The following is a 70,407-nucleotide window of genomic DNA, read 5'->3' as shown; positions in this document are numbered from 1 at the left end:
TAATCTTTATGGCTCATACTTGAGCGCATCTGGAGTTTTGATAACTCGGTCTGGCTTTGGACGATAAGTTGCCAGTATGATGTGATTGTGCACTTGGAGTTTTGCGCTCTAAGGCTTTTGGGTTGTTACCCTTGCTGCATATGGCATGGTAAGTCGGTAGTATGAACAAATATAACAAGTATGTTATTTGTTTATTCTATGAATATGTGAGGTTTTGATAACCCGCCCTGGTTATGGACTATACAGTCACCAGCGGATTCTATATTGTACATCATGACCCGCCCTGGGGTAAGCTGCTAGGGCACATGTTATCTGCTTGTGTGCAGTGAGTATGATGAACATGACTCGTATGACTGATAATATTCTGAGCAGAAACGGCAGATCTTTTCATATCAAGATTGGTGGTTTAAAGTGTTATGAAGATAAACATGCACAATGGCATGGAAGATCATGGTTTTCAATTAGCCTATTACAAGGCGTCATGTAGCCGAAAAGAATAAGTGTTTTTGCTGCACAAAACTTCTATATGGCAGTTTGAGAGCCGGGTCATGGTTCAGTGGCCCTGGTCTTGGGGTGTTGAAGCTTCTGGGTCATCCTGCACTAGTTGTTCTTCTTGTTGTTGTTCACCCATTGGTTGGAAGTTAGATGTGGTCCAGTTGATCCCGGTCAAAGCTCTAAATACAGCTTCATCAGCTATAAGGCTTGATGGGTCAATATCAGGAGCGAAGGTGTGCTTACGTGTTTGCGGGATAAGGTCCACAGCCTCATGAACTGGCGCCTTCACCTTTGCGTTTTCAACATCATAAACCAGATGATACTTGGAGAGATCAGTCTCCTCAGCCAATTTTCTTGCCAAGGGACGCATCTCCCTTACTATTTTGGTGAAATCCTCGATGCTGAAGGGAGACTCGTCTTCTTTGAAACTCAGGCAACCGGTGGCTAGTTCTTTCGAGTCAAGTTCTGCTTGCCATGCTTTTGCATTGCTTAGGGCGGTGATGGCACCGTCTCGGGTGGCTGATCGTTTTAATTCTTCAAACCTTTGAGGCAGCACAGACAGTTTCTCCAACACTTCCTTGATAAGGAAAGGTGGTTGCTTCTTATGAGAGGCAGCAGAAATAGCCCGTTGAGTGATACGTGTCCAACGTATCTATAATTTTTTATTGTTCCATGCTATTATATTATCTGTTTTGGATGTTTAATAGGCATTTATATGCTATTTTATATTATTTTTGGGACTAACCTATTAACCGAGGGCCTAGTGCCAGTTTTTGTTTTTTTTTGCCTATTTTAGAGTTACGCAGAAAAGGAATACCAAATGGAGTCCAAATGGAAAAACCTTCGCGATGATCTTTCTTGGACCGGAAGCAAACTAGAAGACTTGGAGATGAAGTTGGGACGCAACAAGGAAGCCACGAGGTAGGAGGGCGCAACCAGGGGGGTAGGGTGTCGTGGTTCTAAGTCTGACAGTAGAATGGGGGTAGGTATGGAGAGGCAAGATCCTAGCTATGGAGTAGTTGTACACACGAGTGTTTTACGAGTTCAGGCCCTTCTTGGAGGAAGTAATAGCCCTACGTCTCGGAGCCCGGAGGCGGTCGACTGGTTTATGTGTATATGGGTTACAGGGGTGCGAACCCTTTACACTGAGGAGGGGGGTGGCTTATATAGAGTTTGCCAGACCCCTCCGGCCCTCAGTTATGCAGGGTTTAAAGTACATTAAGATAGGGGGTTACTGGTAACGCCCTCATAAAGTGCCATGAAGACTATTAAAGCTACTTAATGATAGACCGTTGTGTGCTGAGTGATTTTAGGTCTCCTGGCCGTCGAGTGGTTAGCTTCATGGTCGAGTGACTATCTTCATTGTCGAGTGTCCATGAGTTCGTCGAGTGAAGTCTCTCTTGGTCGACTGGAAGGTAGCTTCGTCTAAGGATGTCCTATGGTATGGTATCCTAGATAGGTTCATGACCCTACCCTAGGTACATAACATCATCATTAGCCCCCGAATGGATCGAGGTTCGAGTGAGGAAGAAGTTGATGATTTTCTCCGACCTATTTCCCGTGCTTTGATTATGTCGTATCCTGGATCAGCGATTTTTCTTTCGGCGTTGGCATCAACTTTTATTTCAGTCGCCTTGATCCATTCTTGTCTTCTATCGAGTGAACTTTTGAACTTCAGTGAACTTCCGAGCGACGGATCGCAGGAAAGATATCGTCTGACAGATTGATCTGTCGTTAGCGGATTCTGTGGGATCCGAATTTTGGGAAGCGCGCGAAGCGGGGCGGACCGCAGTACTCGGATGGGATAAGGCGTGGATGCCTCAATTTCCGCGCCTCCTTTTTCGCCACATATCACGCGTGCGCGACTGTTTCGGGATGTGACAGGAGCGCCCGGGCCTACTTGTCATCCACTCGGAAGTGTCCTTATATAAAGCACCGGGCGAGGGTTTTTTGAACAGTGCTTTCCCATTCTTCTATCCGCCCTCTTTGCCTCCGCCCGCTACGCCTGCTCTCACCTCCTCTTATCCACTCCTCGCGTGCTTCGCCGGCGACAATGGTGAAGGAGAAGACGGCGGCCTTGGAGCGCGCAAAGAAGGCGACGGCGACGGGGAAAGCGAAGGGGAGAGCGTCCACTCGGGGCGGATCTTCGTCAAGGTCCCGCCTGCCAAAAGGTTGGGTCCAAGGGGATTGGATCCGCTCGACCATCACCGAGACAGATCTCAATGACCTGGCCAATGAAGGTCTGATCCCTCATGGGTCAGCAAGGCTTCCGGGGACCGAGTGTCAACCGCAGCCGCAGGAGGGTGAGTGCATTCTCCTAGCCACTCATGTAGACCGTGGATTCTCTCTGCCGCCGAGTGTTTTCTTCCGAGGGTTTCTGAATTTCTTTGGGGCGCAACTCCACCATTTCACTCCCAACTCCATCGCCTATCTTGCTGCTTTCGTGTCCATTTGCGAGAACTTCCTGGGTTGTCGACCACACTGGGGTCTCTTTAAGCACATATTCACCTGTCGCTCACAGACGGTGAAAAAGGTGAGTCCGGATGATGAGAGGACTAAGGTTATCCAGATGTGCGGGGGTCTTGGGATTCAGATGAGGAGTAAGAGTACTTTCTCGGCCATGACCCTTCCTGAGTCGGTCAGAGGGTGGCAGTCGACCTGGTTCTACTGCCAAGACAAGTCGACGCCGGGGCAGTTGACTGGTCTCCCTCCGTTCTCCATGGACCGAGCGGACAAACCCTCTTCTCTGAAGGTGCTCCCTGAGGAGAAACCTCAGGTAAAAATGTTGATGGAGCATGTAGTTCAGCTCGTTCGGGATGGAGTGACGGGCATGGATCTTCTGGAGGTCTTCCTTAGACGGCGCATCCAACCACTTCAGTACCGAGGCCACCCGATGTGGTTGTACTGTGGCACCGAAGACACCAGTCGGGTCCACCCAGAAGCGGTCGACGACGCCACACTGGAGAGGTGGATGGCTGCAATCACAGGGAATAAGGACAACCCTCGAGGGGCTAGGAGGATCCCACCACTCGACTGCACCTACACGCCGGACACGGTATGACCATTCGCCTCTAATTGTAATCTTGTTTTATCCATTCTGCTCCACTGCAAATTGGTCGATTGACCTTTGTCTTGTTCTGTTGTCTGTCAGGCCACCACTGAACTGTACTCGATGCCCAATGGGGCGCAAGCGCCGACTGAGGAGGAGGAAGGAAGTGGGGGTGAAAGCCCGGAGGAGTGGGATTCGGATGCAATGATGATGACGAGGGTGATGACTCGGGTGAGGAGGAAGAAGAGGAGGAGGAGGAGGAAGTTGCACCTCCTCGCTCGAAAAGACATTCGAAGCTTGTCCATGATCCTGCGGCTGAGCGTGGTAAGGGGGCCGCGACCGTCGCGCAGTTGACCAAGCGCCCTCGGACGACTTCTCCGGCGCCGACTGAGAAAGCTCCAAAGCAATCTCGAGTGGCACCGTCGAAACCGGCGAAGGTCTTGCCGAAGATGAAGATGGTGATCCCCACTATCTCAAGGTAATGGTAGTCTTGAGTTTTCCTGTTTCATGAACTTGTTCTTGGTCGACTCATGAGCCAATCGACTGACTTCTGGAACTGCAGTGCTGCTACTTCTGATACCTCAGCCAGGGCTGAAGACCACGAGATGGAGGATGCTGTTACCTCAAAACCTGGTATGACTATTGTAATTCTATTTTCAGTCGATTGACTTATTGTCTCTAATTTTGATTCTTTTTGCAGCTTCATCTAACGTTGTTATTGACCTTCCTGACGACGACGACGAGGAACCACTGAGGCGGAGGAGGAACAAGAAAGCTTCTGCTGGCAAGGCGACTCGGGACGTGCCAGCACCCGAGACGTTGGTCGTGGAGGGAGACAATGTCACTCGGCCTACCGTATCTTTTGCGGTGCCGTTGACGAGTGCTCGCCCTTCTTCGTCGAGTGCTGCTCAACCCTCGCTTTTCTCCACCCACCACGTCCCGGAAGACCAAGTTAGTGCTAAAGAAGCAATACGCCAAGCGAGGGTCGTGACGGAGCAAGTGAAGGCAATCCGAGAAGCCAGCCAGGCAGCCTATGACGCCAGTTCAGCTCTTCAGAGTAATGTTCAGGTCAGTCGGTCACTGCCTGTTCTGTTAGGATATGATATCCGAAAACCCTTCTTTCTGAAATTCTTAGAGTTTGTCCTACACCCACTGGGTGTGTTGATTAAAGTTCCGGGTTAGTGGGGACACGCTGAGTGCACCCACTGGGTGTAGTCCCCAAGGCTATGGTGGACTGCTGGCAGTTGACCATAGTCTTTATGTCTTAAATTTTTTCTTCACTCGACTAAGTCGAATGGATTCATAGACCGGTGGGGGCACGCTGAGTGCACCCACTGGGTGTAGTCCCCGAGACTGTGGTCGACTGCTGGCAGTCGACTATAGTCTGAAGAACACCTCCCGTTTTTTTTGGTCGACTGGTCGACTCTAACTGATAAAACTAGTGGGGGCACGCTGAGTGCACCCACTGGGTGTAGTCTCCGAGACTATGGTCGAATGTTTGTATTCGGCCGTAGTCTTAGAAACGCTATGATTTTCGCTTAGTCACTCAGAAGTGAATTGTCTTTGACATCTGTCGATTGGTTCTTCGTAGAAATCCTGTGACCTTGCGGCTCGTTATACTGAGTTGGAGAACAAACACATTCAGCTCGAGCTTGATCTGAAACTGGCCCAAGAGAACTTAACAAAGGCGAAGGAGGAAGCTAAAGGTATGTTTGGTGAGGCCCTCGATGACTGCCTTTGCCTCTCACTTGTTTCCGAATCTAATCTCACTGTAACTTTGCAGACAAAGTGAGGGATGCCCTGAAGAAGCAAGACCTTGACTTAGCTGAGATGCAAAAAACTGCTTTAGAGAAGACCAAGCTTGCAGATGAGAAGCTGGCTTCAGTGACCAAGCTTGAAGAAGAAAACACCAATCTGAAAGCTGCTCTTGATGCTGCCAACCAGGAGGTCAGTCGACTGAAAAGTGACAAGACCACCCTGAATGACAAGGCCAGTGAGTTGGTGAGAAAGAAGAACGATCTGGAGGCTTATCTGGGTGGACTCGCCAAGAAGCTATTCCTCATGCTTGAAGGTAATCTTTTGTATCAAACAAATATTTTAACTGTGATCTCCGACTATTGTCTTGACTCGGTGGTTGTGCTTGCAGAATTTTGCCAGAACTTTGAAGAGGAGACCGGTCGACTGGAAGTAAACCTGGACCCCATCAACTCTCCCGTGAAAGATGAAGTCGCCATGAATGTGCTCCGGCTTGAATCTCGTGTTGCTGCTATCATCGACTATCTCGCAAGGCTGAAGGTCGCAACTTCTCGCATCGACACAACACTCTGGCCAAGAGAGACGCTCCAGAATGACCTCGAGTCTTTGATGACTCGACTGAACGAGGTCCCAAGTCGAGTGCAGGAGTGGAAGAAGTCTTCGGCCAGGTGCGGTGCGGATGTTGCTCTGTCTCTGGTCCGCGTTCACTGCAAGGATGCACGAGAGGACAAGCTGGTGGCTCTTAGGGTGGCTAATACCAAGAAGCACGATTTCCGATCTTTCATGGAGACCTTCATTGCTGCTGCCACTCGGATTGCAGATGGAATTGACCTGGACGAGTTTGTTGCACCTTCCAGCCCTCCACAGGAGGGGTAAAAAACTTCTGAGCTTGATACTTTAAATTTGCCTCGGTATGCCGAGTGAGTTTTGTAACCGACAAACCTTAACAGGCCTAGCGCCTGAGCACTTTCGGTTCCGTTAGGTGTTATCCGAACTTGGATTCAGTCGTTGAATATGTTTGCATTTGGTTTGAGGCGTCTTTCGCAGGTTAAAGCGAAGCGCTCATTGCAATCGACTTGTTCCTCAATACACTTAGGCGAGCACTGGGCTGCAGCTAAGCCCCCGAGTGGGAGGTCTGCTCTCCACTCGGTAGGATTTCAAAACTTAGGCGAGCACTGGACTGCAGCTAAGCCCCCAAGTGGGAGGTCTGCTCTCCACTCGGTAGGATTTCAGATACTTAGGCGAGCACTGGGCTGCAGCTAAGCCCCCGAATGGGAGGTCTGCTCTCCACTCGGTAGGATTTCAGATACTTAGGCGGGCATTGGGCTGCAGCTAAGCCCCCGAGTGGGAGGTCTGCTCTCCACTCGGTAGGATTTTAGATACTTAGGCGAGCACTGGGCTGCAGCTAAGCCTCCGAGTGGGAGGTTTGCTCTCCACTCGGTAGGATTTCAGATACTTAGGCGAGCACTGTGCTGCAGCTAAGCCCCCGAGTGGGAGGTCTGCTCTCCACTCGGTAGGATTTCAGATACTTAGGCGAGTACTGGGCTCCAGCTAAGCCTCCGAGTGGGAGGTTTGCTCTCCACTCGGTAGGATTTTGTATTGGTGGCGTAGCTCGGAAGGAGAGGGTAGCAGTCGACCTGCACCTCGTCCTCCTTGCAGAGCTCATGTTGTACTTATGGCGTAGCTCGGAAGGAGAGGGTAGCAGTCGACCTGCACCTCGTCCTCCTTGTAGAGCGCATGTTGTATTTGTGGCGTACCTCGGAAGGGGAGGGTAGCAGTCGACCTGCACCTCGTCCTCCTTGCAGAGCGCATGTTGTATTTGTACTTAGGCGAGCGCAATGCTGCAGCTAAGCCTCCGAGTGGAAGGCTGGCTTACCACTCGGTAGGATTTTGTTTAACTTAGGCGAGCACTGGGCTACAGCTAAGCCCCCGAGTGGAAGGCTGGCTTACCACTCGGTAGGATTTTATTTAACTTAGGCGAATACTTGGACTGCAGCTAAGCCTCCGAGTGGAAGGCTGGCTTACCACTCGGTAGGATTTTATTTAATTTAGGCGAGTACTTGGACTGCAGCTAAGCCTCCGAGTGGAAGGCTGGCTTCCACTCGGTAGGATTTTGTTTATCTTAGGCGAAACGGATTTCGCAGCTAAGCCTTCGTGTGGGAGACTGGCTCACCACTCGGTTAGGATTTTTTTTATAGACTTAGGCGAATCGGATTCGCAGCCAAGCCACCCACTGGGGGATTGTTTTATGTGGACAAAAGTAATAACAATTACTGGGAAAATTATAAAGCTCTTGTCTTTGATAAATAAACTACAGAAGTACTTTTATTACAACTCATCCGAGTGAATACTTAAGTGTAAAAGGGGCAGAGAAGCTCCCCGTTCCAAGCTCGGGGCTCGTCGATCTGATGCTCGACATTGTAAAGACGGTATGCTCCATTGTGGAGAACCTTGGTGACGATGAAGGGACCTTCCCAAGAAGGAGCAAGCTTGTGTGGTTTCTGCTGATCCACTCGGAGAACTAAATCTCCTTCCTGGAAGGCTCGACTCTTCACGTTTTTGGCGTGGAAGCGACGCAAGTCTTGTTGGTAAATGGTCGATCTGATCAGAGCCATCTCCCTTTCTTCCTCTAAAAGGTCGACTGCATCCTGCCGCGCTTGTTCTGCTTCAGCTTCGGTGTAGAGCTCGACCCGGGGAGCATTGTGGAGAAGGTCACTCGGCAAGACTGCTTCAGCTCCGTAGACCAAGAAGAATGGAGTTCTTCCAGTCGACCGGTTGGGCGTGGTCCTTAACCCCCAAAGCACCGAGGGAAGTTCGTCGACCCATGCACCAGCCGCATGCTTAAGATCACGCATCAAACGGGGTTTCAACCCTTTGAGAATCAAACCGTTGGCTCGCTCTGCCTGTCCATTCGACTGTGGATGGGCGACTGAAGCATAGTCGACTCGTGTGCCTTGAGACGTGCAGAAAGCTCTGAACTCTTCGGAATCGAAGTTTGACCCGTTGTCAGTGATGATGCTGTGCGGGACTCCATATCTGAATATCAATTCTCTGATGAAGCTGACAGCAGTACCGGCATCGAGGTTCTTGATGGGTTTAGCTTCAATCCACTTGGTGAACTTGTCGACTGCTACCAGCACATGGGTGAAACCACTTCTGCCTGTTCTTAAAGGACCGACCATATCCAAACCCCATACTGCAAAGGGCCAGACGAGTGGTATAGTCTTCAAAGCTGACGCGGGCTTGTGTGACATATTGGAGTAAAATTGACATCCCTCGCACTTGTCGACTATCTCCTTTGCCATTTCATTCGCTCTTGGCCAATAAAATCCGGCTCGGTATGCTTTGGACGCGATGGTCCGAGAGGACGCATGATGGCCACAGGTCCCCGAATGGATGTCATCAAGGATTATTCGACCTTCCTCCGGTGTTATGCATTTCTGACCAACTCCAGTCGCGCTTTCTCTGTACAGCTGTCCCCTTATCACGGTAAAGGCCTTAGATCAGCGGACGACCTGTCGAGCCTCTTCTTCGTCCTCCGGGAGTTCTTTCCTCAAGATATACGCGATACACGGTACTGTCCAATCGGGAGTGATCACTAAAACTTCCATGATCAGGTCGACCACTGCTGGGACTTCAACCTCAGTCGGATCTGTAACACTCTTAGGTTGTGGAGCTTCGTCGGTAAAAGGATCTTCTACGACTGATGGAGTACGGATATGCTCCAAGAACACATCACTGGGGATGGCTTCTCTCTTGGATCCTATCTTCGCCAAATCATCAGCTGCTTGATTTTTCAGTCGGGGTATGTGGTGGAGCTCTAACCCTTCGAACTTCTTTTCGAGCTTCCTCACTACATTGTAGTATCCAGTCATGGCTGGGCTTCTAACGTCCCACTCCTTCATCACCTGATTGACCACCAAATCTGAGTCGCCATAGACCATAAGGCGACGGACGCCGAGTGAAATGGCCATGCGCAACCCATACAAGAGTGCTTCATATTCTGCTTCATTGTTGGAGGAATCAAAGTGGATTTGGAGCACATATCTGAGTTTATCTCCTCGGGGGGAAACCAAAACAACCCCAGCACCAGAACCATTTAACATCTTAGAGCCATCAAAGAACATGGTCCAGTGCTCCGAGTGAACTTGAGTCGGCTGCTGTTGCTCAATCCACTCGGCAAGGAAATCTGCTATAGCCTGGGACTTAATGGCTTTCTTTGCCTCGAATTTGATATCAAGGGGAAGGAGTTCAATCGCCCATTTAGCCACTCGACCAGTTGCATCTCTGTTGTGCAGAATCTCTGACAATGGTGCGTCGCTGACGACTGTAATGTCATGATCAGAGAAATAATGAGCAACCTTCTTCATGGTCATGTAGATCCCATATACGAGCTTCTGATAATGAGGATATCTTTGCTTCGATGGGGTCAAAACTTCAGAGAGATAATACACTGGGCGCTGAACTTTGAAGGCTTTCCCTTCTTCTTCCCGCTCGACCGTAAGTACTGTACTGACGACTTGTCCTGTGGCTGCAATATAAAGCAACAGAGGCTCTTTGCTGATTGGAGCAGCAAGCACCGGCTGGGTGGAGAGCAGAGTTTTAGCTCGGCAAACGCTGCATCAGCTTCTGGAGTCCACTCGAACTTGTCTGCCTTCTTCATCAGTCGGTAAAGGGGCAACGCCTTTTCACCGAGGCGAGAGATGAATCGACTTAACGCGGCCAAGCATCCAGTAAGCTTCTGGACGTCGTGCACACGCACAGGGCGTTTCATTCGGAGTATGGTGCCAACTTTTTCTGGGTTAGCATCGATTCCTCGTTCTGAAACGAGAAAACCGAGTAACTTTCCGCCAGGTACTCCGAATGTGCACTTTGATGGATTGAGCTTGATATCATACCTCCTGAGATTGGCAAATGTTTCAGCTAGGTCAGTCAACAGGTCGGAACCCTTTCGTGACTTGACCACGATATCATCCATGTACGCTTCCACATTCCGACTGATTTGAGTGAGTAAACACTTTTGAATCATTCTCATGAACGTGGCTCCGGCATTCTTGAGGCCGAATGGCATGGTGATATAGCAGAAGCACCCGAATGGAGTGATGAAAGCTGTTTTGATTTCGTCAGGTCCATACAGACGGATCTGATGATACCCGGAATAAGCGTCTAAAAAAGACAATCTCTCGCACCCCGCGGTCGAGTCGACAATTTGGTCGATGCGAGGGAGAGGAAAATGATCTTTTGGGCAGGCCCGATTGATATGTTTGAAATCAATGCACATGCGAAGTGAGTTGTCCTTCTTGGGAACCATGACGACATTGGCGAGCCACTCGGAGTGGTATATCTCTCGGATAAACTCTGCTGCAAGGAGTCGAGCCACCTCCTCGCCAATGGCTTTTTTCTTCTGAACGGCGGACCGTCGAAGATGTTCTTTAACAGGTTTCGCTTTTGAGTCGACTCTAAGGCGATGCTCAGCCAGCCCCCTGGGAACACCCGGCATGTCAGCTGGCTTCCATGCAAAGATGTCCCAGTTCTCACGGAGGAACTGGATGAGCGCTTCTTCCTATTTAGAGTCGAGTGTTGTGGAAATATGGGTCGGAGCTGCGTTGGGGTCAGTCGGGTGGATATGAACTGGCTTCGTCTCCCCAGACGACTGGAACGCTGACTCTGTGGCGGGCTTCTTGGCCCGCAACAAATCACTCGGATCTGCATTTTTCTTGTATTCCTTCCAGCTCTACCACTGTTATCTGGTCATCCGCAATCTTGAGCCTTTCTGGAAACACTCTTCTGCCTTCTTCCGGCTGCCAGTGATAGTGATCACGCCTTTGGGGCCAGGCATCTTTAATTTGAGGTACACATAACATGGTTGAGCCATGAAGCGGGCATAGGCTGGTCTTCCCAAAATAGCGTGGTAGGCGCTTCGGAAATCCACGACTTCAAATGTCAGCTTCTCTTTGCGGAAATGCTTCGAGTCGCCGAACACTACATCCAGAGCTATTTGGCCGAGTGACTCAGCCTTCTTTCCAGGAATGACTCCGTGAAAACTCATGTTGCTGGAACTGAGCCTGGACATCGGAATGCCCATTCCCTTGAGTGTCTCTGCATACAGTATATTCAACCCACTGCCGCCATCCATCAATACCTTCGTCAGTCGAGTGCCTTCGACGACTGGGTCGACTACCAGCGCTTGCCTCCCAGGGGTGGCAATGTGAGTAGGGTGATCAGACTGGTCAAAAGTAATGGGAGTTTGCGACCATCTCAGATAGCTTGGTGTCGTCGGGGCGACCATATTGACGTCACGGTTGATCACTTTCAGTCGACTTTTGCTCTCTACATCAGCAAAAATCATCAGAGTGGAGTTGACATGAGGGTACTCTCCATCACTGTCCTCCTTGTCCTCGGCCTTGTCCGACTCCTTCTCTTTGTCCTTCGGTTGTTTTCCTTGAAACTACTGGATTAAGAGCCGGCATTGGCGAGTGGTATGCTTCGGGTAGATGAAGTTTCCCTCTTTGTCTTTCTTTGTGTGGATATGACACGGTAGATCCATCACGTCATTACCTTCTTTATCCTTTACCTTCTTGGGGTTCCAAGATCCTTTGGGCTTCCCTTTGAATTTTCCCTGAGTCACGGCCAGAGCCTCTCCAGGAGCAGCTGGCTCGGCCTTCCGCTTCTGCTTTTGACTGGAGTTTCCTTTCTCCGACTGACTCGGCTTGTACTTGCCACTCCGGAGTCGGTCCTCCTCTTCACCATTGGCGTACTTGGTGGCTATTTCCATCATCCGACTCAGGGTCATATCTCCAGTTCGACCAAACTTCAGACTTAACTCTTTGTTCTTGACACCATCCTTGAAGGCACAGACCGCTTGATGGTCCGACACATTCTCCACAGTATGATGCAAAGTGATCCATCTCTGGATGTAATCTCTCAGTGTTTCACTCGACTTTTGTACGCAAACTTGCAGCTCTGTCAATCCGGCCGGTCGCTTGCAAGTTCCCTCGAACATCCTGACGAACACTCGGGAAAGATCTTCCCAGGTGTAAATGCTGCTAGGAGCTAACTGATTCAACCACGCCCTGGCCGAACCCTCTAGCATAAGTGGCAAATGCTTCATGGCCACCTCATCATTACCGCCACCAATTTGTACAGCCACTCGGTAGTCTTCAAGCCAAGTTTCAGGCTTAGACTCTCCAGTGAACTTACTTACTCCAGTCGCCAACCTGAAGTTGGGAGGTATTACTGCGGCTCTGATGGCTCTGATAAAGCATTCTGGACCTGAAACGTGGACTCGGCTGCTGGTGGGCGCATCTCTGTCATGGCCACCTCTGTGAGCTCTGTTCCGGTCGACCAAACCTTGCACGATGATGGATCTCGCGTCAAAGCCTGGCTCTCTAGGGTCGACTGGAGCTCTCCGCCCAACACTGAGCTGGCGCCTGTCATCTTGCTGCCGATGGGCGTTAGACCCACTTCTCGGGGGAGGAGTGGGCACTCGACGCCTATCATCACGATCAAATCGATCATCATAGTGGTCCCGCCGGCCTTCACGTCCCACGCGCCTCGGAGGCGACCTTGGACTGTGAGCCAACTGAACAGTATTCGCAACGACGGATCGACTGTGAATCCTGTTGCGTGACTGTGACACAACTGAATTCTGATCTCTTGCCGCCCAGAGCAAATCTCTGATCTGCATCAAGCCTCTTCCAGCCTCCGACTGAGAGGGCTGAATTGACTCCGCTATACGGGCTGCAGCTGCCAAATTCTGAATCGGGGTTCCATATACCTGAGTCGGTTGCGGAAAGAGCTGACGTCGGCTGGAGTCAGGTACTCGTTGACGCGCACGCTCGTCGAGTGCTCGCTGGAGGTTCTCCAGTCGAGTGCGTTCAGCCAAGTTGGCCAAACGCGCCTCTTCCAGGGCACGAGCCTCAGGAGTTTCTCCTGCAATGGGAGTATGCAGGGCATCCATGTTCCGGCGGCGAAGTTCTTCCCTCTGCTGAGAAGTGAGTGGCTCGGGCTGATACTCTTCGTGGGCCTGAGCAGGGTCGCCCCCATCGTCCATCCCGTCGATGCGGGGGAAACCGGGAGGGCTACGAGGCCCGCTGACCATCAGGACCTCCATCGCTGGATCACTGCTATCGCACTCGGATGCAGTCTCTACGGAGCCAGTCGACAAATCGAACAGGCCGTAGAGAGATTCGTCGGGCTCAATTGTCGCGACTTGGGTGGTGGCCGATTGGCGAGCCACTGCATGTCTCACCCATCGCTGAAGCCTCGACCGACGGGAGCGCTTGCGCTGGCGGGAGACAGGGAGGGAAGACAGCTCAGGAGTCGACCGGTATGGGGTCGACGGCTGCCGCAGTAGGACACCGTGGACACACGCCCGAAAGTGCGTCGCCCCGCGGACGGGGAGCGCGTCGATGTCGAGTGGTGCCTCCTGGAGCCAAGCGGAGTTGTCGGCGATGAAAGCGAGCGCACCGAGACGGATCTCGCGGCCCTCGACCAGAGCTCCGCCGGAAACCATGATGAAGGCAATCGGACAAATTGCAACTTCTCCAAAAAGTCGCTAAGACACTTGCCCCACGGTGGGCGCCAACTATCGTGGTTCTAAGTCTGACAGTAGAATGGGGGTTAGGTATGGAGAGGCAAGATCCTAGCTATGGAGTAGTTGTACACACGACTGTTTTACGAGTTCAGGCCCTTCTCGGAGGAAGTAATAGCCCTACGTCTCGGAGCCTGGAGGTGGTCGACTGGTTTATGTGTATATGGGTTATAGGGTTGCGAACCCTTTACACTGAGGAGGGGGGTGGCTTATATAGAGTTCGCCAGACCCCTCCGGCCCTCAGTTATGCAGGGTTTAAAGTACATTAAGATAGGGGGTTACTGGTAACGCCCTCATAAAGTGCCATGAAGACTATTAAAGCTACTTAATGATAGACCGTTGCGTGCTGAGTGATTTTAGGTCTCCTGGCCGTCGAGTGGTTAGCTTCATGGTCGAGTGACTATCTTCATTGTCGAGTGTCCTTGAGTTCGTCGAGTGAAGTCTCTCTTGGTCGACTGGAAGGTAGCTTCGTCTAAGGATGTCCTATGGTATGGTATCCTAGATAGGTTCATGACCCTACCCTAGGTACATAACATCATCATAGGGCGCGCCCCCACCCTCGTGGGCCACTCATGGCTCCCCTGACCTAGTTCCTTCGCCTATATATACTCTTATACTCTAAAAACATCTAGGAGAGCCACGAAACCACTTTTCCACCACTGCAACCTTCTATACACGTGAGATCCCATCTAGGCACCTTTTCCGGCGTCCTGTCGGAGGAGGATTCGATCACGGAGGGCTTCTACATCAACACCATTACCTCTCCGATGAAGCGTGAGTAGTTTACCACAAACCTTCGGGTCCGTAGTTATTAGCTAGATGGCTTTTTCTCTCTCTTCGATTCTCAATACCATGTTCTCCTCGATGTTCTTGGAGATCTATTCGATGTATTATTCTTTTGCAGTGTGTTTGCCGAGATCCGATCAATTGTGGATTTATGATCAAGATTATCTATCAATATTATTTGGTTCTTCTCTGAATTCATATATGCATGATTTGATATCTTTGCAAGTCTCTTCGAATTATCGGTTTGGTTTGGCCTACTAGATTGATCTTTCTTCCAATGGGAGAAGTGCTTAGCTTTGGGTTCAATCTTGCGGTGTTCTTTCCCAGTGACAGTAGGGGCGGCAAGGCATGTAATGTATTGTCGCTATCGAGGATAAAAAGATGGGGTTTTCATCATATTGCTTGAGTTAATTCCTCTACATCATGTCATCTTTCTTAATGCGTTACTCTGTTCTTTATGAACTTAATACTCTAGATGCATGTTGGATAGCGGTCGATGTGTGGAGTAATAGTCGTAGATGCAGGCAGGAGTCGGTCTACTTGACACGGACGTGATGCCTATGTTCATGATCATTGCCATAGATATCGTCATAACTATGCGCTTTTCTATCAGTTGCTCGGCAGTAATTTGTTCACCCACCGTAATATTTGCTATCTTGAGAGAAGCCACTTGTGAAACCTATGGCCCCCAGGTCTCTTTTCCATTATACTGAATCTCGTTTACATCTTGTTAATTTCCGATCTACTATTTTGCAATCTTTACTTTCCGATCTATAAACCCAAAATACCAAAAATATGTACTTTACCTTTTATCTCTCTCTCTCTCTCTATTAGATCTCACTTTTGTAAGTGACTGTGAAGGGATTGACAACCCCTTTATCGCGATGGGTGCAAGTTGTTGATTGTTTGTGCAGGTATTCGGTGACTTGTGCGTTGTCTCCTACTGGATTGATACCTTGGTTCTCAAAACCGAGGGAAATACTTACACTACTATGTTGCATCACCCTTTCCTCTTCAAGGGAAAACAAACGCAAGCTCAAGAGGTAGCAAGAAGGATTTCTGGCGCCGTTGCCGGGGAGATCTATGCCAAGTCAAGCCATACCGAGTATCCATCATAGACTCTTCTCCCTTGTATTACATTATTCGCCATTCACCTCTCGTTTTCCTCTCCCACACTTCTAAAACGATTTTCGAAAACCTTTGCCTTTTCTTCGCCTTCTTCCCGTATTTCTTTTTGTTTGTTTTTCCATGTGCCTTCTATTTGCTTGCATATTTGCTTGCTAAAAATCTATTGATATGGATCCACTTAAAGTGTTCTACTCTGATCATCTTCGATCTATATGTGCTCGTGTTGAAACCCCAACTAGTTTAGTTGAGAGAAAATCTTTAGATGAGCATGCTCATTTTGTGCGTCACCGTTTGTCTGAAAAAGGGAGACTCTTATGCAATCAAATAAACAGTTTGTTGTGCTATGCTTGGAATCTTTGTGAAATTTATGATCTTACTTGTTGCTCTAAGAACCCTAAAAAACACCTTCCCTACCTATGTGAGTTTAATGATAATGAAATCTTATCTTCTTATGCAAAGGGTGTTTATAGTTACTATGATATCAAACAAATTGAAGAATTTGTTGCTTTTAAGGGTGCTTATGAAGTTGCTTCTTTGATTGAAAAGTATGATATTACTCTCTACAAATCTTATCTTCTTATGCAAAGGGTGTTTATAGTTACTATGATATCAAACAAATTGAAGAACCTCGGTCGGCCAAAATCTTGAAGCTGGACGCGGCTACGGTGGGCGATTTGCAGCCGCCGCCGACCTTGGCGTCCTCCTCCAGACACGGAGCTCCTCATCCACCTCCACCATCGTCGTCGCGGTCCATGGAGGAAGATGTGGCCACGAGGATGACAACCACATCCAACGTGTTCAACGATATGTCGCAAAGGTAAACAAATTGTTTGTTGTTTCAGTTGTCGATTCCAATAGAATGTGAAGTTGATTACGTGCACGTCCATTTGTAGTCTTCATGATGAAGCTTGCATGGCCGCGACAAATGTGACAAATTATGATTATTCACATGAGTATGCATCACAAGAACATGAAACTCAACAATATGGCTATGACAATCTCGACATGGATGATGAGGGCTTCGTTATGAAGGGAAGAACTTCAAATTATACCAACACCGAAGATGTGTTGATTTGCATCGCATGCAAGAAAGTCTCTTGAAGATGCAACCGTTGGTACCGACCAATCCGCCAACACTTATTGGCAACACATCAAGGAGTACTTCGATGCACACAACACTAGCGGCCACTATCGCTTAAGTGACTCCCTTCGCCAACGTTGGGGCACCATCAATGTCGAATGTCAAAAGTGGGTGGGTTGCTTGGCCAATGTTGATCGCATGAATCCGAGTGCTTGCGGTGATAGTGACTTGGTAATAATCCTTTGCTCTTGTGTGCTTTATCTATCCGTAATTGTTGAAATGTTGACTAGTTTGATGATGACATGTTGGTTATTTTTTTTGTAGAAAATGATTGTGCAAGGATTATTTAGAGATAGGAACAATAAAGGAGAGAAGAGGAAGAAGAAAGGAAGAGCTTTCGCTTTTCATCATTGCTACAAAGAGCTCAAGTATGAGGGGAAGTGGAAAACTAGAGAAGTTTTTGATGCTTCGAAGAAGAAAAGTGTGGTGGTGGAGGATGAAGAAGATGTACCCGGTGATGAGAGAAGGAGCCCACCCCTCACTCGGCGACTAAATCACATAGGACCGATGGAACTAAGAAAGTGAGGGGAACCAAGCAGTGGCGGAGCTAGACAGGGAACATTGGAGGGGCAAAAGGCAACTCCAGCAATCTTTGAGGAGGGCATACACTATATTTTTTTCTAATTAAGCACCTCTAAATAAATTTTCTTCAAACATTTGTCAAAGTTGGGGGGGCATGGCCCCTGCAGGAGCACATGTAGCTCCGCCAGTGGAACTAAGGTCGGAGACAATGATCTCAAGGAAGGGTTTGATGCCATCGTCATGACGAGGAAAGAGTATGTGGAAGAAAAAGATTGTTGAGGCTCAAAGAAATGGAGAAGAGGAGTGAAGCCGAGCGACGGAGGGTGACAACCGAGGAGAAGAGGGCGGCGACCGAAGAGAGAAAGGTTGAGCTTGAGGAGAGAAAGGCGGCAGCCGAGGAGATGAAGATGGTGGAGGAGAAAGCACTCAAGTTTATGTTCATGGAATTATCTACTCTTGATGCCAATGCAAAGGCATATGTTGAACTTTGTCGCGATGAAATTCTCATGAAGAAGCAAGTGATCGTGAGAAGCATGATGTGATGAGGAATGGGAGGTCCCATGGGAGGAATAAGAGGTGCCATGGGCGGAGGAATAGGAAATGGAATGGGCGGTTACATGAATATGATGGGAGGTCCATGAATGGTGGATTTGGTGGAAAAGGTGGCTTTGGTGGCAACATGGATGGTGGCTTCAGTGGCATGGGAGGTGGCTTTGGCGGCAACATGAGCGACATGGGAGGTGGCTTCGGCGGCAACATGAGCGGCATGGGAGGTGGCTTCGATGGCAACATGATGAGTGGCATGGAAGGTGGCTTCGGTGGCAACATGATGAGTGGCATGGGAGGTGGCTTCAGTGGAAACATGAGCGGCATGGGAGGTGGCAATAAAGGTGCTTCCGGTAGAGTTTGCGGCAACGAGACTTCAATGCAAGAAAACATCGACAAACAAGCCATTGATGATGATCATACCACCGCCCAAAATGGCACTAGTGACAACAGAGAGGGCGCAAATTGAGTGATATATATGTGCATTTTCATTTGTTGAACCAAGAACTTTGTTTGAGATAATTGAGTTTTGCTTCTAGGATTTAAAATTATGGTTGATGATGCACTTTTGTTTGTAGAAATATGGAAAATCAATGTGCAAATGCGGCCATACAGCAGCTGAACAGCAGTCGCGCGGCCGACGGCCGGTTTTACATCTCTAGTTTGCATCTTCTATCGTAGATGCTCTTCACATCTCCGTTTTACACCGTCTATTGAAGTTGACACTTTTTTTAAGATGCGAAAAACACTTTTTGAAGATGTAAATTTTTACATCTTCAAATTTGCATCTTCTATTGAAGATGCTCTTAGGGTATTATGATTATAGCTTTAGGCCGTAATTATATGAATTTATTTTTCAAAATATTTTTTTGAATGGTAAAATACTAAAATTTCTGCTATTCACCAATAATCGGATCTACCGGTGCCTCCCGGGAGGAAATATTGATTGAGAAAGAAAATGCTGGTTATTTGGTAGTGAGGCTACATCCCTACATTAGTTAAACAATTTGATCATGTGTTTTATGGTTTTGACCGAAGTTAAATTGTTATGGTTTTATTAATTCTAATCGCATGCAGAGCGTATGTCTCTAAAATGGACTTGTGTGTCTTGAAGGCACTATGACAAATGAGATGGATGATTCTTTTAAAAAAAATATTATTCCAAAACGTTTATTAGTTTGATTACATTTTTCTGACTGTTCGATTTCTTTAACACAGTACAAATGCAAGCGCTCATATACACGCGCATACACTCACCCCTATGAACGCACACACGCACACCCTACCCCTATGAGCACCTCCGAAAGACTGAGCCGGCATATCATCTTAAAATTTACGAAGTCACCGTAGACACCTTCGTCGTCGACGGGAACATCTCCTCCCACTGAATGCACATCGCCGAAAATCCTGAAATAAATCCAAAAATAAATGCGAGCACCAAAATTTAAACCCTGATGGGCTGGGATATCACAGTATCTCTAACCATCCAACCACAGGTTGGTTCGCTGGCTGTTCGATTTATGGACGATTCCTCGCGATGGAGCTATGGGGTCCCACCCCTATGCCTCCCGAACTCAAAAGTGGAGGCAGTGAAGTTGCCAAGTCAGCCTAGACAGACATAAACAATGCTTTCAATCTCCACATCAATTTTTTTATTTTGACAAATCCTATCCCTATCACGGCTGATACCCCTGTACCACCACCACCAGTTCGTTCTAGGTTCTCAACCAGGAGCCTAGGGCCCACACCTTTTTTGCTGACGAAACTGCTCCATGGACGATACTGGTGCCCGACGTATGCACGATACATAAATCCAGCGTCCTGTGTTGTTTCACTCATATGCATGTACGGCCTGATTTAATCATCGGCTGTGAATCGTCCTGATTTTATCGTGTGCATAGCATGACTCTTTTGCTGAAGTCTGAAGCATGAATAATTGAATATATAGCCCCTTCACAATCCAACCTTCTCAAGGAGATGAAAAAAAGACACCATGAATCCATCATATTACAAAGCTACTCCCTTCATAAACTAATACAAGAGCATTTAGATCACTAAAATAGTAATTTAAATAATTTTTATATTAGTTTACAGAGGAAGTATTACATAATTAGTGGACAATTATACAAGATCATCATATCTTGCCATCGGACTAAGTCTATAAAGATCATAGAACGTACATCAATTATTCCTTGCGTGTCCGTTTGGTGTGAATATTGTCGACCCAAGTTTGATTATTCACTCATGAAGTTTGGATGCTTCCACAATTTGATATGCTAGATGACCTTCAAACTCGAGCGTCGTCAGAAGAATAACAGTTGTACAGACTCCCTCGATCTCCGTGGCTTGGAGCAATGGGGAATCCCACTCTACTAGATTATGCATGTGCAACATTATCCGCTCGAAAAGACTTATTTACATGACGTAACTTGAAGTCTTGAAAAGTTATGGCGCCGACTTCGCTGTCAGAGAAGCCTTGTAAACTCACCTGCAAAAAAAACATTGTAAGCTACACGCAGCCATAATAATGAAGAAATCGAGAGAGGAAATTTGATGATGGCTTGCATTTGAGTATCAGTTTTATTTTAAATCAACCAGGCTCACCGCAAGAATATTTATTTACCCAAAAAAAGAGAGTGGGAGTTTACTGCTGCACCACGGACATTGAGAAATGGAGAAGTAGGTGAGGGTATCTACGCAAATACAATCATTTGCAAGGTCTGTTAGGCGAAGAAGAACGGTGGAGAAAAATCGCGGGAGAAGTGTGGCGGAGAAAAACCGTAATAACGCAGGGTGCCAGGAAAACGCAGCAAAACAGAGCAAGCAAAGCCCCACGGCCACCGGATCCAGCCGGCCTTCTCCTCGCTCCTCCCCGCCTCCCTCGCACCGAAACGCGATCCAACATCCTCTACCCGATGGCTCCTCTCCTGTCGCCGCCGCTGCTCGCAGAATTGGTGGCCAGGTCCCATTCCTCCTCCACGGCCGTGCGCTGTTCCGGCAGTGTCCGGCGATGCGCAGTGGCGGGGCTGGCCGGCGCCGGAAGGAAAGACCGCCACCGGAGACGGAGGACGTGGGGGAGGAGGGGCTTCAGGGTGTCCGCGGTGGCGACGGAGCCCCGCAGCCCGGAGGGGAGCGCCGCCGAAGATTACTACGCCGTTCTTGGCGTCGTAAGTTCTTCAGCTTCTGCTACTCGTTCGCACTCTTGTGGGAAAACAATACTCTTTCCCCTGTTTTTACCGAGCTAATAACAGTTTCTCCATGTTTTCAGATGCCGGACGCAACACCGCAGCAGATCAAGAAAGCGTACTACAATTGCATGAAGGCTTGCCATCCAGATCTTAGCGGGAACGACCCCGATGTGACCAACTTCTGCATGTTCATCAACGAGGTTTACACGGTAAAATCCTGAGAAATGAAAATCGGATGCAAATGAGCAATTTGCGTTGCAATCTAATCTGTGAAGTTAACACGAGCAAGGGATGAACAGGTACTAACCGACCCCATCCAGCGAGCCGTGTATGACGAGATCAATGGCTTTACTGCAACAGCAACCAACCCCTTCTTGGATGATGCACCCAGGGATCATGTGTTTGTCGATGAGTTTAGCTGCATAGGTACTACTACTACTGATGGCTATAACCTGGTCAGGAGTTGCTATTAGATTATCTAAACTGGGTTCTTATTCAAGTTCTGCTCCCATCTGTGTGCAGGATGTAAAAACTGTGCTAATGTGTGTTCCAAGGTTTTCGAGATTGAGGAGGATTATGGGCGTGCAAGAGTTTACAATCAATCAGGCAATGAAGAGCTAATTCAAGAAGCCATTGACAGTTGGTGAGCACCATGTCTGCATTATTTGATTTGTATCTGTCTACTACCGTAACAAACCTACTGAATGTGTATGCTGCCATTTGTGCCAAACAGTATGAGTGGGTTTTCCATTGGGGAGTTTAGTTTGTGACTACTAATAGTAATGCTCATAAACCTCTAAACTCTGTGTATCCAGTCCGGTTGACTGCATCCACTGGACTTCAGCAGCACAAGTTACACTCCTCGAGGATGAAATGCGCAGAGTCGAGAGAGTGAATGTAAGGAATTTCTGCAGTTAGTTAATATGCAATCACTCTACTGTTTTCTATCATACTAGATTCAGATTACCCTACCTTGTAATATCATATGATTTGTTTACCATTTGAGCAGGTTGCATTGATGCTTTCTGGGATGGGGAGTTCATTTGATGTGTTCCGGATGGTAATGTCTTTACTCATGTAAATTACATTTATATCCCCTAACTTTCTCGTATGATGGTGGATGGGCTCTATGCAGTTCATCATAAAAAATAATGTACATATTTCTATAAAAATTAATGTTCATCCTAAATACGTCCACCTTCTTAAGTTGTTATTACAGTACTCTATGCAGTTTAAACCACAGTTTATGTAGTAGGTCTTTTTTTAGCGATGAAATTAATGTAGGTCTTAACATGTTCTGTTATCTTTCCTGCTGTCAGGCAAGTACGCGCTGGGAGAAAAGACAAGCAAAAGTCTTGGTATAATTCTCTCTTCGATACATGGCTTTCTTTATATGTACTCCAGTTTAGGAAAGTTAGGATCATAAACTTCTGGTTTTTGACATATCAACTGCATGTGTCTTGTCATGAGCCTCTGCGTAATGTCTTGCAGAATAAGGTCAGGATGCGGATGAGCCAAGATGATTCTAACAAGGGCAGTTCATGGAGTGATATATGGGGGTCACCAACAAGATACCAAAAGAACGGTAAAACTAGCATATTTTGGCATTTGTCAGTTCGTCAGATCATTTGGGATCCCATCATTTGCCTATCTGCGTTCTAATACTCCTGGTTACATGTGAAACAGAAGAGGACACAAAGGAGAGAATGAAGCGAGCGGCCGCGGCCGCACGGAGATGGCGAGAATACTCGAGGAAAGGTGCAGACAAGCCTCCTACATTCAAACTTCCAGAGGTAGCGTCCAACCAGGAGTGAGAAGAGAACATGGTCGTTACACATAAAATGTGTGGTTTTATGAAGCGTTAGTTAACCCTCCATGTATAGTCTAATTATTTGAGGAGAGCTGCATAGCATTTGCTCTCCCGCCCTCGATTCGATCGTGTTAGCAGTATCTGTAAATCATGTTCTAGAGTTGGCTGATGCCGATCTGTAAATCACCCATAGGATACAGATTCCAGATGTAAAACATGTGTACAATAGACAGTGGCCCCTGGCTACTCCCACAACCTCGACGGTGTGTGTAAAATTCAAGTGGAAATGTGCATTTTCTTTTGCGCAGCTCGTTATCATCAAATGCCCGCACAATGAAATGCGCAGCTCATAGGAGATATCATGTGAAACTTAGAAGCTAGTCTTTATTTCAGATATACTAGTATGCGAAGCAAACAACGGGAACATCGTACCAAATTGCAAGATTTTGAACAGATGCAGAGCCTTTATCTGACCGAGCAGGCAACAGCATGAGCCCACGACCTGAGATGAGCCTTCATGGCGACACCATCGCCGACGGGCGAGCACCGTGGCGGTGCCGCAATGACGAGCGTCGGCTGCCGCCACTGCTCCTCCTGCCATGTCTCGATGCGCTCTTGGAGCGCCCTCCTTCCTGGATCCGCTCTTCTCGCCCCCAGCGTCACCTCGTCGTCGACGCATTTGGGATGTTGATCCTGCTTCCTGGGCGGCTTCAACTCTTCGGAGCACTGCTTGAAGCGCGGCCGCCGGTGGAGGACGCTGGAGTGGAACCAGAGCGAGTCTAGGCTTGCAAAGATCTCGTCGCCCTCCATTTCTTCTGCTAGCTTCTTGTTGCTATTACTACAGGCGACTGGGGCGAAGTGGAATTTGGGGATTTTGGGGCTTGGTGTTCGGCCATGTCTGAAGTTTGGAATGGGGGAGAGCTTTTACTCCTCGTCCGGCCGGGTGTAACGGCTCGGTGCTTCTGGTCACCGAATGACCGAAAAGTCCACCTTTTGCACAGGTCAGCTTGCTTTCCGCTGGGAATGATGGGCTCGGACGAGCCACTGGCCACTGGCCACTGGACCCCTTTCAGCTGCCGACCACACCTGCTTTTTGTCTTTTTGGCGAATGACACGCCGGAAATGCAATTCGGCTCCCGGGTCCAGATGCTCCTGCATTCTGGACCACACACATGCCTCGTTATTTGGGCCTTGCCTGGTATTTGGTTTCGTATTTCTAATATAAAAACAGTACCCGTGGCCCATGCAACAGTACCAGAAATGCGCTGGCCCGCTAACGCCGTCGCTGGTACGTTGGGCCAAAACCGAGCCGCCCATGGGTAGTCTAGCTGCCCCCACCACCATCTCCATCGATACAGCTAGACCAAGTACAAGGTGCATTTTGCAGCTTAACAACATCAGACATTTTGGGGTAATCTCATATAATTAAACATTAGTCCACACTCACGTCGGCTACTACTCTACAATAATAACAACTAATCTCTTCTCAAAAAAATAATAACAACTAATTTAGAGACAGTTCCTCCCAGCAATGGACACACACTAAGATTCCAGCAAAATACACGGAGGCGTAAACACAAAATACACGCACTTAATTTCTAGTTCTAGTCAACTGGTCCATTGACTTGATTTAGCGTCTAGCACAGGCGAGGACGCTTGTGGCTTGCCACTTCTTCTTTACCCTCTGAATCTTCGTCAGTTTTCCAAACCATCACAAACTCATCATATTCTTACAGAACAGGCTGCTCCGCCTCGCCAAGCAGATGGTTGGCGTCGGGATCAAGCTCTGCCACAACCTCTATGGCTCTATGTTGTGGTCATCGTCCTCTCTGGAGTCGGCTGCAGCTTCCCCGTTCTCATCGGATAGATCAGCAATTTGGCTGAAGACACCATCAACTGATCCCTCCCGGTATTAATGCAGCATATTGAAGATCAGCAATTTGCAATAGGTCCAAACCTAGATATATCCCAGCAGATGAAGCGGACCTGGGTGCATACCATGTAGAATGCTTTGCTGTCAGCACTCAAAGCCAAGCCTGACGTGAGGACACCGGAGCTTGAGCAGCTAATGGATGTAGCCATCTTCTTTCTCTTGGCAACATTGCTAGCTTGGTCATGCTCGATGCACGGCCACCAACAGAAGGCCTCAGAGCCGCAGCTCTCTCCGCCGTCAGCAAGAAGTCCCCAAATAATGATTTTATCAAACTGACCATTCACTGGCCAGCATAACAAACTAAAATAAACAGGGCATCATTCCAACTACGGTTGCAAGATACAGAATGCAGTTCTACACAAAATCCCAATTACCTCTTAGTCCATCCAGAGGCTTGGGGATCCACCTTGCCAGTCGATTGCGCAGAGCCTCCATCGCCACTTCCTGTTCGATCTTAAATCACAGCGCCCTGATCTCAATCAAAATGTGTTTCAACGCCGCCCTGGTCAACGGCATCTGCGTTTACACGGCAGAGCTGCCGGCAGCCACACTTGTTTCCTCGCCGCACATGGCACCACCCCCGAACTGCCCAGCTGAGCTGCGCCCAAATCCTCCGACCACCGCCCGGCGAGATCCGTTGGCTAATTCCTTTTCGCACGACCAGCCCCACCAATCAATTCAATTAGGGCCGCCGCGCTAGATGCCTCATCCGGGAATATGGGCAACCTGCGCACGTTGGATCGAAGCTCTAAGCTTGTTTTGATGCTGGATCGTAAATGGGAACGAAGAACATTTATGTACAAGGATTGATTTTTTACCTGTCCATCGGAGCTACGGGAAAATCCATCGCCACGTCCGCGCAACCACTAATCGGAGACCACGTCCGGCGACGCGAGCAGGGAATCGGTGTGCGAGAATGTCGCCGACGTAGCCGCCACCGACGCCGCCCTCCGGCTCTAATTTTTACTCGGCTCGATCCCCTTTCGCTGAAAACAGGGGCCGAAGCTGGTAGATGGGGATGCATTCATTTCGCCCGCCGTTAACGGCGACTCCACATACGTTGCCGCCCGTCATCTGACAGCGACGAATAGGGCCCGTCACCGTGTATTCCCCTCTTATTCTGTATCGTATATCGAATTTAATAATGCCTCGCACAGATCCCAGAGCTCATCTGGACGGCCCAGATATCAGGATCACCCGGACCCGGGAGCCAAAACGCCCCTCCCCTGCCACGCCTACTATATTTAGGGCTCCTTTGATTCACAGGGTTTGGGAAGTGTAGGAATAGGAATAGGATGTACTGTCCACTAAAATCATGCGTCGTGTAGCAAAACATAGGATTTTTTCCATGAAGTCCAACCTCATGCCTGTTTTCTTGTGAAAATGAACTAAGAAGTTTCTATAGGATTGCTTCCTAAGGAATGCAATCCTGCGAATCAAACAATACGGAAAGGAAAAATTCCAGAGGGTGTTGATCCTATAAAATTCCTATGCAAATCCTGTAAATCAAAGGAGGCCTTAGTAGGATTTGATGAACATGGTTCCATGCGCATCTCTTCGTAAATAGAAGAAAGAATGAGAAGCTTTGAGACGAACCACATTTCCAAGGGATTGATGTCTACTCCGTGTCCTGTAACCCTTTTGAATCTACTGGAAAAAGAAAAAAACTAGTTCCACTTCAACGCTGTTATCCGCATCGGACGAGCAATTCCAATCGGGTGACCCAAACGGACATCGATTTTGTCCAATTTCGTATGTTTGTGTTACCTTGCAAATACGGTCACAAATGCGTATAGGGACGTATCCATGTGTATGGTCCACATGTCAGTGAGTGACGGCCAATGCATTTTGTATAAAGCACCCACAATTCTATTGTGTCAAAATCCGAACACCGTGACGCATTTTGCACAAAACATTTTTTTATTTGCGGAAAAAGCAGCCCAATTTACTGTTCACGATACGAAACACGGAAATCTATATCTATACCAATATAAAAAGATCCAAAAGGGCAGATCCGACAAATCCTGGTTGTCAAATCAGGTCAATCCAACGACTCAGACTGCTCTAATGGTGAGTGCTCAAAACGTTTAGTGTGCAATTAACATCATATCAAATATTAATGCCAATGCTAATCAAGTAATTAATACACAAATAATATCCTACCTAATATTCACGTGTAATTAATATATTACCTAATATTAACGTGCATTGCATGTACACATTTACTAGTTAAGACAAATATGCGAGTCAAGCCTCGAAATAGACACTCACCGTTAGAACATGCGCTGCTATAAGAGCAATTCCAATGGAGCGACCCAAACGGACAGCGATTTCGTCCGCCTTTTGTCCGTTTAGGTCAGTCGCTCGCCCGGCGTCCGCCCTATTTTAGATATGGATCGGCAGCGCGCACACGCCGACCCATATGTGCCGGCATGGCCGGCTGGACCCCTATTTTTTGCATGAATTTGCATAGTTTGAATCAAATAACATAGTTTTGGACCGAATAAAATAGCATAGTTTATTACAAGCCGAATGAAAATAAAAATGTCTCACATAGTTCTCACATAGTTTTGCGAACGAATAAAAAAAGATACATCTATTGGTTGCCAACATAAGTCCACATATGCTCAACCAAATCATTTTGCAGTTGCACGTGAGTTTCCCAATCACGCATGTCTTCATGAAATTGGGTGAACTGTTCAAACGTTGCCGCTACTCTATGCTCAGGCACAACATTCTCACCCTGAAACTGAAACCCTTGATCATACAGACGTTCCGGGCACTCGTCTTCTATGATCATATTATGCATGATCACACAAGCAGTCATCACCTCCCATAGTTTCTGCGTGCTCCAGATATTAGCAGGATACTGAACGATGCTCCATCGAGATTGCAAAACACCAAAGGCACGCACGACATCCTTCCTAGCACTCTCTTGCTCTTGGGCAAATCTTTTCCTCTTCTCTTCGACAGGGTTGGGAATTGTCTTGACAATACTGGTCCACTGAGGATAGATACCGTCACCCAGATAGTATCCTTTGTCGTAGGTGTGGCCGCTGACAGTAAAGTTCACCGGTGGGTTGTTGCCTTCAGCAAGCCTAGCGAACACCGGCGAGCGCTGAACCACGTTGATATCATTATGTGATCCGGCCATGCCAAAGAAAGAGTGCCAGATCCAGAGATCTTGAGACGCCACAGCCTCAAGTATGACAGTCCAAGCCCTGACATGGACCTTATACTGCCCTTGCCAAGCAGAAGGGCAGTTCTCCACTCCTAATGCATGCAGTCTATGCTACCAAGCATCCCTGGGAAGCGCCTGCTGGCATTCATCACCAACAAACGGGTTGTATCTTCAGCAGTCGGCTCTCTCAAGTACTCATGGCCAAACACAGCATTAACAGCCTTGCAGAACTTATATAGGGACTCTAGGCAAGTAGACTCGCTCATACAGACGTACTCGTCAATGAGATCACCGGGCACTCCGTATGCAAGCATTCGAAGGGCGGCATTGCATTTCTGATAAGAGGAAAAACCAATCTTGCCAACGGCATCCTCTTTGCACTTGAAATAATCATCATAGCCGACCACCCCCTCTCTAATACGGTTGAAAATATGCCTACTCATACGAAAACCGCGGCGGAATTTCTGATGTTTGAACAACGGATTTGTTGTATCAAAGTAGTCCTTTCAAAGAAGGAAATGCCCGCTCTCTCGGTTGCGATTCAACGTCGGAAGGTGGCCCGGAATGGAGCCACGGAACAATGGCCGCTGGCTGTTGAGGTGGTGATGGACCAACACGACAGCCAATATCTCCTCCTCGTCATCCTAGGACGAATCGTCGGAGTCGCAAAGGAAATTGTGAAAAAAGAACTCGTCGGTGGTGTCCCTTTTTGTACCTTGGCAAACTGTCGAACAACTTGCGGGCGTCGGCGAAGGAGACGACCGACGAAGGGAGTCGCGGCGCGCACGGACCAGCTACTGTCCTGCCAACGTCCGACGAGCGTGCCGGTGAGGATCTGGCCAGGCGGCGAGGCGGCTTCTTGGTCGAGGGCGGCTGTGTGGTGGGGGGCGCGGGGGTTGGGAAGCAGTCGGCTCCCGACGGCAAGACGGTGGTGGTGGGCGACGTGGGAGTGGGCGGCGTAGCTGGGCGGATGTGGAGGCCTCGGCAGCTGGCAGAGTTGCCGGCAAAAATGGGCGGCGACGTCGGCGACGGAGGAGGAGGGCGAAGGTTGCTGTTAGATGGGAAGGGCAATGTGACACAGACCAACGGGGGGAGGAGAGGGCGAGCGTGCGCGCGTCCGTCGCGTGTCCGCGCCGACGCAAACCCGGCTCAAAAATGGTCGAGAATGGGTCGCCCGCGGACGAAAAGCGGACACGCGTCCGTTTAGGTCGGCGCGTTGGGCCGCCTTTTCTGTCCGTGTCGACCCAAACGGACAGCGACGGACGAAATGGGTCATCCCATTGGAGTTGCTCTAACCACCCCACCCTCCACATTTCAATGGTCCAATAGGATAATAAAGCTATATGAATCTGGAGAGAAAATCAAGGAGCTTTCCTCGAGAGGCCTTGTAAAACCGTACGTGCTATGTTGCTAAGGGGACTAATAATCCTGGACGGAGGTAGTAGGCGAGGATGCATGTGGAGCTTAAATGGGCTGCAGATAATGTATCTGCAGTCCATTTTGCACATGTTCATTTATTTCTAGAAATTTGTAGATAGTATTTAAATTATAATCCCAGTAATAAAAATAAAGTTTAAATATTGATGTGGTAAAATACTGTACATACAACGAAATAACTTACATTTTAAATTATTAATGTATATTTTAAAATATTGACATATTTACAATTATATTTATGAATTATAATACATAATTTTCAAATTTATAATCATAAAATTATTTTCAAGTTTAAATTTTAAAATATTATTTTAATTATACAAACATTTCAATAAATGCACACGCATTTGTATAGTCTAATGTTTGTATAATTTAAAATATTTATAATTTACAATAAACTGTTGATATGAATATTCAATCTTGAGTAATATTTAATTTAATTTTCTTGAAAATAAGTCATGAGTAAAAAATATAGACAAGAGAATATTCATAAATACTTAGTAATTTTTGTACTCATCATTTTGTATAATTTAAACATAAGGAACTAATGTACTCCCTCCGTCCTAAATTTTTTGTCTTACATTTGTCTAGATACAGATGTATCAAGTCATGTTTTAGTATTAGATACATCCGTATTTAGACAAATCTAAGACAAGAATTTTGGGACGGAGGGAGTATAATTTTTTTGGATTCATTAAAATTAGTTATTTAATAAGCATTTTATTTAGATTTTTTGTTTATTAATCACCGCTTGTATAAGGAACTAGTGTATAAGGAACTAGTCTATATTAACTAACTATTTTTTATCACACACATGTTTTTATTTAGATTTTTTGTTTATTAATCACCGCTTGTATGTATAATATTTTTGACACACAAATATTTGAACATCATTTTATTGCTTACATTTTATAAAGTTTTTAAAAAAAATCTTAAGTGTTTTTATTTTAAAAAATCATTACTTATGTTTTACTAAATGTGTTTTATGATAATACATGGTTTATATTAAAATGTTTTTATTAGAATATAATTAGAACATATTGTTTTTTATTTGAACATAATTATATTTATATTCTGTATGTAATAATATTGTTACACACAAATATTAGAACATAATTATAGAAACTTGGAGCTTCTCTACCACGTACTAGTACTAGTATACCAAATACTTGAAGCCAAGATCAGAAGACCACCACCACAACAACATTACATCATAAACGAACCATAAAGCATTGGCGATTCCTGGATAAGGGGGTCCTCGGACAGTCGGACTATGTACTTGTGCCGGACTGTTGGACTATGAAGATACAAGATTGAAGACTTCATCCCGTGGCCGGGTGGGACTCTTCTTTGCGTGGAAGGCAAGCTTGGCAATTTCGATATGTAGATTTCCTTCTCTGTAACCGACTCTGTGTAACCCTAGCCCCCTCCGGTGTCTATATAAACCGGAGGGTTTAGTCCGTAGGAAAAAACAATAATCATAATCATAGGCTAGCTTCTAGGGTTTAGCCTCTACGATCTCGTGGTAGATCAACTCTTGTAATACTCATATCATCAAGATCAGTCAAGCAGGAAGTAGCATATTACCTTCATAGAGAGGGCCCGAACCTGGGTAAACATCGTGTCCCCCGCCTTCTGTTACCATTAGCCTTAGACGCACAGTTTGGGACCCCCTACCCGAAATCCCCCGGTTTTGACACCGACAGGCCCGCCGTGGGAAGAAGAGGATAAGGGCCATTAAGGCCCGTATCACGGCGGAAATGGCGGCGGCGGAGGCGGCTGATGCGGCGGCGCGGGCGGCCGTAGAGGAAGAAGCTATTCGTGCCCGCATTGTGAAGAAACAGCAGCGGAGGAACACGCGTGCCTTCGCTCGAGAGAAGAATCGAGCGGTCCTTGCCATGTCTGGACTGCCAGCAAAGGAGGAGAAGGCGGACAGTGACGGTGAGGACAACTCCGGCGACGAGCAGATCCGGCTCGATCCGTACTGCGTCTTCGACCGGTAGTTCCGCGAGAAGGACGGCAAGGGCGCCGGGAAAGGCAAGGGCAGCGTGGATGAACTCGACCATAGCCAAACATGCCAAATTTTGATAGTCTGATGGCAATGCTTAGTTAGTAGTGATAGACTAGCTAGACGACGTGTGTGCATCGACGTAGTTGCATGCGTTTGTATGGATTTGAGATATGATAATTAAGATGTTCGAATATGGATTACACTATTTGAATGGTGCCCGTCAGTGTCCATGAACACGCACGTGGGCGTTTGAGGGACCGGATTTGCCCATGACTGTGGTAGATGCTCTAAGGGCGCTCTGGTGCATTGCTGGGCAAATCTCCTTTGGCAGTGGCCGGTGTATCGCCACCTTGCGTGGGTGCGAACACTGCCAAGGAAGACTAGACCGGTAATGCATGAGCCCTACTCCATCATCATCATCTTGTGCCCACACTCCTGACTTCTGGTACGCCTTATTTAGCACAGGCTTCTGCACTTGTTTCTCGGTGAATTGGTCTGTGAACCTTCAGGTCTTCGCCTTCCCTACTTATAGATGCACACACGGTCTTGGACACACGCTACAGTGCGTAGGATGAATATTTTCTTTAGCAAAGTATAAGGGTTGGGAAGCCCCTGTCTGGCTGTCCCGGACGATGACATATGGAATCGGCATTTTTTCGATCCGACCGTAATATCCAGTAGCTCCTTCTCCCTCCCAAACATGCCCTTGACTGGCTGATCGTTCTGTATGATCGGGTTGACGTGTCTGCTGTGGTTAAGCCGGCCACAACTGATCAATCGTTCCTACGATCTTACCAAATCTCTCTGAATATTCCTGACATGCGGCATGTGGCATATGCCGCAGATATATGCTACTGGTAAAAAAGAGCTTGAGAAGCATGCATGAAATCTGAACATGTCGACCCGAACAACTTGTGAGTTTGCTCGCAACAAGTCCTCGCTCTTTCGTCTCAAAAAGTGGACGCATATCCACTTCTTGGCTACTCGCATATGCAAGGGTGCACGTGCTCTGTTGCAGTCAGGGCCGAAAGGCGAAGGATGAGCAGTAGCAGGCCGGGAAGATCCTGCGGAATGTGCCCTGCCTTAGCTAAGCTGCCAGTCAGGTTGAGAGTCGAGCTGTGAGCGATCTGATGGATCGTATCTGAAGGAAGCAGAGCAGCAGAGAAAGCCGCGTACGCCGAGGAGAAACGAAAGCTCTCTTGCTTTTGCTTTTGGAGGGAGGGAATAGAGGCCAAAGGGAGCATGCATTCCATTCCGGAGGCAGATTATTCCACCAGAGAATAGATGTCCCGATCGATCGCCATCAAAGAAGAAGGAAGCTCCTTCCGAATAGTCCCCCGATTTGAGAATATGCCGCGCATGATCCATTTCTCGAGGCCGTTCATGCGCTAGTATATATGCCCTCGCCTCCGATCAGCACAAACAGCGGCAGCGGCAGCAATGCGGCGGACCGTGAATTACAGGGCAATTCTCCTTTGGCACCGGTAACGCAAGGCAGCATGCATGCATGCATGCTCTTTCTGGTGACCATGCTGATTAGCCGTGCACCTAGGCCCTAGCTTAGCTTGTGCCAAAGGAGAATTGCCCTGCGATTTTGCGGGCGCGGAATTGGCAATTCCTTGTGCTGCTGCTGCTGCTGCTTTCTTCAGAGAGAGGCCTGCCAGCTCTGCACGTGCAGGTTCTTGGTTTGCTTCCACTTTGCTCGCTCGCCGGCCGTCGCTGGGTTTCACTGTCCTGAGCAGTTGTAATTTGTTTGTGGCTTTGTGGCTTTGTGCTACGCAGAAGCAGAATTGCAGTTCCAGTTGCTGCCGTGCCGTGCGGATGCATGCATTCAGCAGATCGAGGCCTTCACCCCAAGGGTGTGGACGGCGATGCTGGTCCGTCGTCAACCTTTTCCGTGTCGCTCGCAGCCTAGCCAGTCGAGGTAGACGTCGAGATCAGATCTGGCCTTATAAAAGCAGCCACTTGGCTGTGCCCTAGCCGCGTTTACTTGGGATTGTTTGTTAAACCCCTCGTGCGCGCCCGCGTTGCGTGCTGCGATGCCACTCTCTCGCCCGATGTTTCTTTCGCATGAAGCAAATATCCAAGCATATTTTTTTTGAACACAAATATCCAAGCATACTACTGTAGCGCATAGTAACACCTCACCAGGTAACCCTTTTTTTTTTTGCTACTCTCTCACCAGGTAACCCTGGCCGGCTGCATACCTGGTCAATCCATATCTAATCGAATAGGTAGCTGGGCACGCTACGGTCGACGACGTGTACATCGGGAGAGGCCGGCCGGGAGTCAACCAATATGTATAGGAGTGCAAGTTGGTGCCAAATGTTCGTTGCGATGCCAAACCGCAGAGAAAAGTTGAGGCGTCGGTTCATACTATGCCATGCGGTGCCAGACGTGAAATTAGCCCATTATTCTTTTCTTTCTTCCTGTTTTGTGAGGTTGCGTGCGAACCCTTTACCTTGAAGCTACCTAGCTAGTACTCCCTCGCTTCCAAAATATTTGAAGTTTAGGTTTTGGCCTCCTATGATTTTAAGGATTTTCGTAGGAATTTTGGAGGATTGTGATCCTTACAATTTGTTTTCTATGTTGGTTATTTGATTCTTATGACTGAATCATATAGGAATTTTTTCTAAGGATTTCTTTGTCCTACTTTCCATATAGTATAGGATTTCTAGCATCTAATCAAACTTCTTTGAAACAATCTTTTGTTTTTCTATGATGCAATCAAACAACCCAAAATCATGTAGGATTGAGATGACCATGACATTCTAATCCTATGTTTTTCCTATTCCAGCATTTTTAGAGTCATGTGAATCAAAGAGGCCCTTATTTTAAGCCAAACTTTTTTAGTTTCAAAAGTCTATAGAAAATATACCGATATATAAGATACTCCCTCCGTCCGAAAATACTTGTCGGGAAAATGCAGAAAAATGAATGTATCTAGAACTAAAATACATCTAGATACATCAATTCCTCCGACGAGTATTTCCGGACGGAGGGAGTATTAAATTAGTTCCAATGGATTGATCATATAGTACATTTGCATGCTCTATACATTAGATTTTGTGCATATTAACAAAGTTTTCTACAAACTTGATTAAACCTAAGGAAGTTTGCCTTAATTAGGACAAACGTAAAACTTTAAATATTTTGAAATGGAGGCAGTAGGATTCAGAGTGCTTGACAAGTAATTGCTGAGATAGAAAGATTTCCACCGCCATGAAGAATTCAAGCCTATCCTCTTCATGCGTCATGACAATGACCTTGACCTAGGCAATGTATAATGTACTAGCAGTGCAAAAGTTGAAGATCTTCTAATGCTCACTACTTTTTTATTTGTATGTATCTACCGGCGACCGGAGTATAGAATACCACTACAAGACAAATGATTCAACCAAACCATTGACAAAAGGGGCTTGTAGCCCTCTCGATTTCTCGTCCAATCAATATGTTCAATGGTAATGTCTCAGATTCTTCTCTGTGCTAATGTATGAGTAAAAGAAGGTACACCAAGAGAAGGTGAGAAAACTAATTAACCAACAAAAGCGCAAGAGAACATGAAACTAAAACTGCAATTTTGTCTGCTCGATCTTATTGGAGACCTGTCCCACACGTCAGACATGACATGCTCACGTCATGGCTGTGCCCTCCGCCGGCTGCTCGACCTTGACCCCTCCCGCCATTGCCGCCAGGCCGTCGCGGGCATGCCGCCGGAACACTATGGCGCACTCCGGCAGCTCGCCGAGCCCCGCGAACATTGCGTCGTCTTCTTCGCCCCCTTCCCCGCCGACGGCCTCGCCGCCGAACTCGCCGGGAAGGAGCGCGGCCGTGTCGACCTCGACCACCGGTTTGCCGAAGAACATGGGCCCGTACAGCAGCATGTCGTCGGCCGCCTCGACTTCGGAGGGCGACGTCGACGAGGTGACGGACACGACGTCGTAGAGCCACCGGAAATCGTCGTGCACCTCGATGGCCGGCGCCGGGCTCGCGGTGACTAGGCCGCCGGCAACGTTGGCGGTTCCATGGTGCGTGCCGTCAGATTTCGCTGGCTCGGGCGACGGGAGCGGCCGCTCCTTGTTGGGTTTCGGTGTCGGGGTCGGGCGGCTCTGCGCCCTCGCCACCGTGCTGGAGTGGTTGTGCTCGTAGGAGTAGGTGATGAGCACCGTGTCCGGGTCGGCCTGGCTCCTCTCCACCTGCTTCCTCGCCGGGCACCCCTTGGAGCTACTGCACCTGTAGTAAGCCCTGCTCGCAATTGAACACCAAACGAAGATCAGCAAACCTCGCCATGCATATGGACTCAATCGAAGAGCGCAAGACCATATCACAGGAAGCAAACTGTAATCCATTGAATGCCGTCCCAATCCAGGCCAAACTCCGAGTTAATTGCAGAGTTATGGTGACTTAAATTAGGTCGTACATGAACGTACCTTGGGAAGGGTGAGCCCTTGATGGGCTTCTGGCCGTACTTCCGCCACGCCCACGAGTCTGTCGGCGTGTTGCCCTCTCCGACGCCCTTGGGCCGCGGGACGTTCAAATCGGCGAGAGGCACGGTCACCACTCGCTTCTGCAACGACCGCCTCCTCCCGCTAGTCGACGGCACCGCCGGTGGCGAAGGCGACCCCGGGCTGTTGCAGTCCGCCGAAACGCCGTCCCCGCTGGCCTTCTGCTCGCCACCGGACACCGCCCCGTCGCTCCACTCGCCGTCCATGCAACAAGATCTGACAAGCACAAGCTAGCAGACGGTGGAGCTGTCAACCGCAATCGACCGATCGGAAATGGAGGAGGAAGCAGCGAGCGGGGGCCGGAGGGGGTAGTATACTCCTTGGATCGATGCCACCGGCTACAGAGACAAGCCGGCGATCCGCCGGATATAAAGAAACCGGGAGGTGGGCTGTGCGAGTGAACTAAACAAACACGAGGCCGTGTGTGTGCGCCTCTATCATGTGCCGTCGTGACGCTGCGGCGCTGTTCGAATTCGTGCGATAGGGTGGGGGATGGCCGTGGCCGGGGACGGGGACGTGGGGTTGTGGGCGCGCACGCTGCGACGGACGGGGGATTTTTAAACAAAAAGGGACAGGCTTGGCTTGAGAATATGATCCAGCGTGTGACGGCGACGCCTCCCCAACTATCTCATCTCATGCACTAACCTCTGCGTCCATCGGTGCCATCATCATCTCATCTATCAGTCAGCTGTCCCTTCGATCTCAATTACGCATCCGTCGACCGGCGAGTAGACGAGGAGTAGCAGTTTTTAGAATATATGTACGTGCAGGGGTGGTTGAAAGGATAATCGCGGGAGTTTTTTAGACTTGAAGAGCTTTCTTGACGATGTCTCGTAGTAGAATTTTCAGCTACATGGCCATCAGTAAAGGGCATGGTAATTCTGGTACAGACCTGGTGTTCTCATTTTGCTTGGAGGAGAAACAATGATGTCTGCGATTTCAGATAATCATAATTATACTGTCTAGAACTCTAGATTAGTCTGTACTGTCATGCTTGATACAGTTGTAAACCGCGTGCAAACCAATCACCGCGTTACGGCCAGATTGTGCGCTCGATCGATCGACCGTGCATGCCATGATGCAAACTTTAATGGATTATTCGAACCCGTTCAGCCATCGCATCACCATCCCAATTTTCTGCTGCTTTGTTTCTTTGTTTAATCCTCGGATGCATGTCCTCAACTTCACATCGATCTCGACTTGTTCCCACTCCGGTCTCAATTATGAGGCGCATGGCATCACCGCATCGCGCGGCGCCTGATTCATGCAATATAAAACTGCCACAAGGTTTGACAAAAGCTTAACAGATCGATTAGGTTATCCCTGAAATCGCTGTGCTGCTAACTAGCTGTAGTTCATACGTTGCCACGCGGAAACGGCTGTTGCTGCAATAGAAAAGGAGACTGCAGATGGAAGATTCTGACATTTTGTCAAGACCATTTGAGCAGTTCACACCGCTCCCACTGTGTGGTGGTTTGGCTCTATGTGTGGTGTAGTGTTCCCTCAGCTGGTTCGAGGTAGACGACGATGCTGGTACGGACAATGGTCTTGCATGTTTGGATTTAGTGCTCTGCATCTATACTATCACTTGCAGATGGGTCGGACAAAGCAGCAGTTCAGCAGAACTGGCGGTAGCTGAGAAAAGTTTATTAGGCTGGTCATAGTGGAGAGTAACTTAGACTAGTAACATACATATGTTACTAGTCTATGTTACTATCTTCATAGTGGGTAGTGTCATAGGTGTGGTAACATAGTTGCCTTCATTTATTACTTTGTAGACTCATTATGCATTGGAAACCGCTATGTGATGGTAACATATTATGTTACTCTATTTGCCTCTCTCCTCATTAACTACTTGCCACATCACCAATTTTGCTTATGTGGCATCTATGTTACTACCTATGTTACTCCCACTATGACCAGCCTTAAGCCCGGTAGGAGCACCTCCAACACGCCGATCCATTTTGTCTATGTGTGTTCTTTTGGATCCCCACGGACAGAAAAATCGGTCCAACCCGCCGGCCCAAATGAACGCGCTTCCGCATTTCATCCGTTTACCGACCTATTCTCGGCCCAAATTTGAGCCTCATTTGCGTCCGCGCGGATACAAAACGAAGAGACCTCCTCTTCAGCGCCTTAAGCGCCGGTTCTCTTACCAGGCGCTCGCTGCAGCCTCGCGTGGGCCGGCCCAGCTAGCACGCTCGATCCTTTCCTTTCGTTCGCAGTTGTGCGTTTCCTTCGTTCGTTCCTTTTTTTTTCGGTGTTCGTTCCTTCCTTCACAAAACTGAAAAGACAAATGGATCTGAAATTTACGAAGTTGAAAGCAGTTCACAAAATTTGATAAAGTTCATCAATTCTAAAAATGGCTCATCAATTTTGACACAAATTTCACAATATTTGAAAAAAGCTCATCGAATTTGAAAACAAAATTTCATTTGATTTGAAAAAGTTCACTGGATTTCAAAAAAGTTCATCGAATTTGAAAAGACTTCAACGGATTGAAAAAAGTTCAACGGATTTGAAACAAAAAATTCATCGAATTGGAAAAAAAGTTCATTCGATTTGAAAAAAGTTCACTAGATTTGAAAAAAGTTTATCGAATTTGAAAAGAGTTCAACGGATTTGAGAAAAAAGTTCATCCGATTTGAAACAGAAAGTTCATCAAATTTGAAAAATAGTTCAACAAATTTGAAAAAAATTCACCGAATTTGGAAAAAGTTCATCGAGATTGAAAAAAGTTCTTCAAATTTGGAAAAAAAATATTGATTTTGCAGGAAAAAATCATGAAGAAAAAGGGTTTCTGGAACTTGAAAAAAGAAAAAAGAAAAAGGACAGAAAAAGAAAACAAACAGATGATAGAACGAAAGGAGAAAAGCATGTATTAAAATTCAACAAAAGAAGTGGTCTGGTAGTTGACGCATCGTGCTCTTAGCACGCTCGTCGTGAGATAGAATCCCGTCTCCCGCACAATTTTTGCTCTTTAGAAACAGAGAAAGAAAAACAAACGGGCCGGCCCAAACGCGATGAGGGGGTATGCGCCCGTTAGTAAAATGACAGCCAAAACGGACGCGCGCCTACTCCTTTCCTTGGCCTGCTAGTCGGTGGCACATTGGTCATTGTCTTTCACCTCCATCGACAGCAAGCCCTTGCCCGCCCTACCCCGTCACCGCCGCAGCCCAGTTCCGGTGTCTCTGCCAGCCGTCCGCGCCCACACACCTTCCTCGCACATCGCCACCTCCCACGTCGCTGCCACCATCACCTCGCCGCCAGGCCACCGTTGCTTCCCACCACCCCACCTCAACGTCGCCGCGAGCACGAAGTCGCCCCCTGAGAACCTGGCCAGCTCGTTCGTCTGACGCCGCCACGCTCATCTGACATCGCCGTGTTCCTCGGATGCCGCCAGACCAGCTACCTGGTCCAGGGGAGGCGCGCATCTCTTCGCCGGCCAGCTTCTTCGACGATGCCCGCAAGCTGTTCGACAGTTTGCCCCCAAGGTACAAATGGACTCCGCCGACGAGTTCTTTTTCCACAATTTTTTCTGCGACTTCGACGATTCTTCATCTGATGATGAGGAGATGGCGGTTGCCGTGTTGGTCCATGACCACCTTAATAGGCAGCGGTCATTGTTCTGGGGCTTGATCCCGGGGCACACTCCAGTGTTGAATCGCAACCGAGAGACCGGTCATTTCCTTCTTTGGAAGGACTACTTTGAGACAGACAACCCCCTCTTCAAACGTCACCAATTCCACTGTTGTTTTCGTATGGCTAGGCATGTTTTCAACCGTATTCAAGAGGGGTGATCGGATACGATAAGTATTTCGAGTGCAGGGAGGATGCCCTTGGAAAGATTGGCTTCTCCTCTTATCAGAAATGGACTGCAGCTATCCGGATGGTTGCATACGGAGTGCCCGGTGATCTCATTGATGAATACGTCCGTATGAGCGAGTCTACGTGCCTAGAGTCCATCTATAGCTTCTGTAAGGTTTTGATTGCAGTGTATGACCCTGAGTATTTGAGAGAGTCAACTGTTGAAGATACAGCCCGCTTGTTGGCGATGAATGCCAACAGGGGCTTTCCCGGGATGCTTGACAGCATAGACTGCATGCACTGAGAGTGGAAGAACTGCCCTTCTGCTTGGCAAGGGCAGTACAGGGGCCATGTCAGGGCTTGCACTGTCATACTTGAGGCCGTAACCTCACAAGATCTCTGGATCTGGCACTCTTTCTTCGGCATGGCCGGATCGCACAATGATATCAACGTGCTTCAACAGTCGCCGGTGTTTGCAAGGCTCGCCGAAGGAAACTGTCCGCCGGTGAATATTGACATCAGCGGCCACAACTATAACAAAGGATACTACCTAGCTGGCGGTATCTATCCTCAGTGGACCGCTGTTGTGAAGACGATCCCCAACCCTGTCGGAGAGAAGAGGAAGATATTTTCCCAAGAGCAAGAGAGTGAAGGATGTCGAGCGTGCCTTTGGTGTTCTGCAGTCCCGATGGGGCATCGTTCGGTATCCTGTTAGAAGTTGAAGCACCAAAATATTGTGAGAGATGATGAATACTTCTGTGATATAGCGATGATATCACACGGAGAATCGACAGTGAGCGATGGGGGAGAGCCAAAACAAAAAGATCAGGCGTTGGAGAGTCGTTATAGCCAGGCAGTAGATCTGACCCAAACGTTGGAAGATGTTTAGTCGAGAGATTGTAGTCTTTTGGGGACGAAAACCAATGCGGAGAGAGTGATCCTGAGAGGCAAAGCCACGAGTGAATTTGTTTTTTTAGACAAACTGCAAAGCTTTATTACGTCGTCACAATGTTTACAGGGACGAAATCAAGATCGTTGGGCTGGCCTAACCAAACATGGCGACCAACCCCGAGAGATAAAGCGTGCTTTGCTAGTTTGTGAGCTTCGATGTTCGAGCTCCTAAACTCATGACGTATATTACAAACCTCAAATTCTGCCCTATGCTGTATGATTTCATGTGCAATAGCCCCATAGCTTCCTTTGCATTGTTGATGGATGTCATCCACGGTCACTTTATAGTCCGACGCAACATGAATCCTCCTGACATATATGTCATCTGCCAGTGCCAGGGCTTCCCTAATAGCGAGCATCTCCAAAGTGCCTGGATCTGAAAGATGAGAGAAGACCACCGCCGAAGCTCCCAAGAAGGCTCCATCCTGATCTCTACAGATAGCTCCTTCTGCACCTCTCTCCCGGCCTACGGCGGCATCAACATTGATCTTCACCAGGCCCTGTGGTGGTGCCATCCATCTGTTACCTCGAGCTTGTGGAGCCCTGACCCCAACGGCCGTCGGAGTCTGGATTGCCTTGAGTTCAGCTATGTAGGATTTTACAAACCCGTTAATGGCATAAGGTGTCTGGAAGATATCCTCGTACATGGCCTTCCTTCGAGCGCCCCACAGAGCCCATAGTGTGACGACGAAAGCAAGGAAATCATCTTGGTTGAGCGCTTCGTGCATGACGAATAACCATCTTTTCGCGTTTTCCTCCATGCATGTGCTCAACTTGGTGAGAATCTCCTCTGAAGACAGCGCCCAAGTACTCCTAGAGACCGAACAATCCACAAGGGCATGGCGCCAGGTGTCAACCGCCCCACAAAGGCAGCAAGCTCGGGAAGTTGACATATTTCGATGATGGAGCAGCGATGCTGTGGGGACAGAGTGCTTGGCGAGTCTCCATAAGAAAAATTTCAGTTTTGAGGGGACCTTGATCCGCCATAGTTCTGTCCACCCCTGGTCAGCTCCATGAGAGTCAGAAGCCGAGCCATCTTCATAAAGCCATGCCTCGCGGCTGAGCTTCGTTAGTTGGATCATCCGATACGCTGAACGCACGGTGAACGTGCCCTTCCTCTCCTCGGACCAGGCCCAGAAATCGCCAGTCTGTCGTGTGCAAAGGGGTATTTGCAGTATGGCTGCAGCATCGATTGGTATAAACACCGTCCGGACTAGATCCTCCTTCCAGGATGATGTAGTGTGATCTATCAACTCAGCTACTGTAGTTGGAGGATTCTGCACTAGAGAGGTGATCGGTCTCTTCATGTTTGGTCTCGGCAACCAATTGTCCTCCCATATCTTTGTCGATTCACCGTCTCCAATTCTGCGTACCAAACCCTGGACCATGATATCCCGGCCATCCAAGATAGCCCGCCAAATCTGCAAGGGGTGAGGCCCTAGTGTTGCTCCAAAAATGTCCGAGTTGGGATAGTATACTGCTTTCAGGATCCTCGCACTGAGAGACAGTGGATTTTGCAACATGCACCAGGATTGCCTTGCTAGGAGTGCCAAGTTGAACATCTCCATGTCCCGAAAGCCAAGACCTCCAAGATGCTTTGGTAGAGTGACCACATCCCATGCCACCCAGCTCGGTTTTCGCTTCCCCTGCTTACTTCCCCACCAGAATTGTCTGATTAGCGCAGTAATACTTTCACATAGTCCCCGTGGAAGTCGGAAGCAAGCCATCGAATAGACTGGAATTGCTTGATCCACTGCTTTGATTAGTACCTCTTTCCCCGCTGAAGATAATAGCTTTTCCATCCATCCTTTGACCTTCTCCCAAACTCGGTCCCTCAAGTATTTGAAGATCCCGTTCTTCAAGTGACCGACCTCCGTTGGCATTCCCAAATACCTGTCACTAAGGGACTCGTTATGCACATTCAGAATATTTTTCATTTCGTCTCTTACCGCCTGTGGGCATCCTCTGCTGAAGAAAATCGAAGATTTATCATGATTTATCCTCTGACCCGAAGCCAAACAGTATGTTTCGAGCAGGTTTGATACTGCTACTGCCCCCTCATTCCTTGACTTAAATAGCAACGTATATGGGCCTTGGGCCATGTCTACACCTGCTAGCAAAATAGGAAACTTAAAAAGAGAAAAAAGGGAGGTCAATTTCAATGCATATGGATATACCTAAACACCAAACAACAAGCGACGAAAACACCAAAGCGAACACCATAAACCGAATAAAGTAGGACTATCAGATGAATTTAATTCGGTTCTTCAGTTTTTGATGTAAAAATGCTCACTTCTAACCTTAATGGTCGCCTAAAAAAATACTTAACTCGCAACCAAGAAATGGTGTGGCAAAGAGCTGTCACACTCTAGTAGAACTAAGAGCATCTACGGTCGGGCGCCTCAAACCGGTCTCAAACACCCGAACGGCCCGCCTGGTCACTAACTAGTCACGATAATCTGATCCAGTCAAACGTTTCAAACGGCCGTCAAACGTCCGGGCTATGCGGCACCCCTCATATCCAGCCCAAATTAGAGCGGATATGGGGCTGCACAAGCGCGCCCCGGCACGTCCGACATGTCAGCTTGGCCCACCTCGAGGCCACTTCGCCCCCTCAAATATCCCCAATCCGGAAACCCTAGCTCACTCCACTCTCGATCAGTCTCTTCTTCTTCCCTCCGATTTCTCCGTTTCGATCCACTCCGACGACTCCGGTGACTGCGACGACCATGTCGAGCGTCGGCAGCCGCTCCTCCTCCGACGACGACGACGAGTTGGCCCTGTGCATTGCCCTCAAGAGGTCCAAGGTGGACACGAGTGACAGTTCATGATTGGTCGCCTCGCCTCTCCCCCTCTGGCGCTGGCTCCTCCCAACCCGCGCTTGGCTCCGCGCAGGCTGCGTAGTCCGCGCCTCCCCTCACGTCGTCCCCTGCCCCCGCGCGGCTGTTGCTCGCCACGTCGGCCGCGGTGGGTGCTTGTACCCGCACCGCCGGCCCGGACGCGCACGCCGGAGTCGGAGGCGCGCGCCGCCCGCTGCTAGAGGCAGCAGGCAAGGGTGGGGGTTGCGGCTGAGAGCTCTGTCCGCCGTCGCTGTGGGTTACCGACAGAGCCCGACGAGGACGAGCGACTCCTCGCGTGGGTCTACCGCCGGTCGCTTACGAGAGCGGAGGCGGACGCTGCGCGGCTCCGCCGGACTCTGCGGCTAGCTATCGAGCAGCCCGAGCGCGAGGCAAAGGAGAAGGCGACGGAGGCGGCTCGGCTGGCGAAGCTCAAGCGCCAGCAGGACAGGGCCGTCCGGCGCCTCAAGGGCCTCATCATCGTCTCCTCCTCCTCCTTCGACGACGACGGCGGCGGCTCCTCGTCCGACGACTTGAACGATCCTCCACCAGCCGCCAACGGCTACAGCTGCGCCGGCGATCGGAAGGGGAAGGGGCCGTCCCGAAAGTGGTGAAGATCCGCTTTTCTTCAGTTTAATTTCAAGTTAGATATAGTTTCAAGTTGTTCGTCGTTTATGTGAACTTTGGTGGTCCTTTGAACATCCGACCGTGATCTTTTGGTGAAAGTATTGTGCTTGCCTATGTTCGTTTGCTGATCTACGTAGTTTGATCGACGTTGCATGATTTAGTATGAATATTGGGGATCGGATATAAGATATACGGATGTGGACGACGCTATTTGAGGAGTGCCCGGTCAATGCCCGCGAACGCGTCCGGAGGCATCCGCGGGCGTTTGATGGGTCATATTAGTCATATATGGCTGATGCTCTAAGTATCACCAAATTCGGCTAGAAACCTCGGCGGTCTACCTCTCCGCTAACCCGGTGCATCATCGATGGACCAAGCATATTGAGTTGGATATTTATTTTGTTCGGGAACATGTGGCCCTTGGTCATATTCGTGTTTTACACGTCCCTACTTCCCAACAATTTGCTGATATCATGACTAAGGGCTTGCCTACGACGTCATTTGAGGAGTTCCGGTCCAGTCTGTGCGTAAGCCATGGTGCCGCTTCGACTGCGGGGGGTGTTGAGTATATGTGTTATGTGCATATTGTGTATTTGGCCCGCCTCCTAGTTTCTTGTATAGTTGAGGTCCGTGGCCCATCTTTGTACATCATATATACGTGCCTATGCACAAAGAACAATACATCGTGTAATTCACATATTCTGCACTTAGTATGAATATGGAGCATCATATATGAAATACACGGATGTGAACAACGCTATTTGAGGTGTCGGTCACTGCCCACGGATGCGATCGGACGTATCCGCATGCGTTTAAGGGTCATATTTGTCCTATGCGGCGCATCGCCAAATTCGGCTAGAAACCGAAGAACCTTCTAGTTCTACCATATTCGTGAAACTTGCACAAATCTAGTCGAGCAGAACAGGTGATGCTCTACTCCAGTGCGTTGAGCTTGGACAGATAAAACAGTTTCGGACAGCTCATCTTCCTTTGCCCCCAAAACATCTCTCTCTGTTTACGCTGCCCCGGTCCCATTTGCAGCGACACCAGGCCAGAGGACTCGGAGCCACAAAACCTATTGGTGGGGTGAATACCCTCCTCATGCTCCGTATCTCACCAAAGCTGTCCCACACTGCCGCACGCCTCAGAACACCCCACACACCCGCCGCCGCCGCGGAAAGATGAAAGCCATCGGAAGCGGCGGCGAGTGGTGGTGGAACCTCCCGTCCCTCCGCCGCAAGAACGACTCGCGCCGCCGCGGCCGCCGCAACCAAGACGCTCGCGGCCGCCGCCGCGGGCCCCCGCGGGAGCCGCTCTCGTCGTCGTCGTCGTCGGACTCCGTCGGCCAAAGCCGTGGCTGGCCCCTCGACTTCCCGTTCCAGCAGGCCGTGACCGCCGCCTGCCTCACCCTCACCGGCGACACAATGGCGCAGGTCCACCGCCGCATCGTCGACCGCCGGAAACGCGGCCCCGAACCCGACAGCAAGGTCATTTTTCCTGCATCTCATCTCCACTTTTGAAACCGTTATAAAAATGGAGTCCCTAATAGGATAAAACTGGATTATGATTCAGTTGTGTAAGCATTCCTGCAGCCGAAACACCTTCAACTTCAGTCTTCAGTGTAGATCAAACTGTGAAGTCCAAATCAGTAGTGTGCGTATACTAAATCATAGCCGTGCATCACCATGCCACAAGTTAGCTAATCTCACAATGCACTGTGATGAGTGTAAACCTGACACTTTACGATTGTACTAAGTTCTCGCACGCGCCGGTGTCTTCTTTCAGGCTCTTGTGCCGGATCTGTTGCTCAACCACGATTGGCTTCGTGGGCTTCGTATAGCATCTTACGGATTTCTTCTCTATGGTCCTGGCTCATATGCATGGTATCAGTTTCTCGACAAAAGCATGCCCAAGCAAACACTCGCGACTCTGTCCGCTAAGGTATGGTATGCACCCTCCCATGTAACCGGATGATTCGGGGATTTCGATCTTAATACATTCTGTATTTTATGTCTGTTGTCGTTCCAGGTCCTACTGAACCAGATTGTTCTTGGTCCATGTGTCATCTCTGTAATTTTTGCCTGGAATAACTTGTGGTTAGGAAAATTGTCAGAATTGCCATCGAAGTATCAGAATGACGCCCTTCCCACTCTTCTCGATGGTAATGTTTCTGCCTGAGTGTATTCTCAACATTGTGCTTGAACGAAAACAACTCATTTTATGTTATGTCTCACTTTATTCTGCTACTGCAGGGTTTAAATTTTGGATTCCAGTATCGATTGTTAACTTTGGGTACAGTCTCTTAACTTCTACCTCTACTTTTAAATATTTAGCTCAGCATTTTTCTAATCCTAGTCTAAGGTAGTATTAAGTTGTCTAGTTTAGACAATACTTCATGTAAACAATCATTTCTTATGCTAATTTTCAATATGCATTCCAGGGTGATTCCTTTGCCAGCTCGTGTTGCCTTCATGTCCTCTTGTTCCATCTTTTGGAACTTCTATTTGTCGACCACAATGAACAAATGAACTTCTAGTTCTCATCTTCAGGTTAGTTCTTGCTGCAACTCAAAATCTCCGATGATTACTCTATGCGTGGGTACATTTTAACAAAAGATCGGCCGTCTTATTGTTCAGATCCATTCAACTGCAACAGAGGAGGATCTGAAGGGGCTTCTTTCCTATTATACGTAGTACGGCGATGGTGCCTTTGGCAGTTCTGGTGGTGGTCTCTTGAGTCGACAGACATGATTGCAGATGATCCATAAGTATGTGGATACGGTCGATGGAGAAATTACAGTTTTGTGTAAACATCTATGAGCATGTTGCTCTAGTTTGACAGTGGAAGTGTTGTAATTTGTATCGTTTGTTCAGTGACCTTAACTTTTATATGACAAAGACATTAGTGCAGGCCTCTGAATACAGTTTTGTAAGTGCAATTCTCCAGGAATCTGAATTCCGTTTTCGAAAATGAAGATCGAGAAAGAATAAAATGAAGATCGAAGCAGGTTCCAGCATCTTTAATAGCATTGTTTTCCCTTCTCGTGGTCAATATTATATTTTCCTGACATGGTTCACTAATCACAAACTGTTAAGCAAAGACACTTCTTTCACAGTATAATACTGAGCTATGCCGACTAGAAAACCATTTATTAGTGAAGCCTCTGGTACAGACTCTGTTGGCTTTCAAAAAGAATTACAAAGCATATTTGACAGAAAAGAATTCGCTACGCCATTTCTATTTTTCTTTTACATGACAAACAATTTACAGATTAGAGAAAGCCTAAAATTGACACAGCTACAGTCTACAAGGTACAAAGTGAATGAATTATGGATGCTAAATTAAACGCTTGTAAAACTACCACTTCTAGTGTTCTTTTTATCTTGGGGATTGTTATCTTGGGGATTTTGTGGAAATGCATCTTCCACACAGGATAAGCCGAGATATAGCTCGTGACCTTCCACTTCCAGTCCTGAACCTAAACGACGAGAGCTGTGGAAAATGATTGGATTAGCATTGACAGAAACATATATATGATAAACATAAGAACAAAAACTGTAATTTAAGCAGGGTTCAAAAACTCTGACGCTAATATTTCATGCACACTACCAGTGCGCAAACACCATAGCTGTGCTGTGTTCAAGTACCGTATCACTATACAGTTGCTAATTCACTTAAAATCTACAGTCATTCCAAACATATTCAAAATTTCTCAACGATGTATCAGGAAAAATCAACCTAACAAGGTAGTTCCTCTTTTTGGCACTGCGTTGATGTTACCATTTCCTTTTTCAAATTTGTTTGGCTTCCTCATAGAAATTATTATATTCATCTTGAGAAAAAGGCCTCTAGACAAATTTAAGACAACTAATTCGGGACGGAGGTAATAAAAGGTACTCCCTCCGTCCCATAATGTAAGACATTTTTGCAAGCTAATATAGTTTGCAAAACATCTTATATTTTGGGACGGAGGGAGTATGACCACAGGAGAGCATCAGATCCAGCTAGGCAGTGTTAGCTCAAAAGGGGCCCAGCGCCACAGCCTAAATGTTTCAAGCTATACAATCATGGCTTGTTTGTGTAGTTCCACAAACGCAAGCAACTCCTCACCAATACGCAAATGATAAGTTAAATTTGGAAACTGATATAAGTTAACATTCCAATTGTATTCAGTGGTGTAAAAAGACCCACTGGCACTTATTCTAGTGGCACACTGTTTCAACATAACTCAGACATGAAAATTACCTTCCGGCGAGTCTTTGAAGTTCTCCAACACAGTATATTTCTCGATCTAGGCTCTAATCTCCTGTGCATAAAAATTATCACGATCAAACATCGTTCTCTGAGCAGTACAAATCACAAAGCTATAATTGGCAAAATCAATTCAAACATAGAATATTTAAGCGGCAATTTATGTTGTTACAAAAATAATTTCTTAATGCTCTCATGATACATGCTGGTATTGAGTATTGATTGTTCACCATGCATGACCGATGATTAATACTAACTATTGGTGTGCGATATCACCATTTATATCTTCTTTGAAGAATGTATCTTTAGGGAAGACGCAAAAGCTTCAAGCATCTTAAAGTACATTTATCATTTGTTTTGTTTTATTTTATTTTACAATACACAGAGTAAAGGTTTAGTGACATGTATTAATTTCTTAGATGCAGATGCTGAAGTATGACTCCTATACTTTAGGCTGTTTGAACGGGATGTAAGACGATGTTACTTACAAATTCTCTTGTTCCAGTTTTTCTGCAATTGACATAGCTTTTCGTCTAGACCAGCCTCCTTGTTGAGAACAAACCTCCACCTTACTGAGAACATGAGCAAGTGAGAGCTTTCGTTTTACTATGCTGTTCTGTCGACGCTGTTTATTCCCATTTTTTCCTCCTTGTTTAATCACGCCCTCTTGGTTTGGTGATGACAAAGCCTCTTCCCATGCATTATCATTTCTTCTTTCATTTATATTATGAACACCATTATCTGTTTCAGGACACCGGTGCATGTGAGAAGGTCCAACTTCAATGATCTCGCCTTCTGTTAATATGTGGGGATCAGACTGCATCCACTTGGTCTTAGTAGAACTAGCTCCCTTGACAACCCTGTCTTTTTTAAGCCTCCTGACGAGGGTTTCACCTCCAGAAGAAACCGGGCTATGTTTACTGAAGGATCTCCTTGATATCGTGTCAGAGTCATTCTCATCATGACCTGCTCCCGCATCATGTTTTGCTTCATATCGGATTTCAAGTATTATAGCAGAATGAAGAACAGACTCAAACGCCTGCATAATTTGTCCCCTGAAGTTTTCAGCGTTGGACTTATTTACACGTGAGCTGAATATCACTTGCACTGTCGGTCCTGTAGGAAGAAAAGAAGCTGTTGTTAAAAAACAATCTGGTAGAACAACAAGCTAACAATTATTCCCTCCGGTCTACAAATAAGTGTCACAGCTTTGAACTAAAGTTGAACTAACCTTAGTTCAAAGCTGTGACACTTATTTTGGATCGGAGGGAGTAACATATTTCCAAGGAGATAGTAATTCAACTTAACATAACTACAAGTTGGAGGCACGGCAGCGCTGAACCGTTGACCCATCATAGTTCATTTGGTTAATTCACTTGTATACAAAGTGGACAACCAGTTGACTGGAAACTGAATCATCAACTACAGGAGTTTGCATCTCTGTTTTTGTGAGTACTGAAGCTATATATTTCATCTTCTAGGCCAAAAGGAAAAAAAACTAGTAATTTGAAAATTGAAATGGATTTTAGACTTTGAAGCTTACCGGTGCCTAGGCTGACAGATCTTAGCTTTCCTTCTTTGGCCATCATTTTTCGTAGTGTATCTGACTGAATACTCTCAAGCACTGCTTGCCAGATCATTTCATTTTCAGTTTTGCTATGTTTGGATTGCTCATTCACTTTGGTAACAGTGGAGGAACCATGGTGATTTGATGTATGTTTAATGGTTCTCCTTTCGCCGTAAGAAGTGCTTGCCATGTTACCATTATGCTCAATAGCTGAGTGCCTTGCTACATCCTTACCAGGAAGGGAACCGTCCAATACACCGTGGTTGAAACTCGTACTTGTTGATGAACTTGGCACCATATACTGCTTATCAGGAGCAAGCTGAAGCAGAGCAGCCGCAAGCCATGTTGCCTTGTCATTGGAGACTCTCAACTGCTTTTCAGCTTCCGATAGTGTTTTCAAAGCCTGGCGTAGTTTCTCCATATCATTTTTTGACACTGAAATTAGTAATGCAAGAACACTACATTAAGTGGTCGTAAAATATTAACCGTAAGGCAACACGGAAGAAAAACATGTCAACCAGACAACCAGACGATTGACTTCATAGTCTTAGCAGAGGTAGTCAGGATAGGAAAATAGTGTCAAATTGTTCTGAATTATCCATGATTATAAAAAAAAGTTGATGCTTACAGGTTGGACGTTTGAAGAACTTTCTTCGTGGTCTTTCTCTTGCAAATATGTAGGAACCAGCCAGGATGTCAGTAATTATCGTGGCAAGTTGAGACATCAGTGCCGAAGGCTCAACTCCAGTTTCTGTAATGTCTCGTAATGTCTTCACTGTGTTCACAGTGTCAGCAGATAGTGCCAAATCAAGCAAATCAACCAGCTTATCATCGGATACCAAACCAACCTGTGACATAAACAAGCAACCAAGTTATATTGTTATCAAAACAAGAATTGCAACGATGGAGCATTAAAATTCTGACAGGGGCTTAAGTCGGCGAGTTCCTTAACTGTATTCCAACTATGTGATATTTATATTACCAAATTTATACCAAAGAGGCCATTCAGTGTCTGTGCCAATTAATCCAACCATGTGATATTTCGATCATATGTGTCATCTGAAGTTGCTATACTATGCCTAATTCACTTCTTGACAAATTACAGGTTCAAACAAAACCCCAACTAAATTATTAGCTGATGACACCTTCTATTCAAACCAGAAGGAAACCAGGTATTGAATCTACATGATATAGTTTGTTTTCCAAAACATAAATATTGATGGTACGATCATGCTTGCGAAATATCTTTTCAAAGATAAAAAAGGTTGATGGTAATAATGATGCTTGCAAAATATCTTACGAGTTCTTGGACAAGAGACAGAGAAATCCTTTGCCCCAACAAACTCAGCTGATCAAGAGTCATCTCAGCATCTCTCAACGATCCATCTGAACGGGATGCAATTAACCTCAATGCATCCCTATCCGCATCTAGAGTTTCACTGGTGGAAATCCACTGCAATGTGTTGACGATATCACACTCCTTCAACTTGGGGAAAAAAAACTTTTGACATCTTGACAGGATGATATGAGGGAGGTCGAGGTTGGGACCAACAAGGATAAACACCACACGACGGGGTGCCCGTTCAATGACTTTCGAGATGATGCTCCAAGTGTCTGCTGGCAATGTGTCGCAGTCATCAAATATGAATACCCTATAATGTGATGGTGCCGGTGAAAGCATGACATTGTCAAGAACATCCACAATTCCATCCATGTCGATGTTGCCTATGGGCCCAATCTCCATCACGTTCCTGCTTTTGCCAACATTGTGCGCGATGCACGAAATGCACGAGTCACAGGGCCGTGGGTGCTCGGCAGAGTGGCAGTTGAGCGCCTTGGCGAAGACGCGCGCACATGATGTCTTCCCTGTGCCGTGCGGCCCATAGAAGACGTATACCAACCCAACCTTCCTCCTTAGGACGGCGTTGGATAGCGCCTGCACCACCAAGCTCTGCCCGACGACGTCCTTGAACGTCCTCGGCGCGAACTTCTGTGTCAGGCTCCGGTGCCGGCTGCGGCTTCGCAGAGAGCCCCGTGTCCCAGACCGCACCTGGGACAAGAGGTCAGAATCCATCCCGCTGCTCCTGTTAGAGAATAGCCCGAGCTCCCCGGAGTAGCTGCCAGTCATGCCGCCAATGTCATTGCGTGCACCGGAGGTGGCCGCCTCGACGAGCAGAGGCAAAGCGTCAGAGTCGGAGCTAGTGGAGGAAGCCAGCCTCTCGGACTTGACCGGGAAAAGAGAGTGTGAACCGCTGAGGTGCGCGCGCGAGGCGGAGGCGGAGGCCGTTGCTTCGGGCTCGCGCCCCGCGGCCGACTTGGGGTCGGAGAGCCCGCACGATAGACTGCGGCCGGCCAGGTCGAGGATAGACTTGCCGCGGTGGTGGAGGCGTGACCAGTTCCACGGGATGCCGCAGACGTTGCGCGAGTCCTGCGGCACATGCTGCCGCAGCTCGTCGCCGTCGCGGAAGAGGTACTTGTTGCCGTAGACGGCCTCCTGGGAGCTGGAGTTGAGGGAGAGCGCGGCGGCGGCGCGATCTGGGGCCTTGCCGGCGGTGCCGGCGCGGCGGGCGGCCCCGGCCCCGGCCCCGCGTTTGAAGCGGCGGCGGGGGCGCCTGACCGCCTTGGGGTGGGGGTTGTCGGCGAGCTGGTCGAGGAGCGTCTTGAGCGCCCCGTTGGCCTTGGCGCTGCGTCGGGACCTGGCGGGGAGATCGACGCCGCCGTCGCGGTCGTCGTCGGTGTACGGGTCGGGGTCGGCCGCCACCTTGGAGGACTCGACGGAGCGGCGCGTGGACGGGTCCCGGAGCGTCCGCGCCCGCGAGCGCTGGAGCGCGAGGAGGTCGCGCATCAGCGCTGCCGACGCGGGGCTCCGCCTCCGGCCCGAGGAGGACGCGGCCCCCCCGCCGCCTCCCCCATGGTGGCGCAGGTGTACGCAGTTGGTGAGGTGCGCGTGGCCGCGGAGGTGCCCGCCGGCCGCGGCGGCGCGGTCCGGCGCCGGCATTGCGTCACGAACGTACGGCACGAGCGCGGCGGCGCTGGGATCGAGGCGCGAGAGAACCGCTGACTCCCCTGTGTGCGCTAGGCCATCTGGGCGTCGGGGCGTGTGCGTGAGTGCCGCGACTGCGAGTGATTGTGGCGGTAGTGTATGGCTCGGAGATTTCGCCTTTTCAGTTCGAGGCTGCGGGATTTCACGGGAAGGAGAGGGCAGGGGGAGGGGGTGGGTGGCGGTGTGGGCTGGCGAGTGGCCTCGTCTCGTGCCGTGTGTGGGAACTGGCGGTGTTCTCGGGGATCGCGCCCGCGTCGCCGGGGCATATGGATCTCCCACGGCACGGGGCGGGGGGAATGGATTGGCCTTTCTCGGCTCGGCTCGGCTCGGCCTCGGCGCCTTGGGGCGTGGGCATGCATCGGCGGCGGTTGCGTCTCTGCGGGACTGCACCACGGCAGTACCGAGGCACTATTGGCCGAAGCAGTATGGGTCGCCTCCGTTCGTTCCACGGCCGTGCTTGACATAGGCTGATGGTAAGACGGTACAGGTACCGTTGCTCTCGCGCTCTACCATTTGGCGTGAAAATGGTGAGCTACATCCGTAGAAAGCACGTGACCTGTCGTGCGTTTCGAGTGAACACAGAGCAGCCATTCGCACCAGCCAAGTTGCAGATATTATCTAACATCGTAACTCCCTCACCCTTAGGGACAAAACAAATTCATGGGAGACTTAAAAAAAATCAAGGATGAGGGAGGTAGATGTGAGAGGGAGTTAGATGTCTCACATTTAAGATCTAACATAGACAGACCCACTTTATTAATTCAAATTCAAAATTTCTGCTGTACCAGCCTTGGTGGACCGCCGGACGGCCCAAGGGCTCAAGCTGCGAAGCTCTGACGTGAACAGGACAGTAATCACGCTCGGCAGTGGAGCCAGGTGCATCATCGGGTGAAACGTCGGTCGCAAATGATTCGGGGGCGAGGCGGGACGGGAGGATGGCCGCAATCAGCAGACAACGTCAGCGGCCAGAACGTACCCAGGGGCCAGGGCCAGGGCAGGCGGGGCTTTGCCGTTCACGAAGAAATGTCAAGCCGAGCCTACCTCAGCACTGGGTTTGGAAAAACTTTCAAATTAGGCCTCCTTTTTATTTGGCAACTGATTTGGCAAACGATTCTAATCGGCCGACCACGGGCTCGCTCGCTCGAGGTTTTCGTCTCGCTTTATATATTATATTTAAAAATAACATAATTAAGTTGCACGGCCGAACAATACATAGTGAGGTTGCCCTCTTACAAAACAAATTAGGGATAATTAGACACCACAAACGCACGTGACTATGATGCCGAAAGAAAACAAAGGACGATCATAATACAACACCACAACATGCCCTAAAACACCTTAGCTCCACGACAATTGTGGTGACCCAACATACCACTACATGATGTAGTATGCGAGTCGTTGATATAACGTCCATAAGACTCCGTTTCATGAACTTTATACCCCTCGAGTGTACAACAAAAATATGGCAGGTCCAAACCATCATTATGCTACAAAACTATATTCAAACAAAGGATCAAGTATTGAACGGTAAAAACTACTGGTATCAAAATACGGGGTACCACTATCGATCCTGCGATCACTTGCTGAGTTTAGATCATGTCCCACATGATCAGTCTGGCTGCTACTACTATCCCTACTCTACTCCTGCTGCTCAGGGTCTTCTCCTTCATTGTCGGCTCCATAGGCGATGACGTAGTCGACTCCTTCAACTCCCCCAGAAAGGTCTGGTTCTTCATAGAAGTACTCTCCGGCAACATTGGGATCCTCCGACATCTCTTCCAAATATCCGAGAGGGTTTAGAAGACAAAGGATGAGTACACGAGGTATTCAAAAAGTTGATATATATTATGGGGTGGAGATGCACCACAAGATTCCACATAGGTCTCACCAATGATTTCGAGAAAACATATGTAGCATCAAGTTTTATTAAAACATGTGGCCATCAGACTTCACGGGTTGATAGAATATCTGATAGACCTCAAGACACACGTCGCGCCTGCCGCAAGATGAGTGTGATCTAACGCCAAGCGGTGTTGTTGTGCCTCCACAGCAATGCCCGCATGGCAAATCGCCCGTCGACCAAGCTCAAGACCTGCGGGCGCAGCTCCCTCCACGCCAACTCGCCCTTGCTCCCACGACGTGACGAAAAGAGCGCAACGACGCTCCTGCTGGCTCTGCCAGGAGTCGAGCGACGTCGCGCTTTTCGCATTCCGACATGCCTTCAACGGCGACAGAGGCGATGACATGAGCACAAATGTTGCTGGATTTTCCTCCAGTGGCTCACAAGATGGATGGGTGGAGAGCCACCATTCGGAGCTTGGTCGAGTTTGCTTTTGCGGCGACGTTTGCGAACTGCGCCTACGCCTCAAGCTGAAGGTCGTGCGGCAGGCGGTGCACCCATGGTGCAATTACTCCTCGGCAACAATCTCAGCGACAACACCAGCACTCGCAGCGGGCCAAACAAGATGCGCAGCCTGACGGCGCATCGATGGCTTCCTCAGACCCGCAGACGCAACGAGAGCAGAGACAGGTGCTGCTTGACACGCGAGCGAAAGACGCTCGCACCACCATCTAGCGACACCGGGAGGCGCATCGTCAATCAAACGAGCGCAATGGTCCAGTCGTCGATGAGCCAGCGCCCGTCGTTGGCGGGGTACTTACCTTATTAGGTCGGGTACCCCGCCTTCACACGTGAGCTCGGCAAGTCCGCTGGCCGTCTGTCCGCGCGTTCAAGCCTGAGGTCCCGAAAAATTACGTCGGCAGTCAGAACCTGACATAGTTCTTGGGCATTTACACGATTGTTGTGCAAGCTGTCGGGGGAAGAGACGAGAAAATCCTTGCCAACTACTTCCCATTGCTACTCAAGCCCAACGTCAGGTCTTGGCTAATGAACTTGCCGGAAAACTCCATTTCCTCATGGTCAGATCTTTGCAATGAGTTTGTTGGTGCTTTTACCGGTGGACAGAAAGGACCGAGGTTGCCCAACGACTTGCAAGTGATCCCACGGAAGGAAGGGGAGAACCTGTGCAAGTGCATGCAGAGGTTCAGCTGCGTGCATCGCAGCATACCAGATATTCACCTCGTGACTGTGGTTGCCGCATTCCTCACGAATGTGCACAATTGCAAAATGCGGGAAAAGATGCATATCCACTTGCGAAGACCGTCAACCAACTCTATATGCTGGCGGACAAATGTGCACGCGTTGAAGAAGGTAGAAGGCTTCCCGGGAAGGATGATGTTGCCGAAGTCGATTCTGACGATGATGGCATATCTACCCTAGGAAAGAAGGGTCGAAGACACAATAGAAAATGCAGAGGCAAGTCAGTGATGGCTGTGGAAGGATCCGGAAACTCCGGCCCCGCCAAGAGACCCAAAACGGAGAGTACCTGCAAGGAAGCAGCTACATGCGTTGATTGTCATGTCGCCGCGGCAGGAGAGAAAGCTGGCAAGTCCAATGGGCCGTACTGCAAGATCCACCGTACCAAGGGCCACGACCTCCAGGAGTGTCGTCAAGTCGAGTAGCTGGTTGAGAAACAGAAGGCCGAGTATGAGAAGCGGGGCAAGGAGAAAGGCTAGGACAGTACATGCAGATTCGGCAAGAAGGGCCGCGGTGGCCGAGGCGGACGCCGCGACAACACCGACCAGGAGAAGGAAAAGCCCGCTAGGGGCAGAGAGAAGAAAGAAGAAGATGAAGAAAGTGAGGGTGAGGATGATGAGTCTAGCGAACAAGAATTCCAGAAGGCGAAAGAAGCCATGTGCATTGATGGGGGTGCATCTTTGCACTCCTCCCATCACCAGCTTAAGCAATGGGCGTGCGAAGTTAATGCAGTAGAGTTGGCACCAGATGGATGAAAGCCCCTCAAGTGGTCCCACACACCTATCATTTTCGATGTTGAGGACCACCCTCATCGCACAACTGCGGTCGGGTGTTTGCCGTTGTTGGTCTCACCAGTGATACGCAACCTCAAGGTCACGAAAATGTTAGTTGACGGTGGAGCCGACTTGAACCTGATCTCCCTCGAGGTGATCAAGAGGTTGTAGATACATGGGGAAGAGCTCAAGAAAACCAGGAATTCCAAGGAATCAACCCGGGAAGGAGCCAACCAAAAGGAAAGATCACGCTGCCGGTGACTTTTGGCGGAGACCTAAACTACTGAACTGAGAAGATCGTGTTCGACATGGTTAAGATCCCCTTGCCGTTCAACCGAATTCTTGGTCACCCAGCCTTAGCCAAATTCATGGCGGCATCCCACTATGCTTACAACACACTAAAGATGCCGAGGCCAATAGGCGTCATCTCCATCAACTTAGATCAGAAAGATGTAGTCATTTGTATGGATAAACTCTATAGGGACGCGGTCGCATCAGAAGGAGACAAGACAACACTTCCCGCCAAGCCGAAGAATAGCAAAAGGCCCGGCAAGACATCCAGCAAGATTCTGGGAAGCGCGCCTCCCCGGAGTGTTGCGCACCCGTCGAGGACTTGCCAGAAAACTCTACCGGCAAGAGATCCAAGGCCGCTCCACCTGCAACAAAGAAGGTGCCAGCAAGGGAGGATGGCACTAATGGTAACTTCACCATCAATGCCACCCTGGACAACAAATAGGAAAGCACACTCATTGCCTTCCTGCAGGCAAATGTAGATCTCTTTGCATGGCAACCATATGACATTCCCGGTGTTCCCAGGGAGGTAATTGAGCACCACTTTTCTATCTACCCTCACGCTCGGCCCGTCAAGCAAAAGGTGAAGGAAATATGCCCTAGAGGCAATAATAAAATTGTTATTTTAGATTTACTTATTCATGATAAATGTTTATTATTCATGCTAGAATTTTATTAACCGGAAACTTGATACATGTGTGAATACATAGACAAAACAACGTGTCCCTAGTATGCCTCTACTAGACTAGCTCACTGATCAAAGATGGTTAAGTTTCCTAGCCATGGACATGAGTTGTCATTTGATAACGGGATCACATCATTAGTGGAATGATGTGATGGACAAGACCCATCCGTTAGCTTAGCATAATGATCATTCAGTTTTATTGTTGCTGCTTTCTTCATGCCAAATATATATTCCTCCGACTATGAGATTATGCAACTCCTGGACATGGAGGAATGCCTTGTGTGCTATCAAACGTCACAACGTAACTGGGTGATTATAAAGATGCTCTACAGGTATCTCTGACGGTGTTTGTTGGGTTGGCATAGATCGAGATTAGGATTTGTCACTCCGAGTATCGGAGAGGTATCTCTGAGCCCTCTCGGTAATGCACATCATATGAAGCCTTGCAAGCAATGTGACTCATGAGTTAGTTGCGGGATGATGCACTACGTAACAAGTAAAGAGACTTGCCGGTAACGAGATTGAACTAGGTATGAAGATACCGACGATCGAATCTCGAGCAAGTAACATACCGATGACAAAGGGAATAACTATATTGACATTGCGGTTTGACCGATAAAGACCTTCGTAGAATATGTGGGAACCAATATGAGCATCTAGGTTCCGCTATTGGTTATTGACCGGAGAGATGTCTCGGTCATGTCTATGTAGTTCTCGAACCCATAGGGTCCGCACGCTTAACGTTCGATGACGATTAGTATTATATGAGTTATGTGTTTTGGTGACCGAAGGTTGTTCGGGGTCCCGGATGAGATCACGGACATGACGAGGAGTCTTGAAATGGTCAAGAGGTAAAGATCGATATATTGGAAGGTTATATACGGACACAGGAATGGTTCCGAAGAGGTTCATGGATTTTTCGGAGTACCGGGAGGTTACCGGAACCCCCCGAGAAAAGTTAATGGGCCTCATGGGCCATATTAGAGAAGAGAGGGCAGGCCACGGGAGGTGCCCCCAAGCCAATACGAATTGGATAAGGGGTGGGGGCGCATCCCCCCTTTCCTTCTCCCTCTCCACCTCTTTCCCTTCCCCCTCTCCGTAAAAAGGAAAAATAGAGGGGGCCGAATCCTACTAGGAGTGGAGTCCTAGTAGGACTCCCCCCTCCATGGCGCACCCCTTGGTGGCCCGCCTCCTCCCCTCATCCTTTACATACGGGGGCGGGGGGCACCCCAAAGACACACCAATTGTTTAGCCGTGTGTGGTGCCCCCCTCCGCCGTTTACTCCTCCGGTCATATCATTGTAGTGCTTAGGCAAAGCCCTGCGCGGATCACTTCACCAACATCGTCATCGCGCCATCATGCTGACAGAACTCATCGACTCCTTCGTGCCTCTATAGGATCAAGAGTTCGAGGGACGTCATCGAGCTAAACGTTTGCAGAACTTGGAGGTGCCGTACGTTCGATACTTGATCGGTTGATTCGAGAAGACGTTCGACTACATCAACCACGTTAAGTTAACGCTTCATCTTTCGATCTATGAGGGTACGTGGACACACTCTCCCCTCTCGTTGCTATGCATCTCCTAGATAGATCTTGCGTGAGCGTAGGAATTTTTTTGAAACTGCATGCTACGTTTCCTAACAGTGGCATCCGAGCCAGGTCTTTGCGTAGATGATATGCACGAGTAGAACACAAAGAGTTGTGGGTGGTGATCGTCATACTGCTTACCACCAATGTCTTATTCTGATTTGGCGGTATTGTTGGATGAAGCGGCCCGGACCAACCTTACATGACCGCGTTCATGAGACCGATTCCACTGACAGACATGCAACTAGTTTTGCATAAAGGTGGTGGCGGGTGTGTGTTTCTCCAATGTTAGTTGAATCGAATTTGATTGCGGCCAATCCTTGTGAAGGTTAAAACAACAAACTTGATAAATCACCGTTGTGGTTTTTGTGCCGTAGGTATGTACTGTCAATGCTAGTAGCCCGTAGCAGCCACGTAAAACTTGCAACAAACAAAGTAGAGGACGTCTGATGTCGCTTGAAGCTACATCGGGGTTTTCCCCAAAGAGGAAGGGATGATGCAGCACAGCGGTGGTAGGTATTTTCCTCAGATATGAAACCAAGGTTATCGAACCAGTAGGAGAACCAAGCAACACAACATAAACAGCCCCTACACACAAATAACAACACCTCACAACCCGATGTGTTAAAGGGGTACGGCGCCTCAAGATAGGCAAAGGACATGAGATAAATTTGTAGATGGGATAAATAGATCACAGAACAAATAAATTGCAGCAAGGTATTTTTGTATTTTTTGGTTTAATAGATCTGAAAATAAACGCGAGGAAATAGTAGATCGCAAGGCAAATATATGAGAAAGAAGACCCGGGGGCCGTAGGTTTACTAGTGGCTTCTCTCGAGAAAAATAGCAAAAGGTGGGTGAACAAATTATTGTTGGGCAATTGATAGAACTTCAAATAATAATGATGATATCCAGGCAATGATCATTACATAGGCATCATGTCCAAGATTAGTAGACTGACTCCTGCCTACATCTACTACTATTACTCCACACATCGACCGCTATCCAACATGCATCTAGTGTATTAAGTTCATGAAAAAACGGAGTAATGCAATAAGAACGATGACATGATGTAGACAAGATCCGTTTATCTATTGCGGCAGATATGGATCTCGTCTTTTTATCCTTAGTAGCAACGATACATACGTGTCGGTTCCCTTTCTGTCACTGGAATCAAGCACCGTAAGATCGAACCCACTACCGGGCACCTCTTCCCATTGCAAGATAAATATATCAAGTTGGAAAAACAAAACCCAACTATCGGAGAATAAATACTAGGCTATAAGAGATCACGCATATAAGAGATCAAAGAACTCAAATAACTTTCATGGATATAAAAAGATATAACTGATCATAAATTCGAAGTTCATCGGATCACAACAAACACACCGCAAAAAGGACTTACATCATATGGATCTCCAAGAGATCATTGTATTGATAATCAAGAGAGAGAGAGAAGAAGCCATCTAGCTACTAACTACGGACCCGAAGGTCTACAAAGAACTACTCGCGCATCATCGGAGAGGAACCAATGGAAGTGGTGAACCCCTCTGTGATGGTGTCTAGATTGGATCTCGGTGTTCTGGACTCTGTGGCGGCTGGATGAATATTTCGTCGACTCCCCTAGGGTTTCTGGAATATCGGGGTATTTATAGAGCAAAGAGTCGGTCCAGGGGGCACCCGAGGTGGGCACAACCCACCTGGGCGCGCCTGGGCCTCCTGGCGCACCCAGGTGGGTTATCCCCTCCTCGGGACTCCCCCGAGGTGCAACCAGGGCCCATTGTGTTCCTTCCGGTCCATAAAAAATCATTGTAAATTGGCATGGTATTTGGACCCCTTCTGATATTGATTTCCTGTAATGTAAAAAACATGCAGAAAACAACAACTGGCACTTGGCACTATATCAATAGGTTAGTACCAAAAATGATATAAAATGACTATATAATGATTATAAAACATCCAAGATTGATAATAAAATAGCACGGAATAATAAAAATTATAGATACGTTGGAGACGTATCAGCATCCCCAAGCTTAACTCCTGCTCGTCCTCGAGTAGGTAAGTGATAAAACAGAATTTTTGATGTGGAGTGTTGTTTATCATGTCATATCATATTATTTTCTTGATAGCATGGACATTTGGACTTTTATGTGATTCAAAGCAATAGTCTAGTTTTGACATAATAATTTAGATACTCAAGCATATCAACAAGCAACCATGTCTTTTAAAATATCAATGCTAAAACAATTATCCCTAGCCCATCATGCTCAAACATTGATCCATTCATGAAACACACTCGAATATTAGCTACACCCAATACTTAAGTACGATCATATTGTCCCCTAGTTGGTGCTTTTATAAGAGAGGATGGAGACTCAGTTTCAAAAATAAAAATTGCATAAAGTAAAAGAAAGGCCCTTCGCAAAGGGAAGTAGGTATTTGTAGAGGTGCGAGAGCTCAAAGCAAAAACATAGTGATAAAAACATTTTGGGAGGTGTATCCATCCCACCAACGAAAACGACTTGGAGCATCCCAACACTTTCCATGCTAGATATATCATAGGCGGTTCCCAAACAGAAAATAAAGTGTATTCCTTTTTCCACCATAACTTTCACATTCCATGGCTAGCTGTATCCACCGGTGCCCTCCATACCAACACTAGGAATTTATTATTTGACAACATAAAGTAAATTCATTTTTGTATTTCGGGATTGGGCATCCCAAAAACCTTTGCCTTACTCTCGTGCAATGGCAAGTGAATAAACACTCATCGTGAGAATAACACATCTAGCATGGAAAATATTAGCTACCCGTTACCATTCTGCGAGCGAAAAAAACACACGAAAGAGACGTTCATTTTGAAAATTAGAGATGGCACATGCAAATTTGCTTAGAACGGCAAAAGAATACTGCATATAGGTAGATATAGTGGACTCATGTGGCAAAACTAGTTTAAAGGATTTTGGATGCACAAGTAGAGGTCATACTTGGTGCAAAATGAAGGCTAGCAAAAAGATTGAGAAGCGACCAACCAAGAAACGAATAATCTCATAAGCAATCATTAACCATAATTAACACCGAATAATGCACCATAAGTAGGATATAATTTTCATTGCATGATTATTGACTTACGTGCGTGCATAGGGAATCACAAACCTTAACACCAATATTATTACTAGAGCACAATTACTCATCAACATAACTCACATATCACATCATCATATCTCAAAACTATTACTAAGAATCAAGTTTATTTTGTCCAATGATCTTTATGACATATATTTTCTTCTTTTCTGTATCCTTCTTGGATATCTATCACTTTGGGACTAATTTTCATGTGTTGCTTTTCATAAGCTCAAACAAATATAAGTGAAGATCATGAGCATAGCATTTTTTCTTTCTCTCAAAATAATTTAAGTGAAGCAAGAGAAAATTTCTTCAAAATTTTACTAACTCTCAAATAAATATAAGTGAAGCAAGAGTGCATTTCTTCAAAAATACTAAGCACGTCGTGCTCAAAAAGATATAAGTGAAGCACTAGAGCAAGTCCATTGCTCATAAAAATTTAAGTGAAGCATAGAGAGCAATTCTAAAAAGTTATGGCATAATTTTGGCTCTCTCAAATAGGCGTGTCCAGCAAGGATTGATGACTTAAAACACAAACTAAAACAAGCAAAGACACATATCATACAAGACGCTCCAAGCAAAACACATATCATGTGATGAATAAAAATATAGTCTTGAGTAAAATACCGATGGTCGTTAGAAGAAAGAGGGGTTGCCACTCGGGGGCATCCCCAAGCTTAGTTGGTTGCTCATTCTTGGATAACATCTTGGGATGCCAAGGCATCCCCAAGCTTAGGCTCTTCTATCCTTATTTCATCCATTGTAAGATAACCCAAAACTTCAAAACTTCAATCACACAAAACTCAACAAAACCCTTGTGAGATCCATTAGTAAAAGAAAGCAAACCACTATTATAAGTGCTGTGTCAAACCAATTCTTATTTTGTTTTTGTATTATATATACTATATTCCAACTTTTCTATGGCAAAAACTCATCAAGGAAAACCATAGAGCCATCAAAATAAGCACACAACACAAAGAAATTAGAATCTGTCAAAATAGAACAGTCTGTAGTAATCTGGAACTTTCGGATACTTCTATAACTCCAAAAATTCTACCAAATTAGGATGACCAGAATAATTTATGATAATTATTTTCATGAGCACAAAGTTTCTGTCTTTTTCAGCAAGATCAAACAACTATCACCCCGGTGAAGGAAATATGCCCTAGAGGCAATAATAAAGTTATTATTTATTTCCTTAATTCATGGTAGATGTTTATTATTCATGCTAGAATTGTATTAGCCATAAACTTAGTACATGTGTGAATACATAGACAAAACATATAGTCCCTAGTATGCCTCTACTTGACTAGCTCGTTAATCAAAGATGGTTATGTTTCCTAATCATAGACATGTGTTGTCATTTGATGAACGGGATCACATCATTAGGAGAATGATGTGATGTACATGACCCATCCGTTAGCTTAGCACTATGATCGTTACAGTTTCATTGCTACTGCTTTCTTCATGACTTATACAAGTTCCTCAGACTATGAGATTATGCAACTCCCGAATACCGGAGGAACACTTTGTGTGCTACCAAACATCACAATGTAAATGGGTGATTATAAAAGTGCTCTACAGGTGTCTCCGAAGGTGTTTGTTGGGTTGGCATAGATCGAGATTAGGATTTGTCACTCCGTATTTCGGAGAGGTATCTCTGGGCCCTCTCGGCAATACTCATCACTGTAAGCCTTGCAAGCATTGTGACTAATGAGTTAGTTGCGGGATGAAGTATTGAACTAGGTTAGTGAATCACAGTACGAGTAAAGAGACTTTCTGGTAACGAGATTGAACTAGGTATGGTGATACCGACGATCGAATCTCGGGCAAGTAACATACCGATGACAAAGGGAACAACGTATGTTGTTATTCGGTTTGACCGATAAGGATCTTCGTAGAATATGTAGGAATCAATATGAGCATCCAGGTTCCGCTATTGGTTATTGACCGGAGACGTGTCTCGGTCATGTCTACATAGTTCTCGAACCCGTAGGGTCCGCATGCTTAACGTTCGATGACGATTAGTATTATGAGTTTATGTGATATGATGTACCAAAGGTTTTTTGGAGTCCCGGATGTGATCACGGACATGACGAGGAGTCTCGAAATGGTCGAGACAAAAAGATTGATATATTGGACTACTATATTCAGACAACGGAAGTGTTCCGGAGAAGTTTCGGATAAAAACAGAGTGCCAGAGGGTTATCGGAACCCCCGAGGGAACTAATGGGCCTTGGTGGAGAGAGAGAGAGAGGGGCGGCCAGGGCAGGCCGTGCGCCCCCTCCCCCTTCAGTTCGAATAGGACAAGTAAAGGGGGGGGGGGGTGGCGCCCCCCTTTCCTTCCCCCTCTCCCTCGATCTCCTTCCTTCCTCCTCTCTCCCTTTAGGTGGAAACCTACTAGGACTTGGAGTCCTAGTAGGATTCCCCTCTTGGGGGCGCGCCAAGGAGGGTCGGCCGTCCTCCCCTCTCCTCCTTTATATATGGGGGAGGGCGCACCCCATAGACACACAAGTTGATCAAGTTATCTTTTAGCCGTGTGCGGTGCCCCCCCCCCACAGATTTCCACCTCGGTCATATCATCGTAGTGCTTAGGAGAAGCCCTGCGCCGGTAACTTCATCATCACCGCCAACACGCCATCGTGCTGATAGAACTCTCCCCCGGCCTCAGCTAGATCTAGAGTTCGAGGGACATCACCGAGCTAAACGTATGCAGATCACGGAGGTGTCATGCTTTGGGTACTTGATCAGTTGGATCGCGAAGACATTCGACTACATCAACCACGTTACATAACGCTTCCGCTTTCGGTCTACGAGGGTACATGGACACACTCTCCCCTTGTTGCTATGCATCACCTAGATAGATCTTGCGTGATCGTAGGAATTTTTCTGAAATTACTGTGTTCCCCAACAGTGGCATCCGAGCCAGGTCTATGCTTAGATGTTATATGCACGAGTAGAACACAAATAATTGTGGGCGATAATAGTCATACTGCTTACCAGCATGTTATACTTTAATTCGGCGGTATTGTTGGATGAAGCGGCCCGGACCGACATTACATGGCCGCATTCATGAGACTCGTTCTACCGACGTGCTTATGCACAAAGGTGGCTGGCGGGTGTCTGTTTCTCCAACTTTAGTTGAATCGAGTGTGGCTACGCCTGATCCTTGTTGAAGGTTAAAACAACAAACTTGACGAAAAATCATTGTGGTTTTGATGCGTAGGTAAGAACGGTTCTTGCTAGAAGCCCGTAGCAGCCATGTAAAACTTGCAAAAACAAAGTAGAGGGTGTCTAACTTGTTTTTGCAGGGCTTGTTGTGATGTGATATGGTCAAGCATGATGTGATATAAACTGTTGTATGAGATGATCATGTTTTGTAACAAAGTTATCAGCAACTGGCATGAGCCATATGGTTGTCGCTTTATTGTATGCAATGCAATCGCCATGTAATTGTTTTACTTTATCACTAAGCGGTAGCGATAGTCGTAGTAATTATCACTAAGCGGTAGCGATAGTCGTAGTAACAATAGTTGGCGAGATGACAATGATGCTACGATGGAGATCAAGGTGTCGCGTCGGTGACGATGGAGTTCATGACGATGCTTCAGTGATGGAGATCATGAGCACAAGATGATGATTTGGCCATATCATGTCACACATTTTGATTGCATGTGATTTTTACCTTTTATGCATCTTATTTTTCTTATTACGGCAATAGCATTATAAGATGATCCCTTGCTAAATTTCAAGGTATAAGTGTTCTCCCTGAGTATGCACCGTTGCTACAGTTCGTCGTGCTGAGACACCACGTGATGATCGGGTGTGATAAGCTCTACGTTCACATACAACGGGTGCAAGCCAGTTTTGCACACGCAGAATACTCGGGTTAAACTTGACGAGCGTAGCATATGCAGATATGGCCTCGGAACACTGAGACCGAAAGGTCGAACGTGAATCATATAGTAGATATGATCAGCATAGTGATGTTCACCATTGAAAACTACTCCATCTCACGTGATGATCGGACATGGTTTAGTTGATTTGGATCACGTGATCAGTTAGATGGTTAGAGGGATGTCTATCTAAGTGGGAGTTCTTAAGTAATATGATTAATTGAACTTTAATTTATTTTGCATGTCTATGCTATGGTAGATCAATGGACCGTGCTATCGTTCCTTTGAATTTTAATTTGTTCCTAGAGAAAGCTAAGTTGAAAGATGATGGCAGCAACTACACAGACTGGGTCCATAACTTGAGGATTATACTCATTGCTGCACAGAAGGATTACGTCCTGGAAGCACCGCTAGGTGCCAGGCCTACTGCAGATGCTACTGATGATGTTAAGAACGTCTGCAGAGCAAAGCTGATGCCTACTCGATAGTTTAGTGTGCCATGCTTTACGGCTTAGAATCGGGACTTCAAAGATGTTTTGAACATCATGGAGCATATGAGATGTTCCAAGAGTTGAAGTTAATATTTCAAGCAAATGCCCGAGTTGAGAGATATGAAGTCTCCAACAAGTTCTACAGCTGCAAAATGGAGGAGAATAGTTCTGTCAGTGAACACATACTCAGAATTTCTGGGTACCATAATCACTTGACTCAGCTAGGACTTGATCTTCCAGTTGATTGTGTCATTGACAGAGTTCTTCAATCACTGCCACCAAGCTATAAAGGCTTCGTGATGAACGTAAATGGGTGATTATAAAGGTGATCTATAGGTGTCTCTGATGGTGTTTGTTGGGTTGGCATAGATCGAGATTAGGATTTGTCACTCCGTGTTTCGGAGAGGTATCTCTAGGCCCTCTCAGTAATACTCATCACTATAAGCCTTGCAAGCATTGTGACTCATGAGTTAGTTGCAGGATGAAGTATTACGGTACAAGTAAAGAGACTTGCTGGTAACGAGATTGAACTAGGTATGATGATACTGACGATTGAATCTCGGGCAAGTAACATACCGATGACAAAGGGAACACCGTATGTTGTTATGCGGTTTGACCGATAAGGATCTTCACAGAATATGTAGGAAACTATATGAGCATCCAGGTTCCGCTATTGGTTATTGACCGGAGACGTGTCTCGGTCATGTCTACATAGTTCTCGAACCCGTAGGGTCCGCACACTTAACGTTTGATGACGATTAGTATTATGAGTTTATGTGATATGATGTACCGAAGGTTGTTCAGAGTCCCAGATGTGATCACAGACATGACGAGGAGTCTCGAAATGGTCGAGACATAAAGATTGATATATTGGACGACTATATTCGGACACCGGAAGTGTTCCGGAGAAGTTTTGGATAAAACCAGAGTGCCAGAGGGTTACCGGAACCCCCGGGGGAACTAATGGGCCTTGGTGGAGAGAGAGAGGGGCGTCCAGGGCAGGCCGCGCCCCCCTCCCCCTTCAGTCCGAATAGGACAAGGAAAGGGGGGCGCCCCCCTTTCCTTCCCCCTCTCCCTCTCCTTCCTTCTCCCTCTCTCCCTTTAGGTGTAAACCTACTAGGACTTGGAGTCCTAGTAGGATTCCCCTCTTGGGGGCGCGCCAAGGAGGGACGGCCAGCCTCCCCTCTCCTCCTTTATATACGGGGGAGGGGGGAACCCCATAGACACACAAGTTGATCTTTTACCCGTGTGCAGTGCCCCCTCCAGAAATTTCCACCTTGGTCATATGGTCGTAGTGCTTAGGCGAAGCCGTGCGCCGGTAACTTCATCATCACCGCCACCACGCCGTCGTGCTGACGGAACTCTCCCTTGGCCTCAACTAGATCTAGAGTTCAAGGGACGTCACCAAGCTGAACGTGTGCAGATCGCGGAGGTGCCATGCGTTCGGTACTTGATCAGTTGGATCGCAAAGACGTTCGACATCAAACGCATTACATAACGCTTCCGCTTTCGGTCTATGAGGGTATGTGGACACACTCTCCCCCCATTGCTATGCATCACCTAGATAGATCTTGCGTGATCGTAGGATTTTGTTTGAAATTACTGTGTTCCCCAACACCCGGAAGATCCTAAAGGCTTTACTTGGCACAAACACTAATTAAAACACAAAAATCACAGTCATAAGAGTAGCATAATTGTGCTAACACTCAAGAATAGAAAGCAAAAAGCAAAAATAAATTTTATTCATTGGCTTTCCTCCCAACAAGCGCTATAGTTTTACGCCCTTAGCTAGGCGTAAAACAAGGATCTAAGTTTTGTCATCTTTGGTGCTAGATCCATAAGATGCCCTCATGATTGATTCATATGGTGGCCTAATTCTTGTTCTAGGAAAGTGTTCCATACCCTTCCTTAAAGGAAATTGGAACTTAATATTGCCCTCTTTCGTATCAATCATGACACCGATAGTGCGTAAAAACGGTCTACCAAGAATAATTGGACAAGACAGATTGCAATCAATATCGAGAACAATAAAATCTATGGGCACATAATTTCTATTTGCAAAAATAAGAACATCATTAATTCTTCCGTAGGCTTTTTAATATTAGAATCCGCTAAGTGCAAATTTAAAGAGCATTTTTCAATATCGGTAAGACCAAGCACATCACATAAAGATTTTGGAATTGTAGAAACACTAGCACCCAAGTCACACAAAGCAAAACATTCATAATTTTTTATCTTGACTTTAGTAGGTTCCCATTCATCATGCAATTTTCTAGGAATTGAAACTTCTAATTCCAACTTTTCTTCAAAAGCTTTCATCATGGCATCGACAATATGCTTAGTAAAAGCTTTATTTTGTTCATAAGCATGGGTTGAATTTATCATGGATTGCAACAAAGAAATACAATCAATCAAAGAGAAACTATCATAATTAAAGTCTTTGTAATCCAAAAGAGTGGGCACATCACTAGTTAAAGTTTTGACCTCTTCAAACCCACTTTCATAAATTTTCTCAACAAGATTTTCACCCTCCAAAATATTGGGACGCCTTCTACCTGAAGTTGACTCTTCTCCAATCCCTTTTTCATCAATCTTATTTTTACTAAACAAGGAATCAATAGAAGAAACACCAATCATTTCAAGATCTTTATCATTTTTGCGAAAGAAATCACTAGAAAACGCTTTTTCTAAAAAAATTCTCTTTTAGCTCTAAGCATAGCGATTATTTTCTTACTTTCATTCATAGAAAAATAAAGAGCTTTAATTGATTCATCTACTTTAGGCACAAAAATTTTCATCTTGAGATTTTCCACATCATGAGCAATTCTATCAACACATATAGACAAATCAACAATCTTATTCAACTTTTCTTCTATGGAAGTGTTGAAAACTTTTTGCGTGTTGATAAATTCTTTAATATTATTCTCAAGATAAGAGGTGTTCCTCTTATTATTGTAAGATTGATTTCCATAGGAATTACCATAATTATTAGAGGAATTACTAGGAAAAGGCCTAGGATTAAAATTACCTCTATAAGCATTGTTGTTGAAATTATTGCGAGAAATAAAATTCACATCTATGGCATCACTATTTTGCTCAATCAAAGTAGACAAAGGCATATCATTAAAATCAATAGGAGCATTTTACTAGTGACCAATTTTTTAAGAGCATCAACTTTTTCACTCAAAGAAGAAATTTCTTCAACCGAATTAACTTTTTTACTAGTAGGAGCCCTTTCGGTATGCCATTGTGAATAATTTTCCATGATATTATCAAGCAATTTGGTGGCTTCACCCAA

General features: G+C 47.2%; 5 protein-coding genes and 1 long non-coding RNA gene across 8 annotated transcripts; 2 read left to right on the top strand and 4 right to left on the bottom strand.

Annotated features, from left to right (window-relative positions):
• Positions 1-19,967: 19,967 nt before the first annotated feature.
• Positions 19,968-24,206, bottom strand: LOC123070695 (uncharacterized). The gene is made up of 2 exons (XM_044493988.1): positions 23,516-24,206; positions 19,968-20,503 (listed from the first exon to the last, which is right to left on the bottom strand). The coding sequence occupies exons 1-2, from the start codon at positions 23,821-23,823 to the stop codon at positions 20,500-20,502; spliced, it is 312 nt and encodes a 103-aa protein (XP_044349923.1). The 5' UTR covers positions 23,824-24,206; the 3' UTR covers positions 19,968-20,499.
• Positions 20,810-23,306, top strand: LOC123070694 (chaperone protein dnaJ C76, chloroplastic). The gene is made up of 9 exons (XM_044493987.1): positions 20,810-21,182; positions 21,284-21,412; positions 21,503-21,629; positions 21,726-21,846; positions 22,019-22,100; positions 22,213-22,263; positions 22,523-22,561; positions 22,695-22,788; positions 22,890-23,306. Exons 1-9 carry the CDS (start codon positions 20,931-20,933, stop codon positions 23,015-23,017), a joined length of 1,023 nt encoding a protein of 340 aa, XP_044349922.1. The 5' UTR covers positions 20,810-20,930; the 3' UTR covers positions 23,018-23,306.
• Positions 24,207-24,496: 290 nt separating the features above from the next.
• Positions 24,497-26,017, bottom strand: LOC123070696 (uncharacterized). 3 transcript variants are annotated; one of them, XR_006433888.1, is made up of 3 exons: positions 25,765-26,017; positions 25,012-25,672; positions 24,497-24,909 (listed from the first exon to the last, which is right to left on the bottom strand). It is a non-coding gene; the product is annotated as an uncharacterized lncRNA (long non-coding RNA). The 3 variants fall into 3 exon arrangements; XR_006433886.1 differs by having other exon boundaries at positions 24,497-25,246; positions 25,321-25,672; XR_006433887.1 differs by having other exon boundaries at positions 24,497-25,229; positions 25,321-25,672.
• An 8,864-nt stretch (positions 26,018-34,881) lies between these two features.
• Positions 34,882-36,605, bottom strand: LOC123065637 (probable WRKY transcription factor 65). Its single transcript, XM_044488881.1, has 2 exons — positions 36,006-36,605; positions 34,882-35,820 (listed from the first exon to the last, which is right to left on the bottom strand). Exons 1-2 carry the CDS (start codon positions 36,284-36,286, stop codon positions 35,208-35,210), a joined length of 894 nt encoding a protein of 297 aa, XP_044344816.1. The 5' UTR covers positions 36,287-36,605; the 3' UTR covers positions 34,882-35,207.
• Positions 36,606-45,392: 8,787 nt separating this feature from the next.
• LOC123070693 (protein Mpv17) lies at positions 45,393-47,266 on the top strand. Its single transcript, XM_044493986.1, has 6 exons — positions 45,393-45,789; positions 46,088-46,243; positions 46,331-46,463; positions 46,555-46,594; positions 46,743-46,851; positions 46,939-47,266. The coding sequence occupies exons 1-5, from the start codon at positions 45,484-45,486 to the stop codon at positions 46,828-46,830; spliced, it is 723 nt and encodes a 240-aa protein (XP_044349921.1). The 5' UTR covers positions 45,393-45,483; the 3' UTR covers positions 46,831-46,851; positions 46,939-47,266.
• Positions 47,267-47,695: 429 nt separating this feature from the next.
• Positions 47,696-53,396, bottom strand: LOC123070692 (protein STICHEL-like 3). The gene is made up of 6 exons (XM_044493985.1): positions 51,421-53,396; positions 50,749-50,968; positions 50,097-50,555; positions 49,042-49,669; positions 48,548-48,608; positions 47,696-47,794 (listed from the first exon to the last, which is right to left on the bottom strand). Exons 1-6 carry the CDS (start codon positions 53,116-53,118, stop codon positions 47,696-47,698), a joined length of 3,165 nt encoding a protein of 1,054 aa, XP_044349920.1. The 5' UTR covers positions 53,119-53,396.
• Positions 53,397-70,407: the final 17,011 nt, after the last annotated feature.

This window comes from Triticum aestivum, chromosome 3B (genome assembly GCF_018294505.1).
Source record: "Triticum aestivum cultivar Chinese Spring chromosome 3B, IWGSC CS RefSeq v2.1, whole genome shotgun sequence".
Lineage (NCBI taxonomy): Eukaryota > Viridiplantae > Streptophyta > Magnoliopsida > Poales > Poaceae > Triticum > Triticum aestivum.
Note: the sequence above shows the minus strand (reverse complement) of the source record. Positions and strands in the feature narration are given on the sequence as shown.

Excerpts from the sequence above, each read along its gene's own strand:
- LOC123070692 (XM_044493985.1), bottom strand. The coding sequence starts at position 53,118 with ATGCCGGCGCCGGACCGCGCCGCCGCGGCCGGCGGGCACCTCCGCGGC. Across the intron at positions 50,556-50,748 it reads GTTCTTCAAACGTCCAACCT|TGTCAAAAAATGATATGGAG; the intron begins GTAAGCATCAAC and ends TACTAATTTCAG. Across the intron at positions 47,795-48,547 it reads CTTCAAAGACTCGCCGGAAG|CTCTCGTCGTTTAGGTTCAG; the intron begins GTAATTTTCATG and ends CATTTTCCACAG.
- LOC123070694 (XM_044493987.1), top strand. The coding sequence starts at position 20,931 with ATGGCTCCTCTCCTGTCGCCGCCGCTGCTCGCAGAATTGGTGGCCAGG. Across the intron at positions 21,183-21,283 it reads ACTACGCCGTTCTTGGCGTC|ATGCCGGACGCAACACCGCA; the intron begins GTAAGTTCTTCA and ends CCATGTTTTCAG. Across the intron at positions 22,264-22,522 it reads CATTTGATGTGTTCCGGATG|GCAAGTACGCGCTGGGAGAA; the intron begins GTAATGTCTTTA and ends TCCTGCTGTCAG.
- LOC123065637 (XM_044488881.1), bottom strand. The coding sequence starts at position 36,286 with ATGGACGGCGAGTGGAGCGACGGGGCGGTGTCCGGTGGCGAGCAGAAG. Across the intron at positions 35,821-36,005 it reads AAGGGCTCACCCTTCCCAAG|GGCTTACTACAGGTGCAGTA; the intron begins GTACGTTCATGT and ends AATTGCGAGCAG.
- LOC123070695 (XM_044493988.1), bottom strand. The coding sequence starts at position 23,823 with ATGGAGGGCGACGAGATCTTTGCAAGCCTAGACTCGCTCTGGTTCCAC.
- LOC123070693 (XM_044493986.1), top strand. The coding sequence starts at position 45,484 with ATGAAAGCCATCGGAAGCGGCGGCGAGTGGTGGTGGAACCTCCCGTCC. Across the intron at positions 46,244-46,330 it reads TCGCGACTCTGTCCGCTAAG|GTCCTACTGAACCAGATTGT; the intron begins GTATGGTATGCA and ends TTGTCGTTCCAG. Across the intron at positions 46,595-46,742 it reads GTATCGATTGTTAACTTTGG|GGTGATTCCTTTGCCAGCTC; the intron begins GTACAGTCTCTT and ends TATGCATTCCAG.